General features: G+C 29.0%; 5 protein-coding genes across 7 annotated transcripts; 3 read left to right on the top strand and 2 right to left on the bottom strand.

Moving 5' to 3' along the window:
• The first annotated feature begins 2,699 nt into the window (after positions 1 to 2,699).
• LOC116768993 (transcription elongation factor B polypeptide 3) lies at positions 2,700 to 9,115 on the top strand. Its single transcript, XM_032659953.2, has 10 exons — positions 2,700 to 2,888; positions 3,403 to 3,598; positions 3,804 to 3,979; positions 4,052 to 5,102; positions 5,174 to 5,280; positions 5,841 to 6,016; positions 6,134 to 6,222; positions 6,321 to 6,520; positions 6,861 to 7,010; positions 7,414 to 9,115. The coding sequence occupies exons 1-10, from the start codon at positions 2,817 to 2,819 to the stop codon at positions 7,606 to 7,608; spliced, it is 2,412 nt and encodes an 803-aa protein (XP_032515844.2). The 5' UTR covers positions 2,700 to 2,816; the 3' UTR covers positions 7,609 to 9,115.
• On the bottom strand, positions 8,729 to 10,796 carry LOC116769182 (F-box/LRR-repeat protein 7-like). The gene is made up of 3 exons (XM_032660211.2): positions 10,679 to 10,796; positions 10,264 to 10,607; positions 8,729 to 10,194 (listed from the first exon to the last, which is right to left on the bottom strand). Exon 3 carries the CDS (start codon positions 10,174 to 10,176, stop codon positions 9,133 to 9,135), a length of 1,044 nt encoding a protein of 347 aa, XP_032516102.1. The 5' UTR covers positions 10,177 to 10,194; positions 10,264 to 10,607; positions 10,679 to 10,796; the 3' UTR covers positions 8,729 to 9,132.
• Positions 10,797 to 11,627: 831 nt separating this feature from the next.
• Positions 11,628 to 12,393, top strand: LOC116768980 (putative peptidyl-tRNA hydrolase PTRHD1). 2 transcript variants are annotated; one of them, XM_032659918.2, is made up of 3 exons: positions 11,628 to 11,682; positions 11,775 to 11,966; positions 12,054 to 12,393. In XM_032659918.2, exons 2-3 carry the CDS (start codon positions 11,778 to 11,780, stop codon positions 12,237 to 12,239), a joined length of 375 nt encoding a protein of 124 aa, XP_032515809.1. In that variant the 5' UTR covers positions 11,628 to 11,682; positions 11,775 to 11,777; the 3' UTR covers positions 12,240 to 12,393. The 2 variants fall into 2 exon arrangements, with proteins under 2 accessions (XP_032515809.1, XP_032515808.1); XM_032659917.2 differs by having other exon boundaries at positions 11,630 to 11,966.
• A 914-nt stretch (positions 12,394 to 13,307) lies between these two features.
• On the top strand, positions 13,308 to 16,325 carry LOC116769005 (vacuolar protein sorting-associated protein 4). 2 transcript variants are annotated; one of them, XM_032659976.2, is made up of 2 exons: positions 13,308 to 13,463; positions 13,756 to 16,325. In XM_032659976.2, the coding sequence occupies exon 2, from the start codon at positions 13,772 to 13,774 to the stop codon at positions 15,092 to 15,094; it is 1,323 nt and encodes a 440-aa protein (XP_032515867.1). In that variant the 5' UTR covers positions 13,308 to 13,463; positions 13,756 to 13,771; the 3' UTR covers positions 15,095 to 16,325. The 2 variants fall into 2 exon arrangements, with proteins under 2 accessions (XP_032515867.1, XP_061384663.1); XM_061528679.1 differs by lacking the exon at positions 13,308 to 13,463 and adding an exon at positions 13,472 to 13,550.
• LOC116769004 (uncharacterized) lies at positions 15,750 to 19,132 on the bottom strand. The gene is made up of 6 exons (XM_032659975.2): positions 18,943 to 19,132; positions 18,648 to 18,853; positions 17,180 to 17,315; positions 16,787 to 16,920; positions 16,038 to 16,197; positions 15,750 to 15,898 (listed from the first exon to the last, which is right to left on the bottom strand). Exons 1-6 carry the CDS (start codon positions 19,001 to 19,003, stop codon positions 15,807 to 15,809), a joined length of 789 nt encoding a protein of 262 aa, XP_032515866.1. The 5' UTR covers positions 19,004 to 19,132; the 3' UTR covers positions 15,750 to 15,806.
• Between the last annotated feature and the right edge of the window lie 41,816 nt (positions 19,133 to 60,948).

Here is a 60,948-nt window from a genome sequence, read left to right as displayed (position 1 = left end):
ATGATTTCCATAATTTTAGAGCTGAACAAAATTAATTAAATTTTGTTACTTTACATGCATTTAAATAACTGTGTGATATAGCAATTGTTGGGTTTAGGTCATAACGAAGTACTTTTTTCTCTATCTTCATGTAAAAATTAATATTCAATTTAAAGTTAAACGAAGGTTGCAAATTAAATAATCATATTAAATTGAAATAACCACAAACCAACGATCAATCGGTTTGTGAGATAAGGCACTAGGGCTACAAAATCAAACGTCAAGCTAACTCTATTATTAAAGCGGCTTCGGATTGGACTATAATGATGGACACGTATGAAAAGCAATATAAAATCCCAGAGGATATTTGTGCGTCGGCCTCCAGACCGGACATAGTTTTATATTCGCTAATTTTAAAGCGCGTTGTACTAATAGAGCTCACGGTTCCTTGGGAAAACAATATCCCCAAAGACCATGCCATCGAGGTCAACAAGTATTACGAGCTCACTTACGAAGTAACTAAGAATATGTTCGTTGTAAATTTGTACGCGGTAGAAGTAGGAGCGAGAGGTGTAACAGCCAAATCTCGCTACAACCTGCTAAAAGACTTAGGCCCGCCAAGAACTAACATCAGTTCATTCTTGGAACGTGCATCAAAGCCAGCCCTAGCAGGTTCGTTTGAAATTTGGTTAGGTAGGGAGAGGAACCTGGACAGTGGAAGTGAGTCAGCGCGCCAGCGCCAGCGGTGAGGAGCCCTTACCTAGGGGCCGCTTAAACCTACGTCTGGGTCGCAAGTCCCAGGCACTGTTGAAGCTCCTCTCACTGCAACGCGTTGGACCCGGCATCCGCACCGTGAATCCATAGAATGCTGAGAGGTTTCGTCTCTTTGTCACGGTTACTTCGCCTCAGAAGTGATCACGGGCAGACGAGATGTGCAAAGTAACTGAAACGTCAGGAGTATGTAGTTTTTGAAATAATAAAATACGAGTAGTAATCCTAAAAATATTAGTTTAATTTAAATGAATACTCGCGAATTCTTAGATCTGATTATATTAATTAATATAGTTAAAAAATTATTCTATTTAGTTAAGTAATATATTAACTATTAAATTGAATTACTTGACCAATATATTACATACATAATTTTGAAGTTGTTTACTTTCAAAGAGAGATTGCAATATATTTAGGGAAAAGGATGTCAAAGTTCATAGTTCAAAAGCTTGCCATTAGTGAGAAATGTGGTAAATTGGTAAATTGTATAAGAAAGCTCTTGTGTTACTCCATTACTGTACTTTAGTACAATAAATTCCTCGTTAAGAATAAGGAAAAAAATCTTAATTTTTGAATGAGTTGAATTTATATTTTTCTTTTCCCGTTTCCGTAAGTCTTTTTCGTTATTTGATGAAAAAAATGATATAACGTGTACTTCGTGATCTATTGCAAATTAATATTTTTGTTATAGCTTTTATAATAACTTCGAAAAACATTTCTGTTGGATATAAAGAAACTTTTTAACATTTTCCTTAAAATATTGATTATGACTATCAAAATATTTGGCTGTACAAAATTGAAACCTATATCCTTATCACTACTGTCCTTTTTATTTAATTAGTTTACGATAACACTTATACAATATTGAAATATAGTCAGTTAATTATATTGTAGCTCCTTTTTAAATATACATGACGTTACGTCAAAAAAAGGCATTTCTATATTTTAATTATGGCATTACTCTGTATGAAATATGTATCATTTTTCACTTATTCCACGAAGTGTAAACTAATTACGAAAGCAACAAGACAGTATTAAAATTCATATTAAAGGTTTTGACAGAAGTTACTATGGGGAGATTCTGTTGATTTCTAAAATACAAACATATTTATGTAACAAGAATTTTTAGAGATGAACAAAGGGAGTTTTTGGATTTAAAAAATGTTCGAAAACAATGTCTTCCTCGCAACCACGTTCATAAAAAGAATTACTGATCCCTATCTTTTGTAAATTAGACGAGGTACATTAGATAGCAAGCGGAAAAGAGTTTTTAATGAAGATTATCACAACAATATGATTTTTAAAACTCGCGCCGCCACCATTTTATCTCGAAACTATTGTTTCTTTTTCTATTTGGGTAGTAATAATTCAAATATACAAACCTCTTCACTGTAATAAAGATAATATAGTTCAACAGTTTAATGACTAATGTTGGGGAAAAGTTTTATATGAAAACATTGTTATTTTTACCAAAACTTAGAACAATTCACACATTGTGAGAAGTAATATGTTGTATATAGAAGAAAACCCACAAAAATACGAGCTGTATTTTTAACACCCTTACATAATATAAACGTTAAAAAATTATTTCTTTTAACATCTACGTATCTTAATTTAAAAAAAGTGAAGAGGCATTCAATTCTAAAATAGTAAACAGAAATGAAAATGAAAACCACTTAATTATTCTAAAAAAAAAGGCACATAGGTATATTTATTGAAATTATAATTACAAAATATAATTACTTCATTAAATCTAGTGACTAAATACAGATAAGACTAAATATACATTTAGTTATACTTGTAGTTTATTAGATCATATTCTATATCATTTTTATTCAAATAGAAAACAACTTTTACATAATAATATAAATGTCATTATTCGTAAGTAACACCAATAATGATTTTTTTTTAAATGTCATGGCATTAACAAAACGTTTTCAATCATATCGCAAATGAGCTGTACGTCATAGACATGTGTGTGACAAAAATGGTGCCCGTTTACCAGCTGGCACTTATTTCTTAATCACAAAAAAAAAATCAACATAGATTTAAATCTGTGAAGTGGTATGGCGTCTGTTTTAGATTTAGTTAAACATTACCAACGATCTATAGAAAAATATCCCAATGACGAACAGAAAGTAAGTAACGTCTGGAATCTTTGAATGATAATAATTTCACCCATTAGTAATACATAGTGGTAAAATAATAATCATCACAAGACTAGAACATAACAAATTTATAATTACTTTTACAATCCAATGATATAGCTTGCTTACATTGATATAAAAGTAGATGGAAAAATATGAGAAACCGATTATGCTATACTGGTTCTTTATATAAATATATGCCTACTACGTAGTTTAAATATATTTCGTATGCGCTCTACTAACTAATATAATAAAATTTAAAATATATAATAGCATTTGCAATCACTAATCCAATTACATATGCAAAGACAAGACCAGAGATAGAAAATAAACAGCAAATGATTTTTATATGTGAAACCTGTTTATACTTTACAAAGTCAAATAACAAAACAATGAAAGTAGGAAACACCTTAACACACACTAAAGTTAGTGAGGAATACTATCAATATTAATATTTATTTGATAAAAAAGTACATTTGTACAATTATAGCAATAATTTTTTCAGATTTTAAAGAGTATAGATAAGTTATACCACTTGAAAGTAACTGTACAGCATTTGCAAGATACTGGTGTTGGCCGCACAGTCAATGCTCTGCGAAAGGAACCAGGAGAAATTGGACAAGCTGCTAGAGCTCTTGTGTTAAAATGGAAGGTTATGGTGGCTGCGGAAGAAAGTGATCATGAAGATCATAATGACGACAGTGAGGCTTCTTAAATTCTTCAATTCACAAAACTATTACCTATAACTCATTTATAGAAATATTCCCTACATTCTATATATTATGATTATGTTATACTTAACTATAACTACACATCATGTAGAGGTAGAATTAGAAGTTAGTAGTGAATGCTAGAAAATTAATAATTTAACTAGTATTTGCAAAAGGAAATAATTTATTTTAACAGCCCAAAACTACAGTAGTCATGATAATGGCAGGGATTATGACAGTAACCCAAGCAAATCTACAAGTAAACATGATACATCTGAGAAATCAAATAGAAGATCAAAGACTGAAGAAAAGTACCATAAGCAAACAAACGGGGATTATAGTGGAAATAAGAGAAAATATCAAAGTAGTGAGGTAAGTTTCAATAATAAATGTAAGTTTAAAATTTTTAAAAAATAATACATAAACTGACTACTTAATTTTTAGGAGGAAGACCATGATGATACAAAAAAATCTAAATACTCACAAGATAACGGCTATAATATAAAATCAGAATCAAGAAAGAAAATAGAGTCATCCGAAAGTGAAAACAGTGAGGATGAATCATCACAAAGTGACAGTGGCAGTGAAGATACAAAGTCAGAAGATGAAGAAGAAGAGATCCCAGATACTGAAGCAAAGGTAGTGAAAAATCAACACAAAGAGTCATATAAACCATCCCATTTGAGACAGTCATCTAGTTCACATCAAAGCAAACATAAGCATGAATCAAGACATGATAGAGAAGATTCAAAGCAAAGCAAGGAACATAATGACAGTTCTGATAAAAGACATTCATCTGACAAACCCAAAGACAAGTCCCACAGTTCTCACTCCCACAAAAGTTCTAAAGGGCATGAAAAAAGTTTAGACAAAAAAGACAAAGAAAATAGACATTCAGACAAAGAGAAGCAAATAAAAGAAGACTCAAGTAAACACAGTAATAAACATAGATCTAGTAGCAGTTCAGATAAAACCAAGTCAAGCGGAACTGACAAACACAAGTCTAGTGAGAGTTCACACAAACATAAGTCCAGCAAGAGTGAAGATAAACACAGATCAAGTAGCAGTTCAGAGAAAAATAAAAAACTTGTACCCGAATATCATAAAAGTCACTCAGAGAGAACATCAAGTAGTACAGACAAACAATCCTCACAGATATCTGATAAACACAAAAAATCTTCTCATAAAGATGTTTCTAATGATAAACATAAATCTAAAGAACATGATGATAAAAAAGATGAACAAGTCAAAGAAAAGTCAAAAGAAAAACATAGTTCCTCAAAAGACAAAGAAAGTCACAAAAGTGAGAAGAAACATTCTTCTAAAGAATCAGGTGACAGCAAACGAAAATCTGATAGCAATCATAACAGCGATAGTTCCAAGAAAAGTAAACATAAGTCTAGTTCTAGTAAACAATCTAACAAGTCAAGGGAGGACAAGGAGAAACAACCAAAAAGAACAGAAGATAGCGATGATGGTATAGATTGTGGCTCAGGTAATAATATACTTACTATATTTAATGAAAATAATGATACCAAATATAATTTTAAATTAATAAAAATTCAGGTGCCAGTTTTGCCGAAGCACTTGGCATGATAAGTCCGTCAAAGCCAAAGAAAAAATCTATATTTTCTAAAGATAATATGCAATCTCCACGCTCTCCTAGTGACAATGTAAGTTTAGTAAGATTTTATTTAATACTTTTCTCGTATAATAATTATGTATATTTAGTAAGATCTAAAACAACAATTTTATGGAAAACCACAAACAGTTAGAGATACAATAAATTATGAGACAATATAAGCTTACTACCTATTGATTTTTTATTAAAGTGTTCTTTAATAAGAATAATAATAAGAATTCCCTCAGTATGAAAAACTATACAAAGTTAAAATTATTATTTTTTAATGTACTTATAAAAAATTAATATGAATTTTATTTACATTTAAATACCTTAAACCTAGTTTTAATTGATTTTTGATAGACATTTGTTTCTGAAATGGTGGATGGGAAAGTTTTGAAATAAAATAGTGAGTACTATGGTCGATGTTGATAAATACCTATACTTTAAATGTAGAATAACATTATATCAAAATTATGTAGAAAACATGGTTTTATTTAAATGTGTACTCGTTAAAGTCTTAGACACTCGAACTAATTAAATTATTGTATAATGTCATGCACTTCTTATAGTTCTTATAATAAGTTATTTACTATTTGTTGTATGTTACAGCTCAACCCTCCCAATTTGCTAGCACCTAGTGCTAAATTGGCTCCATTGCCCTCATTAGAAATATCTGCCTTACCAGAGATATCACCCAACTATCGGCCACGCCCACCTCCGAAATTCCTACCACACTTCAGCGATGAAGACGCTATGAGTAGCGCAATATCGTCGAAAAATCAGAGGTTAGAAAATATTCTTGTTTACCAATCACTTTATTATATCTCTGTTGAAAATATTCTATAATAAAGTATCTGCCGTACTCAGATTATCTATTTATTAATTATCTATTAAATTTTCAGAACAAAAGTCTATTCTGGCAACAAAGTTATAGGAAAAATCACAACATTATATGAAATGTGTGTCCATGTCCTGCAAGAACATATTGATGGTAAGATTTTTACTTTTTATTGCACCATTGTTTCCTTGTCCAATGCAAATAATGTATTATATATATATTGTTTGTCTTGAACTTGTTTATATTTTCAGCCCTTGAATACACTGGTGGGGTTCCATATGAAATATTAAAACCAGTTGTGGATAAAGCAACTCCACAGCAGTTATTTGTTTTGGAACATTACAACCCATACCTCATGGACGACACTGATCATTTGTGGCAGAAATTCTGTGAGAAAAGTTTTAGGAACAAGAAACGACAGGAAATGGAGACTTGGAGGGAAATGTATATTGTAAGTTATTTATATGTTTTGACCGACATAACATTTCAGTACAATATCAAGTAGTAATATTATATTGCCTTAAAGGTTATTTCTATATTATTTCATTTTTATTATTTACTTTTATACAGATATAGAAGCAATTTTATTTTTCAACCCTGACAATCAAACCATCATGACCTTTTCACTTTTCATGTGAACATTTTAATAGTGCTTTACTGGCTATGTATGTGTAATTATAATTATAATGTAACAGAGTGGTCTAGAATAAACCCTTAAAACTTCACTTTTCTGAAAGTAATCTCTGAAAAAAGTGTGAAATTAGACTTTTGACTGATGATTTAAATTTTAGCGATGCCAAGAAGAACAAGAAATTAAGCTTAAATCACTCACTGCCAACATCAAAATGACTCAAGAGGCAAAGAAGGCGCCCATAAAGCAAACTAAAATGGCCTATGTTGATACTGTAGTGAAACCACCTCGTAATGTTGCAAAGAAACAGGTACTAAATTATATTAATTTATATAAAACAAAATTAAAACTCTAAGTAAATTAAGTGATAATAAAATTCTTAATAAAATTAAAATGAAAAGATAATGTTTAAATAAATATATGAGAAAGAATTTGGTTGTCAACAGTTGTTTAGAGATACTAATGGCATGTGCTGGTACCATAAGAGATTTGACCACAAAGCCAATAAATGTATACCACCTTGTACACTGTCAAGCTACTTTCTAAAATCGATATCATTATCATAATGAAAGCATCAGACAAAACAGTTGGTAAATTAAATTAAATAATATTTAATAAAATAGTTGAACATAAATTTTACAGCACATAAAAATAACATTTATAATTAATAAACAGACAAATGTAACCATAAACTATATATTTTAATTTTATAGGCACAACACGGTACAGCATTTGCTGCTACTGCCAGCCCTGCTGCTAGGGTTGCCTCTCTTTCTGCAGCACCTAATGTATTAAAAGGTGGCAGGGCTGCCCCAGCCCCGGTTATAACAAACTCATCGAACTTCAAGCCCAAGAAAGCACCGCTTATGCAAAAAGCACTGCAATTTATGCGCGGAAGAAAACGATGATGAAGGGAAGTTGTTACATGTTATTGTTTCTATATACAGTATAGAATATGAGAGTAGGTTTTAATGGGACCTTTGATGTTTTTATTATATTTATTAATGATAAGAATTTAATATCACACTATGAATATCTGCGGTAAAAAGTAATCAACTGTTTTAAAGTAAATAGACGAGCCCACTCAACTTAAACTATGGCACTCATGTGCTAATGTTCTTAATAACATATTTTTTATAACTAAAAAGAAACAAAAAATCAACATAATAAAATTTTTAAATGGACTATTAAAAACTTTCAGTTTTAATTTACGTATAAAATATTGTACAACAATATTTTTAAACATAACAAAGACATTGTATCATAGAGTAAGTAAAGGCTCTAAACAATACTATTATTCATTTATTCCTGGTATTTAGAATCTCCATATTAAACTTTGATTTGACTTAACAGAATATATTGTTAGAGTTTTCAGTTGGTAATTTTTTATCCCCTTTATTTTTGAATTTATAATTGATAAATTTTCATATAAAGACCTGAATATTGAATTTTGTGTGTGAAACCTGTTATATATTTCAATTATAGATAAGTAATTTGTTACCATACTAAATATTTTTATAAAAGGACAAAAATAGTTATAAGCTTTCCCCCATTTTAATATAGTATACACCTTAGGTCGTAGGTTTAGATAGGTTAAACTCATATTAGTAGTTTATTTTTATGCTATGTGGAATTATTTTCTCTTCAAATCTCTTACATAGAAATCATGTTATGACCACTTTCTGTAAATATGTCACATTATATTAGAATATTTCTAAACTTAGCGTAGAACCTGTTTCTACAATTATTGTTCCTGTACTAAACCAAAATTTGCACAGAACTAGATTTTTTTTTTTTTAACATATATATGAGTTGAAAGGTTAATATAAATTTCTGTTTCATTTCATATTTCAGAATGTTACAACTCAATAAATATTTTGAAAAATGCATGAACTGGCTGAATTTTTTAATTTTCACTGCATTAAAGATCAAATAAAAAATTTGTTAACAATGAGAATAATATATCAGAAATAAACAAATTAATTTGTAGGGTTGCTGTGATAAATGCTTTGAAATTAAAAGATGGTGTTAGAAATATATTTTTATATTACTACTAAATTTCTTATTCTATCATAATTAACATTAGATGTCCTTAAATTTAAAATTACATTAAGGTTTTTCATCACTTATTATTGACTGATATAAAAGTTTACAAATTGATCATTGTTTCAAACCACTATACATTTATGGAATATTGAAAGAAATTGTCTTTCAGATTCATTTAAATTGTAGTTACCTAAATGTTTGCAGTTTGTTTAGTACAACATAGCAATTACTGAGATCTATGTAAAGTATACCGATAATATACATGGAAATTGAAAATTCATATACCTTTGTGACTTAGAATTTTAATATCCCATTTCACAATGTTATATGATCATTATTTATACTGTGAATAAATTTAATTTGTGGATATCATGTTGGTTTTATTATCAATAAAGTACAACATCTATATTTCTAAATTTTGATTTTAACTGTTTTTCATAATCTGTGTGAATTATTTTAGGACAATGGTACAGGGCTAAAAATTTAAGGTTTTTATAGTATTCAGATAGTAAATCGACGGATACAGGTGTCACATTCTGTATTCGGGATAGACTCAAACTTTTCAGCTGTTTTATAGAAGGACTACCCAGCACTTGCAATATGCCTGTTTCAGTAAAATTATTATTATTCCATATCTGCAGGTGTTGGAGATTATTTAATTGTGTCAAAGAAATAAATCCCTTGTCTGTTAAATTTTCACATCTCACTATAGCTAAATCATTTAGTGAAACACAATTTGACAAAAGTTTTAAAGTGTAGTCATTGATTGAATTCCCACCATAAATATGCAACGTTTTGATTATTTTCTGTTTAGACAATATCAATTTATTAATAAATTCCAATCCTAAACCTTTGATTTTTTCAATGAGGATATGAGTTAAATAATTACATCCAAGTAGAGAATCACAATTCAAGGAGGACAAACCAAAATCTGATAAAGCCAGATATTGTAGATGGCAAAAATTTTCAAATGGCACCATAAGATCAATATTGCTTGAAAGTAAAATAGAATTCCTCAGGTTTAATTTCTTAAGATTTGGCCATTTTAGGATGTCATATTCGAAATCTTTGCCAATTCGGCACATGACCAACTCTAGGCTAATAAGGTTTTCACATTGATCTATCACAAATTTTATAACTGAATAAATATACATGTATTGAATCTTCAAACATTGTATATATTCTTTATGACTTAATATAATCTCTAAATTTTTTTCACTCACTTCAGTTTGGCCTTGTTTCCCAGAATAAACTATAACTATCCTTCTCCATAGAGCTGGATCTCGTGCTAGTTCCTCCCACCGTTTACAAACTTTTTCACAATTGAGTAGAGAGTCAAGAGGCAAACATTTGAAAATATAAATCAATATTTCATCTGGTAAAACATTTATCTGGTCCAATACCTCCTCTTCATCAACAGTGAAAGTCATGTTTATTATCCTGTAAATCTATATAAAGCATTATAAAAATTATCATATAAGTATCAATATGAGACTAATATAATATTATGAACATACCAACTATATCATAATAATGCAGCTATATTGACACTAATGAAAGTGTAGTTCACAATTGAAATTGTGTAACTAATAACCGTAATTGCGTGCTTCACTATTTTCATTGGGGACAAATTTGCAAATCATTGAAAATTCTATATTTATTCTCAAATAGTATTATCAATATGTAGGTAGGTTGTTTTAAATATGGCCTTCATCCGTGCAAAGATGTGCACAGTATATTCTGCCAGTGTCGTGTAGAATGTAGGAAACACGATCCGGGATTAACTTATGAATACAATAAGATTTAACAGCCTCGACTGAAGTAACAATTAGGCACTTTATTCTGTTGTTGTTGTTTGTATCTAAAACAACACAAATTCAATTAGATGCAAAAATAGGAGATATATACCGTATAAAAATGTAAAACTAATACCATATTATATATAAAGGTAAATCAATTTATTACAACTTAATTCTATTGATTTCAATATATCTACTTATAAATTTACTAAATGAACCAATATCATTATGTATTTAAAAGTAGATTTCTTCATCTGTCAAAAGTCAAAACAATATATGTTGATTTAATATTAGGATCATTACACACCAGCTGAATGCTGATAGTTATTAATTTAATAGGCTTGTTACATTAAAAATTAAATGAACTTTATTTACTTCAATATATATAGTAAGTATTCTTGATTTCTTCTTTATTACATAACTATAAATTGTCTTAATTACATCAAGCTGTTGCATTTACATCATAAGAAAAATATATAATTGTAAATGTAAATCAACACAAATATAATATATTATATTGTTATATATACATTTATTAAATTATTGAAATATTTTTGTTTAATCTTTATTATATTTTGTAAAAGACCTAAAATAAAAAACATCAAATATTCAACATCTAAAGAAGAAAAAATATAACATGGACCATGTAATAAAACACCAAAGATTGTTTTGGACAATTTTCTTTAATTAAAGGTAAGGTTTAATACAAAACACTTATAGATTAATATTTTGTCATACAGATAATACGTTATTCCTACCTTACAAAATATTCAATGGTTATTTCAAGCTTAATGAAATCTTTAGCTGCTAAACTAAATGAGAGTTTTCAATGGGTTTTTGAATGTGATTAAAGCTTAAATTCTCAGATGGTTTAGAAATTTAATTTGAATTATCTGATGTCCTATTAGTGGTCGAGAATTCAGACTAATTTGGAAAACCTTTTTCCTAGTTCAACCATAGAATTTCAAGTATTTTTAAAATAGTTGGTAAATTCATGACATTTACTTAAATTCATAAAACAATTGTAAAAAAAAATGTAACATAATGGCAACATAGAATGATTTATTTCACAAAAACTAATTGTCAACAATTAACAACAATTGTCAAAATTTGTCAAATACGAGACAAAAATAAAAAGTAAATAATAAAATCTATATTATAAGGATAGCATTTTACAAAATATTGATTTATACGGCTTAAGGATTTTTGTAAATTATTGCTTTTAACAGATAATGTCTAATTCAATTGTCCAGTATGTACTTCTTAGAAGTGATTTATTAAAAGACCTAGGATGGTCCGTGGGTGCATTAGTCGCACAAGCATGCCATGCTTCCACAGCTGCCTTACATTTATATAAAGATGATGAAGTTACTTTAGAATACTTAAATAACTTAGATAATATGCATAAAGTTGTTTTAGAAGTAAGTTATGCTAAAACTAAATATTTTTTTGTTCACTTAAAGTCACATAAAAAATCTAGTATATTAAAAATTAAAGCGTTCTTACAGGTACCTAATGAAGAATCATTAAAGAAAGTGGCGGAAAAATTAAAAGAAAATTCAATAGCTCACAAGCTTTGGATAGAACAGCCAGAAAATGTTGCAACTTGTTTGGCTCTAAAACCATATCCAAAAGATGAAGTAAAAAAATTTGTTGGCAAATTCAAATTATATAAGACCACTTTAGCAAGTTAATTATATGTATAATGATTAACAATTTTTTGTTTAAGTGAAGTTATATCTAATACGGATCCCAATGTATATGTTGCATCTTTAATGTTACTGGATATATGTGTTATTACTGTTATGTATATAATATAATAAAAAGACTGTTCAATTGAACTTTCAATGCCTGGTGTTACAGTTGGTTACTTGAGTTGTTTTTTGGAGCTTAGGTCAATATATGAATCTAAAAACAATATAATAAATAATAATTTCCCTTGTCACCATCAAAGTCACACTACAAAAGTTCGCTAATTATATAGTAATATAATGAGCTTATGGAATGCATACACATATAGTTACAAAGTAAAGGGTAGAATTAAATGTATGCTTTGTGTAACATGTTTGCCCTGTTAGGTGCGACCACAGAATTACATTTTTCGACTTTTTAAAAATTAAAGATCTTGAATGATCATTACCTGTATGCATATATTTTTTTTGTTTCGACTTGACTGTAACTGTTAACCCTAATGGCTTTGACAGCGTCACCAAGAGGGGCATAAAATAATATAATTGATCCGGTAATGATTTTTATAATTACTATGGATTCATTTTGATTTTTTGTTTTAAATATGACATTCATCCGTCCAAACACGTGCACAGTATATTGAATATTCTGTCAGTGTTCTTATAATATGTTTATTTTATAAAATTATTTAGAACACGAAAATTTATTTCATTTTCATGGATTGATTTTGTTAGAAATTTTAGTCTTAAACTAATTGCAGGAAAATCGGTTGCCGTTTAAAGGAAGTATGTAATATTTTATATGAGTTTTAAATATTTTTATTCCGAAAATTATATATGAAAACAGTATTTTGAAATGAAAAGTAAGAACTTAAAAACTCGTAGTGAACTTAAAAATTATTTTTTCCAGTTCTAGGCTCAAATTTTATTCACATTGAAAGTTTAAAAAAATTATCCAATATTGAAGAGCCGCTTTATTAAATACCTTTGATAATTTAGCACTCCTAATAAATAGAACTAAAATCTTTTCTTCAATGAACTACTTTTTTTAACGCTATTTTTCGCTAGTAGGATTCTTTATTAAGTCGTTTATAAAATAGCAACACTTTATGTTGTCATAGAACAAAAATTGTAAATGCAAAACGATATTTTGTACAGTATCATAATTTGATTTTAGAAGAACAAGTTAAAGGAATTTATCTACTAACAATAATACGAAGTACTGGAATGGTATGTTACATTTGTATATTTCTTATTTTATTAGTCATTTTAATGTCTGAGGAGGAGTTTGCTGTGGCATTTGTCATCACTGTTTTTGTACGTAGAGGAAAAGACTTCTAATATTGTTAAATAATTAGAGATACTGATCTTAAACAAATATGAACAAAATAACTTAAATAATTATGAGTTGTAACCTTAAAATCAGTTAGTCATATTATCAGTACGATGACTCTTGTAACGAGTATTTTCAAGGTATGTCATACATATTCTTCATATTTTAATGAATATATTTTGGTTGTAGGTATAGTATTTTCAGAATGGCTTCATCTAATACATTACAAAAAGCTATTGATCTTGTCACTAAAGCAACTGAAGAGGATAAAAACAAAAATTATGAAGAAGCCCTACGACTTTACGAACATGGCGTAGAATATTTTTTGCATGCAGTTAAATATGAAGCGCAAGGGGAGAGAGCTAAAGAAAGCATTAGAGCAAAATGCTTGCAATATTTAGATAGAGCTGAAAAACTTAAGGAGTATCTCAAAAAGGATCGTAAGAAGAAACCAGTTAAGGATGGGGAATCAAACTCTAAGAGTGAAGATAAAAAGAGTGATAGCGACAGTGATTCTGATGACCCAGAAAAGAAAAAGCTACAGGGAAAATTGGAGGGAGCAATTGTGGTTGAGAAACCCCATGTGAAGTGGAGTGATGTAGCTGGACTTGAAGCTGCTAAGGAAGCTCTGAAAGAGGCTGTCATTCTACCAATTAAATTCCCACATTTATTTACTGGCAAAAGAATCCCATGGAAGGGAATATTGCTTTTTGGCCCACCCGGTACTGGTAAATCTTACTTAGCCAAAGCTGTTGCTACTGAAGCAAATAATTCTACATTTTTTTCTGTTTCCTCATCTGACCTTGTATCTAAATGGCTTGGAGAATCAGAGAAATTAGTGAAAAATCTGTTTGAGTTGGCAAGACAGCATAAGCCAAGTATAATATTCATTGATGAAATTGACTCCCTTTGCTCATCCCGGTCGGACAATGAATCTGAATCAGCTAGAAGGATCAAAACTGAGTTTTTAGTACAGATGCAAGGTGTTGGTAATGACATGGATGGTATCTTAGTACTTGGAGCTACTAATATTCCTTGGGTTCTGGATTCTGCTATTAGGAGGAGATTTGAGAAACGTATTTATATAGCTCTCCCTGAAGAACATGCTCGTTTAGATATGTTTAAACTGCATCTAGGTAACACTCGACATATATTGACAGAACAAGATATGAAAACGTTAGCTACAAAATCTGATGGATACTCAGGTGCTGACATTAGTATTGTTGTTCGTGATGCTTTGATGCAGCCTGTGCGAAAAGTCCAGTCTTCAACACACTTTAAGAAAGTTTCTGGACCTAGCCCCACTGACCCTAATGTGATTGTGAATGATCTTTTAACCCCTTGTTCACCAGGAGATGCTGGAGCTATGGAAATGACCTGGATGGATGTACCAAGTGACAAACTTGCTGAACCGCCTGTAACTATGTCAGACATGCTTAGATCCCTTGCAACATCTAAACCTACTGTCAATGATGATGACATGATTAAATTGAAGAAGTTCATGGAAGATTTTGGCCAGGAAGGATAATTATTTTAAATTTAAATTATTAAGATTATGAGAGCACAGTGCCTATATTTTTGCTGGAGCAAGAGCTTAATGTAATATTTTGTTTATTAATACATTTATTTGCTTTTCACTGTCTTGTCATATATGCACTTCATTAACAATGTAATGAATGAATGTTATCTCTTACAGTTTAAGTCTGGAATGGAATAAAATATATTTGTTAAGAAAAAAATATCTATACATTTGAATATGTGTAATGAGTAACTGAGATATATTCTTGTTATAGTTTCTAGTAGTTTTAGTAATATGAGTTTGATGAAATAATATCCGATGTTAGTATATTATAGTAAATGTCATAATAAAATCCTATGTGTGGAAAATAACAAATCTTATTTAATTACAGGGTTCATTATATTATGTGTTCCACACTTCATTCAAATTGAAATTATAATAATACTAATGGCTTTATCATATGACTTTTAAATTAAAATACTTTTGTATTTTTGCTGTTGACAGAAACCATCATAGTAATTTTATATAAATTGTTTAATTTCCAGTAGTGTCTAGACTTTTAGCATATTCTTATATTTTTTTATTAAGTCCAAAATTGTGTATACTTAAGAAATAAAAAAGCTGATTAACTGTACAAAAATATTATCAATTAAAATACTTCACATTAGAAACAATATTTTATTTACAGAATAAAATAATACATCACATACAAACGTTCATTTTATCGCATTGTTTGATAAATTATATTGATGTAGCCTATTATTATTATGAAAGCAATAGATGCTGGTCTTGTTCGGTCAGAGGGATTAGTTTCTGAAAACAAAAATAATATAATACTTAATATATATCGTAGTGAATAATATAAATTATTATTTATATAGGTTTTCGGTGAAATTTTCAAGTTGTCTTAAGTATTTTATAGACAATAAACTGAATAGACTTATTAGGTTACCTATCGTGACAGTTCGCTCCCGCCGATGGGTTCCAATGATGGCAACACAGCGGATTTTCATATGTTGTGTGGCGGGAGCTCGCAACCCGAGAGTCGATATCATTAAACCTTGTGAAGCTTGCTTGCTTTCTAAACTTGTTAACCAGGAACTCTCCGTGACCTTGTGTTATTAATAATAATAATATAAATAGTTGGAGCAATTAATTAATTGCATGTCCTTATGTATACTTATATTATTAACATGATTTATTATAAAATTCATTAAAAAGTAAAGCGATATTTTTTTTATTGCTTAACGGTTAATCTCTTTTATTTACTTAGAAATTATAAGTGTGATATATAAAATAATAAACTAAATGTCAATGTCTAATGGCCGGTGGTGAGTTCAATTAAACAGAACAGTTCTTAAATATCATACTAGTAAAGGAATGATAAAAGGAAGGATAAAACGTAATGACGTAACAAAAATGACAAAACATTTGATGCTACTTCATAATGAATTATTTTATATCAATAACAACTCCGAATATTAGAGAATGTACTTTTTTAGTATAGTGCATAAGAAGTTTGCTCTGATGAATTCGTGTAAAAACTTAACTTGAGAAAAGCTACTATACCTACGAATGATGTCATATACACTTGCCAAAGTTAGTCTTTCTGATAATATTTTTTTATATAGTCAACATAATTGAAAAATTAGGAATGAATTCAATACTTAATAATTTACTCCTTCCACAAAACACTTAAACCTTTTCTCCATTAATGTGCCATTGTAATTCAGGGGCCGGGAACGCCTTAGCTGAAGAGCAGTTAACATCAAGCGGTTCTAATAGTTCATAAGGTCGCTCATAACCGACTATACGTGGGCTCTCTCGTGGGAAATCTAAAATAAAATATAACTTTTATGTCTATGAGTGCAAAAAATAGTTTTGTGAAGAATTATTCATGAACTTGTTTGTTTTTTTTTCATACCATAGAAGAAAATTTCACATAATATATTATGTATAATAAGAATATTGTTAAACTAACTGTGGAATATAAGTAATTTTACTTATTTCAATGACCACTTCTTCAATGTACCTAATGTTTCTCGAAGTAGGTATATTTGATATATAGATATTAAATTACGTAAGGCAACTTACAATAAACCTCCATAAACGTCTCAGACTGAGCCGAGTGAAAGGAAGGTGCTTCTTCAGACACCTCGCATCTATAAAGACCTCTTGACTTCAGTGTTAGGTCCCGCAAGTGCACCCGACGTGTGGACGACTTCTCCAACTAAACCAAAAAATAACGTTAATTTTTTTTTTATCTTTTAATCTTTATATAGATATTTCTGATAATGAAGATATTTACATTAGAAATAATTACAATAAAAAAAAAAAACAATATAAAATGCGGGCAATGGTCTACACGTATGATTTGTGTATAAATTGGACATTTTTTTATATTTCGAAGTAATATATGAAAAATTATTAGTGTTTAAAACACTTCAAGCGCCATAATTTTGATTTAGAATTTACATGTGCTCACTATTTGGTGATAGCGTGGTTTTCTTTTGTACTCTACTCAAATGTAACAGTTAGGCATAACGTATATAATTCCATGAAAATTTAACTTATTACTGTTTGTATGTTATGACTAGATATTTTATAGAAGTTACAATCTATTCTCTCATAATCAACAAAATTTAAGTTATACAAACAATAATAAAAAAAAATCTTTTTGTTTCTACTGCTATATAGCATATGTTTTACGGGATTTTCTTACTTGCTACTAATTTGCCAAGATTGAAATTATACCTTAATAATTGAAGACAAGTTATTTTGCTAATTTGAATTTGGTGGTATAGTTTTAAAGTTAAACAGCTGATCAAACTCCCGATATTCATGATATAGAATATCGTAATCTAGTTAAAAATCGTTTGTGAGCCATGGAGCCAGGCTAACAGTGTTATAGGGCTGTATTTTGAACGTTAGCATAGCTTTTGTAGATTTTTTATACGTTCTATTTAATAAAAACATTTTGATGTAGGTTTTTAAAGATTCTTAAAAGATATATATATATATTTTTCGTAACAAGTATGATAAAAACGAAAAAATAGATTGCCCTTTAATGGAAATTTAATCATGGCCAGCCCAACTTATTTTTTTGTCACAAATTATGTAATCAATAATTATTTCTACATTTGTATTAAAGTTTTTGAGCAACAAAACGTCTTATTAAAAATTAATATTGCGATCTTCTTGATTTTACACTATTATACTTCAATAAGTTACAAATTTATAAACAGCTCAATATAAAAATTTTGCTCCATTTGATAAAAAAAGCAGTAAGTAAAGATATTTATGATATAATATTTCTTCTCTCATTATTTCTTCGACATAGCTCTCAATAAGTAGTTGTGGTTTATTTATTTTTCTCTCCAATGAAGTACCGCTATAAGTTGCTTCGACTTGACATTATTAAACTTTGATTAATTTTTAAAGAGAATATTTATTTTATGCTATAAGTGCTTAATAAATAAATGCACTAAAAACGTTATGGTTATTTACAGTGAAGTGAAAGACACTGAAGTGTTTAAATTTGTATCTAGAGTAAAATTCTTACATCAACTTTAACACCTTCTAGCCTGTGTGCGTGCTGAGGTGGTCGTAATTTGGGCATGTATCGGTAAAATTCTTCATTATCTCGATACCACTTCACAGAATATAATTTCCCTCCTTCAAGATCATAATCACATGTCAGAGTTGTAGATTCACCTTTTTGTTTCAAACTCGGAACAGATAAACTCACAACGCGCAAGCAAATTGATACTAAAATGTGTAGTAATATTTCATTATAAAACTTAATTTATAATTTAAAAAACTTTTTATGATGTTATAAGATAATATTTTATTGTTACCTTTGGAATAAAAGAGAAAAATATAAAAGACGAAGTAAATATTATTCATTATTGCACACATTAGTAATGTTTCCAGTAATTAATAATAAAAATATAAGTAACATTTAAAGTAAAACATGATAACAAATCACTACTTTTTACTTTATTCGTAAGCGCAACATCACTTAACGCGGGACGAGTGCAGCGTAGCGCGGATCGTAGGCAACTGTTGCTACAATTATATTGCAAAGGACCGATCGCGGCTAAGCACGGTTTCTCACATAGTTATGACTTTAATTCATTATTTAGGAATACATTCGACATTATTCTAATATGTATTATACATTAAATGTGACAAATGTAATGAATAAAGATTACTAAATACATTTTACGAATCTAACGAAAGTTACAATAGAAATTGTATTTTCGTTTTGGTTATATGTTTATAGATAGATAAAAAAATAAAATAATAATGTTCTGACGATGTATTTTTTTTCCACACATCTAAATACAGCTCACGTTTTAAAAATTAATCAAAAACTGGTTTAGTACAATTTAATTATTTTTATGGTACGGAAATAAATTTACTAAGGTGAGGGATTTGGGTTGCGTTGTATCAAAGCTTTGGAGAGATAAGTTACGGTTTTAATAAACAGGTGATCCGCTAATGGTTTACGACTTTTATTATATTTGTTAAAAACATATTAAAAGTATGATGAGTCATTAACTGCTGTTGATAAAATAATTAAAAATAATTCTCATTTTTTATAATTATTCATTTTGGATATTTATATTTATTTTAATAATAAGGTTAATTTAAATTCTAAATTAAAAACAAGGCTTTATTCAGATAAGCTTCTTTTATATTAAATTGCGTATTTAAATTTATCGGTCTATACAAATTCTTTGAACTCAACGATATCTTATCTGCGGCTATTGCTTTGCATAATATTGTAGATGGTACCATTGAAAGAAATTCTCTTTATAGTTCAAGACAAATTCTATTTAGTTGATTAAGTCGACGACGAGTATTCATGATAAGGCTGCTTTATGTAATTCAATTATTGTTTTATATTATTTAATAATGGCTGTAAATTATCGCTTTAACAAATTATTTATATAATGCAACCATGACCACAAGCTGTAATCATAATCAAATTACAAATTCGTTGGAAACAGATTCAAAAACTTTCTTAATTATATATTTATTTATGTTTTGTCTATAAAAATAAAGACAAAAGATTGTTTTTATATTTTTAAATGAATTCGAACTTTTCAATTTATTGTCCTGTCAGTACGTAATTCTTGGAAATAATTTAAGTATTCAGAAAAATAGCAGATTGGCTGACGAAAAAGTTATATAAAAACGTCATATCACTACGTCGTGTTTATATTCATTTAAAATTAAAACCGGCGACCGGATTATATATTTTTTAATTTTCTTAAAATTATCCGCCAGCATTAATCTCGTGTAATCGTAACAAAAAATATTAGTTATAAAAATGTATTTAATTGTTTTCTGTAAAACTTAAATTAGATTAATTTATTAATAACAATTTTTATTAATAAAACAATCAATAGTTCACTTCTGTAACCAACTCACTTCAAATTGTACGAAGTCAGTTTTTGTGTGTTGGGTTGGTACATTGATTATTGGTTAGGTACAGAACATAGTTAGTGGTCAACTTTGGTCGAATAATCCGCAATAATTCCAACTCAACTTCAATGTAGTGTACTGGATTTAAAAAAATCTTTTAACTCCCTTAATGAAATGAAATTTTCGTTAAAAAACACCATTGTTTCGTTGAGCCTGAAATAAAATAACGTAATTAGTGTATTTCAGCAAAATGTTTTTGTATTTTTCAACACATTGTTTTCGATGAAATAGCTGGCAATGTTAACGTGATGAAAAAAAAACTCTTAAACAAATATAATAATAAAAAAGATCAAAAGAAACGTTATATATAAAATTACTGTTTCACATCAGGAAATTTATTCACATAAGAAAGCTCTTCAGTATTCCACTTGCATTTGGATGTTTTAAAGATCACAGCGTAAGGGGCAAAACCAATCCCTTCAATTATTTATGTTTAATTATATTATGGGAAAATTGCTGGCGCTGCCGCTGGCATTTTTAATTATGTTTATCCTTCGCCTTATTAAAAACGAATTAATGTTTAATTAAAATATTATCTAGCCATTGTTTTCATGAACGAAGTGTTCATTTTTCGTTTTCCAGCAAATGTAATTTATTTGCAAATAAATGGTTAGGGTTGTCGATATTAATTAATGATAACTATATTAAAATTTCTTACTAGAGATTACTTAGTATTACTCACATTATTAGGACTGATTACATTATACATTCATCGGAAGCCAGACTTGCGTAAATAGCTTATTATGCGTTGCCGCGAAATTGCATTGCTTACGTCAAATGGAAGCTCCTCTGATATTCACAGAACAATTTGCACCTTGAAATCCCACCGGATGTACAAATTTATTATTAATTTATTTAAATATAATGTTTAAACCATATTGTAATTAAAAACGCATACTCAGATATTTTCACTTAAATTAATTGTGTTCTGATGAGTTAAAGCCCTGATTTGAAATACCTCTACAAACATACAATTCATACATAAAAATTATGTATGTTGTTAGTTACAATTGTAGCTTTATCAGTTTTGGATAGTTGTATTGCAATCAACTGATTGTCAGCATCAATATTGCAAATGAAATGGAAATGTATTCTGATTTCGTATTAATAATATCATTTATATTAGAAAATTCTATAGCTTTTAACTTTTTCACAAATTTATCCTTTTTAATATTGTTTATAAAATTATAGAGAAATAATTAGAAAGTATAGAGTGTCATAAGTTTAGCTGCACCTAGCAGGCGAGAGAAGCAGCGCGGAATTAATCTAAATGATAATAATTTCCTCTTTGACTTCACGTCGTTTCCTGAAATTGGATAACAGACGTTCATCTCGTTTCAATAACCGTCTTTGTATCGACAAAGATAAAAGAATGGAAAATACAAGACCCTATCACCTCATCAGAATTCAGGTGTTAGTTTTATGTACAGAATTCTTTTAAAGAGTGTTTTTTAAAATATATTTGGCTGTGTTTGTAATACAAAATAGTTAGTAGTATAAAAAGTTTTTTTTATATTTTTATAAACAAGTACATTATTAATAAAAAAAAAGTTGTTTGTGATTTTAAATAGCTATAAACATTCGTTTGAAGCCTCGAGGCCGTTACCACAAATATCTTTGTTTATGTCTATTTAGATTGAACTTTAAAATTTAAAATTCCATGGTTCTAGATAAAAATTTGAATATAAATTTTAAAATTAAGCTTGTTTCATAAATTCACAATTTTTAATATTATACTATGCATTCATATAAAATGAATAAATAAAGTTATTATGAGCAAAGTTAAACAAAGCTGTTGAAGGTTGATAGAGACAACAAGCCTGTATTGGATTGGTTCACTGCACCTTCATAAAACAGTATTCACAACAAGTAAAATTATATAAAACAATATGCGAAAACTTTGTAAGCCCATATATGAAATGAAAGTACGAAATTAAACTTACATAATAAAGAAAATAGAACACATATTCTAAAGATTTGTGATATACGAAGACGTGATATAAATTCTATTTGAATTTCCTAAAGATTGCTGCTAGTATTTAGTAATTTTGTAATTAGCGATATATTTCTGAAGTTCAGTGTTCATGAACAAAGATGCCCTAGACCTCGACGCTTTTGCCCTCGGGACGTAGCCTAAGGTGGTATTAGCTGCGGACTTCAATTAAACTTACCCCATTCAACGGGACATCACGTGCATAACACAACACTATTGCATTACTTAGCAACTACTTTACATTATCTCTGTACAAATAATGCTAATTCTCAGCTCAGAAGAGATTCATTTATGGCTATTAATTAGCAGATAAATATAATAATTTAATATGTTATATGAATGACGTAACTAAAATTTTACAACATTTCATCCAGGTAAGTGAGGGCTGCAAGAATTTATTTTAATTAAAATTGCGTTTTTATTTTTTCATTTATATGAAACAAAAGCTAATTCGATAATAAAAGGACAATATGTGAAAAAGATAGTGAGTAGACATTCCCATTCGTCTGCGTTCGCCGACTGAGCAAGTAAAGCAAACAAGACCACTGGGCCATTGTAAAATCGCTACCCACTGCGCTTTCCCACGTGTATTATATATTATCATAAAAAAATAAAAATAACCAAACTGTGAGCTAAATCGACTTTTGCAATCTCGTGGATTCAAAAAACAAAAACGAGCTACTCGCTTTATTAATATATATATATATATATATATTTATAAGAAAATATTGTTTTAGGACCTTGATTTTGCGTCATTATTAATATATCTAAAAAAACAACTTGGTATGTATTTGAATCATAAATTTTATAAATGTTTTTCAATGTATATATTTTTTTTCACTGTGTGAAATTTGCTTTTGTTTAAATCTGTTGGACTATATATCAGCGGCTTACACAATAGCATAGATAGAAAGCACCGAACTAGCAATAGTAAACTTAACCGTCCGCAATTTGGACACACATGAAATAGAATAAATCGGTCTTGCACATTGCTAATTACCTTTAAAGGAAACTAGCTTCTATATTCTAAGACATAGCGACTACAATATTACATCATTGTTACATGAATGTTACGATTGGGATGTGGTTGTGGTTACATGTTCCTGTTGTATACGATCTAATTTCGACTTTATGACTTGTAATTAAAGTGAAAATTTGGTTAGCTAGTAATTGGGATACATTACTAGGTTGGCTGATGTCTATTGTGGGCGCGGGAGAGTTAATGGAGCAAGTGTTATTGAAGCCAGATATTGTTCTAAAATTCTGTATCGCCCACACCAGGTTACAACAATATAAATGTTGCGGTAAGGTTAATTTGAGCTAGTGCGAACAATAATTCATTAATCTTCCACAAAATCTCGATAAATTTGTTAATATTTATTCTAATCAAACTTTTGAAAATAACATGTTTCATATTTATTAAGCAATCAATTAATTTTGGTGATCCAAAAAATATCAAAATCATATTTTTTTTGCATTGATTGACAGGAAAATTTAGTTATTAGAAATTATTTTTGAACTACCAAAAGATTAGTAATTACCAGACAACTTAATTATAGAACAGTCCCATATAGATTAGGTGTACGTTCAATGTAATAGTGGATAAGATAAATACTGCTGAAAACCTATTTCATTTATAACCAGATTGAACCGGATAACACAATCATCACGTAAACGTGCTCTATCTAGTTCGATTGCGAAGTAGTCCGTACATATTCGGATTATGCCGTTTAAGCTTTACATATGAATGTGAAACATTTTACTGAATAAATTGCATTAAACAAATTCAAAATATGTACGCACAAAATAAAGATCATTGTATTTCTAGTTAATTTTTTTCGCATGAAGAGTTCCAACAAACGATTTTTACTGTTTTTTTATTTTGGGTTTCCAACCAAACCAAAGCTAGTGCTGTGAAAGTAAAATCGTGTAATTATTTTACAAAAGGGAGGCTTTCTTAACTCGTTTAAGTTAAGGATCTAAATGCTTTGTAACATTACAGGCACTTGACATTATGGCTAAGGAAGTATTTTTGTGAATGTCTTTGTTTTAAGACGGAAATTTCAAAAATTATATAACAGAATATTAACAAATGGAAGCCATCTTATTTGCAATTCATATTTTAAGTTTTATATAAAAAAGATATAAACCACAGCCGGATTCGTATTTATAATTTAATTAACATTAACTTAAATAAAAAAAAAAATGAAAGCTTCTCATTAATCTTCCTTTTCATATTGCACCACAAATTGTATATTGTAGTCTTACAACCCACTGGCGCCGTGAATAATATTAAAAGAGGTTGCTTTGTGAGGCGCTAACAAATTGGCGTTGAGGCTGTATGGCGTTTCTTCGAGCCACAATGAATGCTGTACGAACGAATATAAAATGTATCAGAGGAAAGTCAAGCTGCAGTGATCTCCGTTCAGAAATCTTAATATTATATTGCGTATAAAACAAAAAATATTTGTATTAATGATTGTTTTTCGAAACCAGTCTTTCTTGCAAACATTTTTAAAGCCATTTCGTTTATCACATGAAATCCAGTTATTGTTTAGTGTTTAAATAGAGTCGTTAATTAGTAGTATATAAAATACTGATAGTAGGCAAGATATTCATTGAAATTAACAAATTATAATTCTTGGTTTTGTGTGTTAAGTGCCAATAAATAGGAAGGGCCTACTTTCTGAGGGAGTAAGTCCGGTCTTTGCCAGGACCGGCCAGTCGCTGGTGTGTCGCTGACAGATCCGGGGTGCACCAACATAGCGGCCGATGGCTTTTGCAGTGGTTAGGAACGGACTACTTAAAATATAAATGTTGCTCAATCGTGATGACTGTGTGTATTTCATTCTGGTGAAATATTCGAAAGGAGAGCGTTGCCTCGGTCTTTGTTCACAAATCGCGGGAGCAGCGAAACATTTCACCTGAATAGTTTGTATGTGATTGTACATTTCGCACTCGCCTTCACATCAAATGTTTTCCTTAAAAACATTTAGTAATAAAAGCGACGATCTAAAGTTTGCATTAATCCTTAAAGTTTTAGTAATTACTTTTTAGCTCTTTTGATTTGCCTTGAAATAATAATTATTATTGCTTTTACATAGTTAAAATATATAATGTCCTGGTAATAATATTGTGTAGTTAACTTAGTGTAATTCCTTCTTAGAGCCATAGTTTTTAACACAGATTGAATAGCCAATTACTGTCACATAGTTGATCTACTGGATAGTTACTAGGCTATTTAATATTTATTTTAAATTACTTCCCCAATACAGGACTACAACTTATATCCTACATTTTGAAGCCCTAAGAGGGTGATAGCCTCAAACTTAGGATAGTGTTCGCTGTGAATTTTTTATTTGCGGTCGGAAATCTAGTTAATTCCCACAACGATATGATGGTTGCGCGGTATCAGAAACGTCACACGTTATCCAATATTTTGTGTATGCAACGGTGTTGCCAAACCGAAATTCAGCAATTTTTAATGAGTATGTTACGTCGGTAGCAATCTTGTTTTTACAGAAAAATATATATATATGTTCATGAAAACAATTTTTAAAATAATAAATTATTTTGATGATTGTCATTTTTTAACTCTTCTTGAGTTTTTATTAAAATTTCCGGTTATGTTAAACAAAACTTTCTGATTTATATGATTTTCTAATACAGTGATCTGCAATTGCAATCTCTTGGATCACAACGCTTACAGCAGTTATAATACATACATATTGAACCCTTATTAATCAATCCCAATAACTATATCGCAATCGGGTGAAAATATCTTTTTAAAATGTATTTAAGTTTTTTTAACCATTTAATTAAATATTATATATATAAATATAATCAGATAGAAACAGAAAAGGTTCTAAGGTATAAAAAGATGTAGAGGAAATCTTTATTAAACGACATATTAACTAATTTTTGTAACAAAAATACTTTAAGTAGTGATTGATTGGTATATGTATAATAGGTACAGCTATTGTATTACATTGTAATCAGATCTCTCCATAGTCCTTTGTAATAAATAAAAGTTAAGAGATTGCAACAATATTTATACATGAGCGTATAGAAAATAATACATACTTTCTTTATAATAGAACTAATCAAATTTTAGAAAAAAACATTGGGTTAATAGGTAAAAACCCTTATATATTATATCAATTATAAATTTCGGGAGAATTCCTACTATGAATGTTTAGTCGACTATTAACGAATTTTAGAATTCAATTATATTGTAGTAATACTCATAATTTAACAAATCATCTTTAAGTCCCAAGCGATATTCTGCTAAAGTTATACGTGTCTTGCTAGTTCTCTCCTGAATAAGTTAGAAGTTTGGGGAGAGCTTAAAGAGGTTTGGTATCGGAATGCACGAGTTTCCTACTTTCGGTTCATGTTTGATTGACTTAAGAACATTTGAAGTATGTTAACTGTGCAATGTACATATGTATAATTTCACGTGTGTAAAGTCTACTCGTCTCAGGGCAATTTCATGTCTATTCTATATTTAGAAAAAACAGATTAGGTCAACACATTTGAAACAATGTTCATAAAAAATTATATACGTTTTTTTTTCCATTTATATGATAATTTAATTTATACCTAATAAGCTAAAATAATATTAAGGTTCCAGTGAAAAATCATGCCATATTTAATGTCATTTCCATTAGGATCAGTTATAAATGCACAGTAAAGGGAAATAGATTGGCCCTATTACTTTCGTCAGAGTCGGGTTTCCCTTTGACGTGGCAGTGCATAATTCAAAGGCTTTTCTCGATTTTCCCTCGGGAAGTGTGTTAGCACCTGTATTAATATGTAGCAATCATAGAACCCACATAATCACTGTATACCTTTGAATATATTCATAGGAATTTATTAATTTTTATTGTTAGTAAAATATTATATAAATTACAACACAATATAACATACGATTGTAATTAAAAAGGGGACGAATTTCTTTTTGCCAAAAAAAGCGGCATGATTGTTTCTTGGCAATCTTCTTGATAAATATGAGAAGATAATGTGTTGTTTGTTTTAAGTTCTTACCTGCAAATTAAAAATATATTTATATGAAAATCAAGTCTTAACTTAAGTGCAGAAGGCAGTTCATGGTGGACTTTAGAATAAACTTACTTAATTGTTAACGTTTATAAATTATCTTATACTTACAAAAGTAAACATATATTTTTATTTGACTGTTAAGGTATAATTTGCACCGATGTAACCCGTTGCCTACAAAACAGATGTATCTGACTTAAAATTTTGCCTGTTTACTGAAGAGCGACGAGAATTTTATTTGTCCGTGTGTCTTGAGATTTTTAATAAAAACAGTGGAAGCAAAAAGGATTTTGTTGGAAGAGACACAGACAAATCTCTGACTTAAACTTTGTATCAATAACTTTTCTATACTTTACTTGAAAATAATTATTAACATTAAACCTAATTAAAAATTACTCATTAAATTGCTTATTCATAATAGACGTCAACAGTTTCCACTAATAAGTATTTCCTATAAATAAGTTTTGATATCCATTTGTTTATTAGGTTTTAAAGTGCGACAGAAAGAGACAAGAATTTACATTGTACGAACATATGTCGCGAAAAATTCTAAATGTTAGCAAATTTCACTGTCCTACATACTGTAAACTTTTCAAAATAGTAGAAAGCAAGTTATGTAATAAGCGTAGACTACACGTAAGACTTTGAAAGGTTGAGCAAAATGCTAGAGCAGTAACATAGTAATAAATTACACGAATGCTAGTCAAATATAACGTCTGTGAGAAACTTAAAATTTGCATGAGGTCTTTTGTACCTGAAATTAGAATTTCTGTAATATTATATTTAGGTATTATAATTAATATTGGAAGAAATAATTATATTAAGATTATAATTCTTTTGTTTAACTAAAGTTTGTTTATTTTAATATTTGTTTCAATAATGGTTTCTGTTTTAAAATGTTGTTAGTTATATCTTATATTAATGTTATGAAGTTCAAAGTTGATGAACATCAGGAGTAGTAATACAGGGAAAGATATAGCTAGTTCTCCTTTCCCTTTTTCCCGTCTTTGCATTTTATGAGCTCAGTTGCTGTAAGATATAGGCCATAACTTGCTTACGTATCTTCGTTACCTTAGGGCAGAAGTATATCATTTTCAATAGTAACCTCGTTTTATACATAACGAAAAAGATTTCATATTAAGTTAAAATTATTATTTCAGAAAGATCGAGAACGTTATTATGTATAAATGTACATATATTACAAAAATATCCTAAAGTATAAAGTATATGTGTAAAACATATACTTATTCCTGTTGTAGTATTGCTTTGAAGATTTTTATGTTGTGATAGTGAAATGCGATAAGTTCGATTAAAGCAATTATGTTGTCACGATGAAAATATTATAAAAAATGTACTAAATGATTGATGCGACTTTTTGTTATAATTATACCGCTTATACGACAGTATAATTGTGCGTTACTTTAAATGTTATTCGCCATTTATTGCGGCTTTGATTGATGTTGCTACTTATTAAGATTTTTATTTATGAGATTTTGGAGAATGCTTATATTTTGAAATGAAAACTGTCAAAGTGTCACATTATTAATAATAAAACTGTTGCTAACATATTATTCACTTCTTTAATAAAAATTAAATAAATACGTCACTTGTTATATTAAATCGCACATAAGTATGGGACGACCTAAAGATTTGAAAGTTTAAAATTAACTTACCACATTTGTATTTAGCTGATTTATAAAACGTAGAAGCCAAGTTAAATAAGCCGTCAAATATGAAACTTCTACAATTTACTAAGTTTAATGCACTGAAAAATATCTACTTCATAAAGGAAATAAGACAATTATTTTCTCAGTCGGACTTTTTATAGTACGTAAGTATTTCAATTCTAGTTCTAATAACAAGAATTTTTTCCGTAAAATATATTCCCCGAGGGTATTAAAAAGTGGGTAACTTCTCGATGAAGTTTGAAAAGCTACAGTCTCACAATAGTTTTCACATGTTATCTCAGTAAGTGCTGTAGAGCCCAATTGACAGAGCCTAGAATAAAAGAGGAATCGTAAAAGGCTTTTTGACAGAAAGCTGAATCATCGCGCCGGAGTGGAGGAGCGTCGCGAGTTACGACAGCGATGACGTGCAATAACGAGCTAGGGTTGTTCTTATAAACTAGAAATATTCTCTATAATAAAGAATAGTTATACATATATGCAACATGCAGATTCAAGTAGATTAATGCTCACTGTATTCCATTTTGTGATCAATAACTTTAAAGTTGGTATTGAAAAGAGATATAACTTTTGTAAAGCCACTTCACAGTCTAGCAGATTTGTACAAACGAACGTTTTGTTTTATAATTAAACATGAGAATTATCTACATCTTAAGACAATCGCTGTATTAATTCGCCGTATCTTGTTAAAAATTTTATATAAGTAAATTATATAATATTGAAGGCACTGTATAAGACTATAACCACATACTTCCCTAAGGCCACAACCTGAAAGAACTAGTGGGTTATCTTCCGAGGGATCTCAAAAGGAGGGCTTAAAAGAGGTACACGGGTGTCTCGTAGTGATGAAAAACTCACTCGAGTGTCACTGGAACTTTAGTATTCACCCTTTCTTTTGTCACAGGCGATTGACGAAAATTGTGGCCACAGATACTCTTGGTTTACTATGCATTTTTCATATCTTTCACATAAGCACGGGGCTTATCTATGGAAGTTGCATGCTCAGTTTATTTAGCTCTAAGCCAACTTATTATTTGTGTTTTATTATGAAATGTCTATACATTTATATACTAAAGTTAAAAATATAAGAGATAACAATGGTAATTAATTTCTGATTGTTTTTTTAATCCAATTTTAAATATATTTATACAGTATTAATAATGTTGAGTTAACTATGTGCTTAGTAAATAAAACTAAATAGACCGAAAAGCAATTTGCAACTTCATTAAAGTTGCATCTCTGCAATTCGAGATCCGCTTTGTCTTTCCACGTATTGTCGTTTGACTTTGTGTTTACTTTTAGTGCCTAAGATGTAGTGCTGGTGGCAAAGATTTCACAAATTCATATTGAGACATGGTTAAAATTTTCAGGTTTACTTGGGTATGTAAATTAAAGTGTAAGTATATATGACTTAGCAGTAATTGTATGTGCTTATTTACATGACACTGAGACATAAATTATTTCATTTAATATAGTTTTTCTGCTTCTCTCACTGTTTGTCCGTTATATAATTTTTCACTAAACGGATATTAGTAAAATTTTCATTGGATGATTACCAAAAATTGCAAAAATATAAATATAATGTTCATTTATTACAATACACCTAAATATTTAGTTTTCTCATCTTAAATAAATAGCTTTGTTTAGCATCAGCATTCAATAAGCTAATATTTCGTAAACATGCACCAATCTCAATAAAAATTACGAAATGATAGATCTTAAATAACTAATTTCGCTTTCAAGTTTGGTTAATGTAAGTAAAAAATATATATAGAGACATACGATTACATAATTATGTGTACCTATACAAGCATTTCAGCATAACCTAAGCAAGTAATTAAGCCTACAAAATCACCTTAAGTATTTAAAAGGACTTGAAATAATGATGAACGGTAAGCGTGTGTATAAAATGTCTTGCATCTTTCTAAACATACCTTATAGCGACAAAAGTAAAAGTCTAATTTAATGTTACGAGTTTGAAATTACAATATGATTTATTTTTTTGGACGATGACTAGATTAGACTAATAAATTTTATTGAAAGAATTTATTTTTCTAGTTTTCAAAATATACCTTAATTATAATAGTAATAATAAATTCTATGCATTAAAAACCCCTAAAACATTCATAGTATTTTCGACGATTATACTGGCAAGCGTGAAGCGCTTAACCGAGTACACAGAAAATGATTTTATCATTTAAGAAAAGAGATGATACTCTTACACTGCTGGCCCGATATTTAACCAAACATGTGTTAAAATCACTGTAAAGAAACTAGGTTTCAAATAAAAAAGCCTCCAATACGGTCGATCCGTTTGTGAGCTACAATGCCATAGACAGACATACACGCGGAAATCGCGTCAAACTTATAATACCTCTCTTTTTGAGTAGGGCTGAAAAAATAAAGAAAAACTATCTTCTACGTTTTTATTTATATATTGTTACATGTATTTATATATTATTACTTTTACATTTATATATAACATTGAAAACGTATTTCATAGATTTTTTTCTTTATAAAAACTCATTAAGTAAGAAAAAAAAATCAAAGATTATTAAAATACACTCAGATGGAATACAAGAGGAAGGAGATCGGTATTAAAAAAGTAATTAGACTGTTAAGATTTTACGTACATTTATTTCCTCTTTGACTCCTGTTTCTTATTATGTTTAAATACTATATTTATTAAACACGTGGAAAAGCAACATATATTGAACAAGTAATAAAAGCAAACATATATCGATTTTAATGCACTAAAGTAATTTCCAACTTCATTTATTTATTCGTATTGACTGATTTCAACTTTAATTTAAAATAAATATGTGTATAAAGATATCATCTGGGAATAGCATACGAAGCGTTTGATTTATCCCAGAGATGCGCCAGGAATCTCGTCAGCTGTGATAATGTAAATATTATCTCTTCAAGATTCTGTAACAATTCGATTAAACTTATAACAAATATTTCTAATGGTGTTTTCACGACTTTCACGAGTATGCATTTAAATAAAACTAATGTGGATTTCATCTCGTCTGCCCGTGATCAGGGTTACTGTAAAATAACCGAAATGGAAGGAGTATGTTGTTTAAAATAATAAAAAGCGCTATAGTACATCCGAAAATATTAGTTCTATTTAAACTATTTTTAATTTTTATGGGATGGGAGCAATTATATCCAGTCTTTATTATTACAATACATTTCTTACAGAATCTACGTAGCATATATAGGCTAGCTAAAGCGGGGTAGGACCATATTCTGTTCTGACCATATTCTGTTGCAACTTGATGGTTCTTATTAATTTCACAGTCCAAGGAACAAGAACAAGGAACCGTTTAATTATTATTTTTTTCATACATTAAATAAAACCACTATACATTTAACTACATCATGTGTTTTCTTTAGTCTTTGTTAACATTTTCTTAAAGTACAGCATCAGTTGTTGTCTTTTACTTTATTTATATATCCAAAACATATGTTTGAATACATAAACATATAATTTATTTTCACAAATATAAAATCACTTTATATACAATTTTAATTATTGAATTGATTGCTGCAGCGCTGCAGATGTTGGCAATGTAACAGATTAGATAAATGACGATATAATTAATCTCTACATATAATGTTTCAGATAGCTTATGTTTATCGAGGTTTGCGACGAATACCCCATACTGTACTCTGTTGTTTTTATGTAAGCTTATAGGTATACAAAGATTTATATTAATTTCGTCTTGGGGGAAAATAAACACAACATTTTTTTTTATGTCAATTCAAAGTTAAGTTTCATAAGGATGAAATTCATATTGGTCAATGCTTTGTTAACGATATGTGTATAAGACTACCTCTGAAGTATTTAATGTATGTATCTGGTATAGGGTTTTCCATTAAGGGCGCTTGATCTTTGAAATGCAAAAAAAAATACATGTAGGAAAGATAATTGTGAAATTTTTTTTTTATTTGGAAGGTCTATCGACCCCATTATGTATGGAATATGACATCATTCAAATGACCGCCACGGCTTCGGTTGGTGGCGCGCACACGAAAGGTCCAATTTTCGATGACTCTGGCGCACAAATCGGGCTGTATTTGATCGATGGCGTGGCGTATGTTGACTTTGAGGGCATCGGTGGTTTGCGGCTTGTTGGCATAGACCTGCGACTTAAGAAAACCCCACAAGAAAAAGTCCAGCGGGGTCAAATCGCACGATCTCGGTGGCCAGTTCACGTCGCCTCCGCGCGAGATGACCATGTCCAGAAATTGCTCGTGCAGAACTTCCATCGTAGCGTGTGCTGTGTGGCACGTAGCGCCGTCCTGTTGAAACCACATGTTGTCCAGATCCATATTCTCGATTTCAGGCCAAAAGAAGTTGGTTATCATCGACCGGTATCGCTCACCATTGACGGTGACGGCCACACCATTATCGTTTTCGAAAAAATACGGACCAATCACGCCTCCGGCCCAAAATCCGCACCAAACAGTCACTTTCTGCGGGTGCATTGCCACTTGGTGAACCTCGTGTGGATTGGTCTCGTCCCAAATACGGCAATTTTGCTTGTTGACATAGCCATTCATCCAAAAATGCGCCTCGTCGCTGAAGATGATTTTTTTGCCAAAATCGGCGTCAACTTCCAACTGCTCTAATGCCCAGTCAGCGAACACACGGCGCTGTCTATGGTCATTAACCTTGAGCTCTTGGGTCAGCTGGATCTTGTACGGGTGCAGGCTCAAGTCACAACGCAAAATTCGCCAAGTTGTCGTCTGCGAAAGGCCGAGTTCCTGTGCGCGACGCGGAATTGACTGCCGCGGGTTTTCGAGGACACTGTCGCGCACAGCGGCGATATTCTCGGCAGATCTCGCGTTACGTTGACGCACGGGAACCGGCTGATTGTTAACTGACCCGGTTGACTCGAATTTGTCCACCAATCGACGGATAGTCGACTCGGCAGGACGATCATCGCGACCGTAAAACGGGCGAAATGCGCGGAACGTTGCTCGAACTGAAGACCCATTTTCATAAAACAATTTTATGATTTGCACGTGCTGCTCGACACTGTAACCTGCCATGGTAGTTTGGGAGGACGGAATGGATATAACACACTGCATTTGACAGCTGTCACTCAAACAACATGGCCGCAATCAGCTGTCAAAGTTCAAGCGTCCCTATTGGAAAACCCTATAAATGTAACAGTTATCTGTGATATACTAATTCTTACAAATAGATTCCAGAAGAGTAAAAGTTCTCTTATTCTTTTAAGTATGACGTACTCACTAAGAAATTAAGAATTATCTATTTGCCTTTAAATAAATAGATAATCTGCTTGTAAATACAAAAAGAAATATGAATACTTTACTTCACATTTATTTTAACTTTAAAAGTATGTGTCCCAACAAAAATGTGGTATATTTTTACATCAATGTTATACAATTCAGTTCCAAGAAGAAATAATATAACAAGGGTGATTAATACATTATACAAATACCAACGCTTTTTGCCCGATGTTATTATTATTTTTTGTCTTTGTTACGAAATGAAATCAAAAAGTATAATTGTTTTTTTTTTCAAACATTAATTCTCAGAAAAACTGATTTAAATAATTTATTAGTTGAATATTTATTTCCAATTACTTTTTATAAACAAATTTTTAGAGAGCAATATGATTAATCGTTAAGTAGACTACCGCGACCATAGACAGAGACCAGCCCCGGTGTCTTTGTCAAAGCGAATAGTGCTAACAGCGACAGTCAAGTTGGAAAAAATACATAGTGACAAATTACTTGATGATTAAAATTCAATATATTGCATTTAAAATTCATAATAGTTTCAAATTATATTTCTTTAAATTTAGTATAGATAGTTAATTGAAACTAACTCCATCTAACAACAGTATCAGAACAATAAGCTTCAATGTAAAGCTAAGTTTAGACTCCTTCGATTTAAATAAGTAAACTTCATGTTCTGGTTTAAAGCGCCATCTTTCCGTAAAGGAAGAAGTCTGTTACGCTCGCTTCAGACGTAATTTTCACCATAGTCGAAAGTATTTACATTTTTCCATAGATGGCGTCTTTTAATTTTATATTATAAACTATGTAATATTATCCTTAACCGGTTTGTTTGGGTCAGTGATTGAAATATATCCTCTATCTGATGATAGACCGATCTGATTATTAATATAAACCTTCAATTTTGATTACAGTAAAATGTAATATATTTAGTGTCCTTGTAAATCCAAACGGAAGCTACAGACAGAGTCATCAATCTAGGGTATTGATCACATAATAAAAAAAAATTGAAACCGAGGGGTCTGACACATTTCTATCGACAGTAAACGAACCGCTCACATCATTATAAAACTTATTTACGTGTCTATTAGGGTTATGAAATTTATGTTAAATAGAAACGTGTAAATTAATATTTTTGCCGTTTTATGTTAAGTACCTTATGAGAAAAATGTAATGAAGATAACAATTTTTTTCTTATACTTTTACTTGGAGGTGGTAAAGCCTAGATGTGGTGAAGTAACTACAGGTCGAACATGGGCTGGCTCGACCGGGGAAGTATCACCCTCTCCCAGAACATCGGCGTGAAATGGGCTTTCTGGCTGCGTTTCGTCTGATGACTGTGAGAGCCGGTTGCCCTTTCTCTGTTCCCACCCTTCCCTGCCATTTTCTTATTCCCACCCTTTCCTTTTCCTCAACAACTATGATTGGCAACGCATCCTCAACATAAGATATGTTGCGGATTGTCATGGGCGACGGTCATCAAGTAGACGACATCAAGCAGGCCGTCTGGTCGTTTGCCAGCTCTCTCATAAAAACAAAAACTATCGACAAATTAAAAAATATTGATTGATTGAGTTTAATTATTAGTTTTTTTTATAAATGTAATCTTCAATTGGAATAAAATTTTATGGTATTACTCCTTCTATTTACACCAAATTTATGCCATATCTAAACAATAATTTTTGACACAATATTTCGTTATTCTATGCTGAACGTCAGCGTAATTTATCTTTAAGTCAAACAGCCCTAACAAACAAGGAAAGCGTGAAAATAATTAGTGGCAGACTAATTACTTTTTTCTCAGCAACAATAAGACGATTCCTAATGAGGGTTTTATATCACGAAAGCTATTACTTTATGCCCCAAATATTTTATTTCCTCTCACAGATCTCAATTTTGGGGAAAGAAATAAAGAATATAATAAAAATATTTTATCCAACAAAAGGTTATTTTTTTACAATGAAGGTCGTCGTGGGAGCTACGCATTAATATAATTTTCCTTTTGTGCTACGAATTTATTTCGACCTTATCCAGAATTGTTTATACTCCTGAGACTTATTGTATGTTACAATTTTATTATTATTAATACATCTTTGTTTGTAAATTTCGTAACATATTTTTTACTCTTGAGCGTAGTTCATAAAATATCCGGTTAAAAGCAAAATTACTTGTCAAAGGAATTTCTCATGTTTATTTTTATGTTGATATAAATGGAGTTCTTAATTCCATGTACTTGTTATTTGTGTTTATATGTAACATTATACAGATATCTCGATCAGTGGCGTGCACAGAGATTCGGGTAAGAAGAATATGTTTGAAAAAAAAAATAACAATTTGCATGATAATTTCCTCCCCTAAAACATTGATAATAATGAGATCTTTCGCAAGTATTCATTTAAATGAAACTAATATTTTCGGATCACTACGCTAATTTATTATTTTAACGGGCAGACGAGATGTTTGCCGTGATCACCGTTGCTGCAAAAGAAACCGAAACATCGGGAGTATGTAGTTTTTGAACATAATAAAATACGCGAAGTAATCTGAAAATATTAGTTTCATTTAAACATTCATAATATTCGCGCATAAAGTTACAGCAGTCCGATCAGAATGAACATCTATATATTTTATGAATCTCTCAACTACCTCTGAGCTACGAAAGTACCTTAAAACTATTTGTTCATCACCGCTTTATAAAAGTTATTAAAATCGGAATATCCAATGGAAATCCACACATTTTTATTATTGTTATGTGAAACAACAAACAAGGAAAACACAATAACTTATTTGTGTGTACACAACCTGCTAGGTTATTAAAACTATCATAATTCTTTTTATTTCAACGAACAACATTACCTTTCTTTTAGTTCACCCTCAACTGGTCATACACCTTCCCTTTGTAATTATCTTAATTTTATTATCAAACGACAATATGGAAAATCTACTCGTAATTAATTTCGATAAACACACATCACCAGCACAGTACTCACAGCTATAAGTTTCCATTATTCGTTAATAAATTAATTCACTATTTAGTAATTAGCTAATTAAAACTTATTCACTTGCGCTTAGAAAGACAAATGACAATATTAAATAATGACAATATGGCGAAAAAAATATATGAACAATTTACCGACCAATCAGAGTCCCGTTTCATTTCTATGACATTTTAAACGAAAAAAAGAAAGCAGTGCCTCTCGAATACAATACATGCATAGGTTTTACACACACAAATGCAAACATTTTCTTCATACAACACGGGATTTGTAGATCGTCCTTGAGATCATTTGTATGGAAAATAAGCACAGAGTAGTTGTGCCTACCGCCGTTCTGGTTGCATAGCGGCGCTAGCAGTTTGCAGCGGCCGATCGAAAATGTTTCATTTCATACACTTTATAGATGGCACTTTTAACAAATCGTGAATCAAATGTAATTTTAAATGTCTGTAAACATTTGTATTTCGTAATGTATGACTAAAAGTATGTAAATAAGAATTAAACAATATAGGTTTAATTTTTATATGGGTAGGGTATGCAGTGCTTATTTGCAGTTATGGTGTGTACGTCTCTGATCTCGATGTATACCTGTATATTATTGATCCAAACATGGTTTGAATGGCAATGCAATTTTAATTATATTATACACTACATTTGATTACGCTCTCAATTCTCTTTTAAATCCGATAAAACAACCGAACTTAGAGAAACTAAGAGAAAATATTTAATTCTATTTTTAAACATCATCACCACTATTGACTTGGGTATTATGTCTGTCTTTCAGGTGATATTTAAAAATTTTCACTCATTAATTATTGGATATACTTACTCGTGTCCTTCGCAAATTAGGTGTAATAAAAAGTTCAAGCCATCGGTATCAGAGTGATAATGCGCTAATGCTATCTTTTCTAAATCAACTTTTACTTAACGATCTTTAAAATATGAAAACTTAGACGATTGTAAGCTCTAGTACCATATGTACATATGTTTCACTATAATGGAGTCTTATGAAATTACAAGTGATATAATATTTAGTGTCGCTGAAATTGAAGTTATTGGTTATTATGGTTTTAAATGTTATGAGTCAGCTATGATATGAAACATTTTGGTCTTCTTATCTGTGATGCTGTTAAAGTCGGAGCCTAATCTGCGTTAGTGACAATGTCATTCCTAATGCCAGTGTCAGTGCCAATTCTGATGCTGATTCTGATGCCAGAGCCAGCGCCAGTGGAAGTTTCTTTATCTGGTAATCAATCATGACAACGCATAATAAGTCTGTTTTGTGTTTCAAGATTACAACATATTAAGTAAAGAAGGTATAAAAATTAAATATACATTAATGGCTCGAGAAAATCTTTTAAAAAGTAATTTACTAAGTTTGTATGTTTCTTTCGAATTTCCTTTCAGATTTCTTCGGCAACTTCAAACCTCTCCCAAATCCATATGTGCCTCTTAGCGATAGTGAAGGCAAGAGTATCATCATTAGCTTATTGGTGTATATCTTATTGGTGTGTATTCTCACATGGAGAAGGATAGACCATTTTTCACTTTTCTTTCTCAAGGCCAATTGGCTATTATTTGTCAAAAGTATGGTATGAGTATATTCGAGCATAGTTAAGATAAAATATAAACAATAAGTTAAATAACATAAAGATCTGGTGATTCTGCTATTTATATCATAAAATTTATAATTTCTTTATACCCATGTCTGTTCTCAAATAACACATATATATCTAATAGTTTTTAAAGCAAAACTTTCAAAATATTTGCATTCTAGAATAAAAGGGATGCATACATTTACATACATGTTACAAAGTTCCAGTTCAATCAAGTAGTACTGTAGCGAGGTCAACAACGTTAATTGGCATGAGACGGGCTATACGTCTGCGTTTCCTGACTCGCAACATTTGAGTTTTCACTGCAGGCTACAACAACACTTCACAAAATATGTGTTCGTCTATTATACTTGTATACCGAAGTGTATTTAAGAAACTAAATAATTTAAATTTTTTCACAAATACATATACCCATATTTTTAAATAAATATCTTGTTGTTCTTTCTTGTTTAAGTAGTTCTGAATATGGGTGTGGGTGTGTGGGTGTGGGTCTAAGCTCTTTAAAAGTTATAATTTGGGTTATATTTCGGTATTCTCTTGGCGCACGTTTAAAAGTTTTCATTAAATTACAAGCAATTATTATTTATAAAACATTTACAAAATAATTGTTAACTTCTTAAATATATTTTTTATTTATATTCTTTTTTAACAATAAAATAACAAAATATTACTATGTTGAGATAGATAATAGTATGTTATTTTTACTAAACTAATAGTACTGAAAACAAAGTTTAATTGAATCTTGCAAAGCTTATTTAAACAACCAACGAGGGAAAAAGATGTTTATTGAAATAAATAACCAAAGGCAGCCGACGCAATAAGCCTTAAATCAAGATATGAATACAAGTTCCCGCTAATGAAGGGTCTTCGCTCCCTAACAAAAGCGGTCTGTTATTATCTTTCATAATACTCTCAATAGATAGATCTGTTCTTAGATAAAGGGCAGTCCTTATCTCGAGGTCTTGGAACGGTGGATTTTCTTATGGTTCTACATTAATCGAAGTTCGTTTTCATCGAGATAAAAGTAATGTAATTTTTTGTTTATAGTGCCTATCTTTGTTTTGCTTAGTCGAAAACAAAGAGCCATTTTATCTTTCTAATTATTGTTTATATTTAAATTTATACGCCAATTTTATATACTTTAATTCTTTCTCCACCAAGACTTCCTGTACTATTTAAAAATGCATTACATAAATTGTTATTTTTAAGCATATTGTTAGATACAGCGGGGTATTCAACTAATGTAAGTAATTTAGAATAATGTTCAAATATAATATAACTCTTGCCGCTATATAAATGTTGTTTCATATTATAAATGACTATTATTAATCTTTATACCATGTGTGCGACACAATGGAATCAAGGAACCGTATCACAACTCTTGTTTTGCAATTTCGATAGCATTATTTATCCCAAAACCCATCAAGTGGCCTAATCAAGTAGGAAATTGGTCCCCTTTACGTAAAGCTGTCTTTCTAGATAAGCTCTTTGGGATGTTGTATAAGATGTGTTCATTAGGGTGGAAAATCACAATAGGTATTTTTTGAATCAAGAGATTTTTTGGCTTTTACTTTAATATGTATTAACAACTTAAATCACAGCACTTTATTTAAAAAACTATTCCAAATCAAATGGTTTTAACATAGTATTAGGTAACATGATTTAAATCGCATAAAACTATCTACAATACGAGTTGAAAAGTTCACAACTTATAACATACCTTTAAAGAAAAAGTTTAGGGGAGATAATATTAAAGTAAAGCAGAGTACTTAAAGTAGCTTCGAAGTTCTTATCTGTCTGAGCCATCTTAACACTTTCTTCATTCTTTATACATCATTACCCATGAATAACTCCATCAAGAAAAGATGAGAGAAACAAAATAAACTGTATCACAAATCGAAACTTGTTAAAAAACTATATTAATATTTTATCTGCTATTATATTATTATTTATAACTTCTAAAATATAATTATATTTAATTTCACGTAGTCATTGGTACTAGGAATTAACTAAGGAACAATTTACTTGGACAGAAAATAAGGATTTGCAGTTGAGTAATAGTTGAGTGGCGCAGTGCTCACAGCGACCAATTATCATTATGCTGACTACCGCCTTTCTTTAACTCGTTAAATTAGAATTTTCTTTTCGCATACGCTCCGTTGGCTACACGATGTTAATTTTTAAAATTCCGTCTATTTTATTTCAAAGGAAAGGATGCCGGGATTAAATAGAATTATCACACTTTATTTTTAGACTGCTATAAAATGTTTATCTCTAAACATGTTACATTGTGTAAGATGAACTAGAAATTCTACTTTAGTAGAATTTACTATACTTTCGGCCTGAATAATAACTTTCAATATTCTGTCTATTATTAGTGTTTTGTAAATAAAGTTATTATTTATTTATAATAAAATTGAAAACAATGAATAAAAATATTACTGAACTTTAAATAAGATTTGCCAAACATATTTTGAAATTGTTAAAAGATGTATGAGAAATAAAAATAAATAGGTGAATGAATAAAAAAAAAATAGTTCTCAAGACTTAGCAAAAATAGTAAATTCGGGATGCCATCGAGATAATGAAGTAGTATTCTCTAAAATTCTAAAACTATAATCCTTGGTAATTTGTTAGAACAGTTGTAATCATATCATCATTAGCGGGCTTATTAAAGTAACAATGCCTTTATAGATGTGCCAAGAATTAAAGTTTCTCTAATATCCGATTTCTGGAACTTAGCTATTAAGAATTTCGGCTTGAAAAGCTTTGTTACCTAAATGTATTTTTAAGTATTTATTGTATCGGTTATTTTTTATATTCTTATCTAATAGAAACTGCTCATCTTGTATATATAAGAATAAAGAAAATTAAGCTACCACTTATTGGATCAGTGTTTTTAAGTACTTAAAACATAAGATTTTGGAAGAACAATAAAATGTTAAAGGGAAAAATTTGGTTATAAAATAAATATTAAAAATCAAGATAAAATAGTAGATTAAAATTTTATTTCAGAAGTAAACATTTCAAATTATTGATAAATGAAAAACAAAAACAATCGTAATTTAAGACAGAAACTTTATATTATTTCCAATGTGAAAATACAATTTAAGTTTGTTCACTGTAAGCGCTGGTCGTACCGTTCACTTATCGGACCGTAAGCTTAGGAATAAAGCCGAGTTCAATTCTATAAAAATCATAATTATTTAACGAGTAAAAATAATTAAACATTACTGTTCTTAACATTTAAGTGAATCAATCTAAAGTATTAAACTTCAGATTTCGATCTTTTAACTAAGTTATACGAAGTCATACTAAGTTGGGCTCAACACAAGTCAGTTAATGAGGCATTATGTTTATTTTAATCCTCATATAAATTTTGTTTTATAAAATAGTAATTAATGCTCTTAAAATTTAACATATTACAATTAATAATTTAAATATAAGCTCAACTTCTGCCACAAAACCTTTATTTTCATACCTAGTATGTACAGTGCGAAATAGTATTACACATTTATCGTGATAACTTGGGAACCTGCGGGATTTGTGAGAAGAAAGCAGCTTATGTGATATATTTTAGCTTTACAACTATACAATTTCAAACAAATTCATTCGGTCGTTTTTGTGTCTGAAAATACAACACATAATTCCTGTTTCATAATTTTTATACATGTACATTTACACAGATATATAATATATATATTTCACTTAAATCAAATACAACAGATTTTAATAAAAATCATGATTAAAGAGGGTAATTTGTATACATTTTCAAAGCTATGTTAACGTTATTTTATTTCCGGAATCCAATGAACGATCAAATTAGTGTATTCTTGTGAATAAGTTCGAGTGAGTGGTTTTTGTCTTACGGCATACGTACACATTCACAAATTATTTACTGTTATATTTAGTTCGGGATGTTCAAGAATATATTTAATTTTCAAAAAATGCTTTGGATCTCATGCATAATTCACACAGAGCGGTTGTTTTTATTTTCACCAAAATAACAAAGTTGTACGCTCAAAATTTATCTCGAATATTTTCCTAAAATTAAATGTATTTTTCAATATATTCAATGTGGAATATATTAAAATATTTTTGATGACTTTGTTTATGTAAGGTATATTGAAGTGAAATATTTTCATTTTCTGTAACTGACAATTTTCAATTGCTTTGTTTTTGTAAGGAATATTGATGTGAATGATGTATTTTGTTAAAAAAATAAAGAGTCTTTAGTAAACATGCAGGTTCAACATAAAATTAAAGAGTACCAATAAAAGAATTATGGTAATACTAAAGCCATATTTTATTACACCTTAAAATTTCTTGTAAAGAGTTTTTTTTTTATATGACAACATGAAACACGATCTAAGTGATTTTGTATTATAAAAATGTAATAATTATGAATCTTTTAGAAGTATTTTGTTGTAATAAAATGTTTAATTTCTATGAGATATTTTAATTTCAACAAAACGTATATAGTAAAAAAAAATATAAAGGATTTGTGTATCTGAAACAAACCTGACAATCAAGTTTGATACCCAAACACTCTAGTGATATATTTAAGCAATTAGAACTCGCCGTTTCAAAAAAGGTGTTCGACAGTTTGAGTCATAGGATGACATAAAGGGAAAAAGACTTGCTGTTTTTACAAACATTGTTTTTAACATTTTTTTAAAAGAGAAGATTTAATAGCCCTCTTCAGTTACATATTTCCTCTCCCACAAAAACGTCATTATAGTACTTTGATACTGATATAATTTACATTGCAATTTCTGGTACTTATACAAAGTAGCATTTTAACATTTATGTAAAGACGGGTAAAATAACAAGTCAACTTATCAGTTGGAGATCTTAGAATATCAGTTTATTTATTTTATATAAGGGAATATCAGCTACACTGAGAGGGATGATATATATACCTACATATGTACATATTTTACTATTTAATTGGCGTTTGTTATATAATATTATTTGAGATACATTCAAAGAAATGTCTTTTTATTTTATTCTTTCGTAAAAGTGAAAAATCTACTGTCTCACTTAAAAAGAAATTTACCTATATTAATACATTATGTTAATTTTAGGTTTCTGGTTTATCTATGTCTTGGCCTATAATTTATTCGGAATTGGTCAATATTAAGGCAGGAAAGTGTATATAATCTCCTATTTGTGATTCCGATTATCTCAAAGTCCATCAAGTGACTTAATCAAGTAGGAAATTTGTCCCTACTTTGACGGAGATGTTTTCTTTCTAGATAAGCTCTTAAGTAGGTTTTTAAAGAGGTCCTAAAACATGTTTATAAAGGAAGGAATCTTTTAAAATGTATTATTTTCCATGTATATAATATAATGCAAAAATATTTCCTCAAAAATAATAATATAATATCTGAAAAAATACGAGTACAACTCTTAAGAAAGAACTTTTAACTTCTTAAGCATTTTTAACTTCGGTAAAGATTTTATTAATGTATGTACTAAGCTGATTGATTGTACAGTAACAACCAAAAACAGTCTAGGTTACTTTAATTATTAATAAAAATTCGTGTACTATTTATTTTAAAATAGGTTAAAGCTGTTTAATTAAGGTTGTATTGAAATTGACAGTGTTCTTTAAATCATAAAGGGATTATAATTGTTTACAAACAATATCATAAAAAAATAATAATTAAATTCTTGTTTTGCTTTTAAACAGATTCTTCAAATTAATAAAATCAATTGTTTCGATTTAAAGGTTGTTTTTTTTTATTCAATGTATAATTTATTTTAAAGTTTTATTCCTTACGACAATTTATGAAAATTTTATCTAATAGGTCTTTTTTAGATGGCTGTACTTCGATACCATGTAAATTAACCAACACTAATTTTCTACGCAGTGAGCCTACTGTAATGCATTACCGTTCACTAATAGCCTTTGGTCCGATTAGTTCATGAATAATACAAGAACGGACTAAGGAGGCTTAAGGTTCTAGAGCCGAAGCTTTTTCATGTGTTACTAGTTCATTACCTACTTTCACTATACTAGGTTATACATTTTATACTCCTATCAGGTATATTTACATTTATTAGAAGGTATTTATTTATTTCTTTATTAGGAAACATAGAGCTATACATATATGGCTGGAAATATAATTTGACGAAATAATATATGGTATATTATATCGTGAAGTTTTAACTATTTACCAGAAAAGTTTCCACTGTCATTTTAACACGGAATGTATAAATTACAACCTTATATTAAGAGAAAGTACGAAAATACTCACCTATTCATATCATTTTAAATATTGCTCTTTAATCAACAGATAAAATTGGAAATATTACGATTGGAAATTTTAATGTCTTTATATGCTTTTTATTAGAATTGGGTCTACAAAATGGGACATAAAAGGTCTTTTAACGACTTGATGTTGGATAATATAATATGAGATAATTCTGGAAAGACACATAAACAAATAAATGAAGGTTTTGTGTTGAAAAGTATGTATAATTTAACTCTTATTTTAGTTCTAAACAACAATCATTCTGGTTGTTCCCACTGTATAATCATTTCTATCTCTCTCTCTCTAAATGTATTTATATTTGATAAAATTCATTCTCATTTATAAAATGTCTTTAAATTTTGAAATGTAAGTCAAAATTGAGAGAAAAAAAAGGATGTAAGAAATATAATAAATGGAATTAAGTCATATGTACCTGTTATATGAACGGACCGAACTTGTCATTTAACGATGTAACGCATAGGTAACTGGTAGATCCATGAGGGTATATGTAATTAATTAAATTTAGCAATCAAAGCTGCCGTCTCGATGGTGGTACTATGAAAATATTAGTCAGTTACATGTGGACTTCAGTAAGAGCCTGTTTCCCTTTTCAGGCTGAATTACTTCTGTTCCTAAAGTAGTGGTGATAAATGAGACAAATATGGTTAAAATACTTTAAACTATAGTGGGAATTAACTAAGACGAATTATAAAAATGTTAAAGATTCCAAAAGAAGCTCGGAAAAGCAACAAATTACTAAATCAGTGATCACGAATTATACTCAGAGGTAAGTAAAAATTTTATTTAATTAACGATAATATTTAATCGATCATCAGGGTAAAGGAAATACATTTGTATAAAGAGGTACACACAATACATATCTGTTAAATTGTCAAAAATCTATACTATATATCTTATATACACTATGTTATATTTACTAGCATATCAAAAACATATACAATCCAAATATAATAGATCATCCACGAAGATAGATCTTCAATTGTTTTATCAAAAGTTATGTTATTTTAATTGCGATTTCCGACCAATCCGCTTTCTTCCTTAAATGATTTATAAATGTTTATATTTGTTCATAAAGAAGTTCGGTTAAAATGGTCGCTAAGTTTTTAAGCCGCTGGGTACTTAAAATATCGAACGTGTATTTTTATTATTCTTTTATAACTTATTACCTAGAATAGATACAGTAGCTGAAATTAACTATCTATTATAATATTTCTCTCATTTTATCTATCAATTTGACCGTCTGTTACCACGCTCAATTATACCTTAATGTCCCGGGCAACGTTTAGAATAGTTTTAATAGCTGGGAAACGGCAAGTTCGCTGAGAAAGTAAAAAAATATTTCCACCAACGGTTTCTTTTCAATTCTAAGATGTAAAAGAAATTTAGTTGTTTTAAAAAATTACTTGGAACCCCAATTGGTTATAAAATGGAAAAGCAAAATTCAAAATTCAATGTTACAAGAATATAGTTATTATATTTCTCGTAAACGTTTTTTCTTGTATGTAACAAACTTCAATAAATAAAAATATAATAATGGTGGCCAATAAAGATCGCCGGTGCTATACGTAAAGATGCCAAGTCCAGTCATAGCTATTGTTTCGTTTAAAGGCTAATGGGGTTCGGCCATGGCTGTATTATTCAAGTGTCCAGAAGATGAATGACGCTTTATTTATGGGGTCGCCACGAAGTAATGTGCTGGGAATCTTGTATTTATTTATATTAATAGGATATAATATTAGCATTTATATATATTTTTTTCAGCCTTTAATAATGACAAACATTACTGAATGTTGTACAAATCATAAATGATAAGCTATATTGACGTAGCTAGATAATATTTACATAATAAGAGCGGATTTTTATGAAAATTGTTCTATACGGACCAGAGTGTAACATAAAAAGGTATTTTGATGTTTTAATTCTTTTAGTCGATAACGTATTTAAAATATTTACACTGCGAAAGTTCCATTGAACGGAAATTTTCGGTGTAATTAACTTAATTTTAACTTCAAAAGGACTTTTAGTTCTAAACAGAATGAGACAATCAGAAAAGAGTATAGAAACAACAATCTATAATATTTAAATATAAGTTGTTTGGTTATATTTAAAACAAAAAAGTTTAAATATAATTTTTTTTTTAATTTAATTAGGAATAACTGTATTGTTAATAATAATATGAAAAATTTATATAACAACGTATACAGAATATTTTAAAGTCATTGTAAATAAAAAAAAATTGCAGTAGGTAATTTTATTCTAATATTATCTTTAATTAATAAAAGGTGTATTCTATCATCATATCATATCATATTTCTTAAAGAGATGGTATATTTTCTGTTGCTAATAATAAAAAAAAATCTTAATCAGTTATATATTATATTAAAATATTGAGAATATTCTATCAATTAGATATATTAACAACAACATTAATTGCGCAATTTTATACTTCGATAATAAATTATGGTAATGGGATTTTGCAGGATTAAAACCGTACAGTGAAAAGTTGAATTGACTCTAGTATTTGAATAATTTTTCAATGTAAGCCTAAAAAAGTTTAAAATCTCATACTCAAAACATAGAAGTAGCAACGAAGAGTACTAGTACCTAGGTATAATAATCTGTAGAACTTTAAAATACATTATGTACTCCACCTTTTTTATCACTGCCAAAGTTGTTACGTTGTTAACGGAAATAGTAACACTCACACACACACACACACACACACACATACACACACAACTTACAATTTATGAATATAATTAATTATACATAATACAATCAAAATTTAAAAATTCTGTTCCATTATAAAAACTGGAAGCAGTATTTCAGAATTATATAAAAATATCTAATAAATCTTTTTAAAATTTATTTCTCTTTGTTAAATAATTAAAATTAATGATGAAATTTTGCTATTTTTCATAGAAATGCGGATCTCTTTGGAATTGTTAATAAATACATAAAAACTTTGACGTTACAAAAAGGAATTTAATGATAGCAAAAAAAAAAAAAAGAAAATGAGATCTACAACTTGTTCAGTCAATCGGAACGGAAACGAATTTCTCGAATACGAGTCGCATTTACATCGCCTTTTTTTAATTTAGGAAAAAAACTTGCGAAGCAGTGTTTTTCATTAAGGTTTTGTAAATTGGTTGATTAAGGTAGATTTTCGAGCACTGGGTAAATTTTTGTTAGCCAACTTTCAGATGATTGTCGTAATGTAATGCTTTCATTTTCTTGTTTGTCAATTATGAACAAAAAATAAACAAATAGTTTGTTAAGTGGTGTAAGAGAATTTTTTAGGGATGTACTTACTTGCATATTTAGATAACATTTAGAAGTTAACATTTTAAAATCACTTATCATTCATAATATATATAAAGGACAGGATTTATTATGACACTGAAGACTTTAATTTGATAAAAGTAGTCGTTATCTTTTTGAGAATACTACTAGTTGACGTAATCGCTTTTATGCAGAACAAATTCTAGTAATAGAAAAATAAGGCTTAGAAATAGTATAGCGCGTTAAGTTAGTTAATTGAAGAGAAATATGCGTTAATTTTAATGTTTCTGACTTTGCGTGAGTTTATTTTAGATCAAATTAATAATATGTGGAATTGGATATTAGCATAAACTATGTAACTTTTTTGTGATTAAGAACTGTTATGTAGAAAAGTTGAGATAAAGTAGACTTACTACTTGAAAACAAAATGTATAAATAACAAAAACTTTAATAGTTGGTGGTTTCTGGAAAGGTATTTCCAACATTATCAAGAACTAAACATAAATAAAACAAGGGCCTTTATATGACTTTATATGTATTATGACCAAAAAAAAACAGACTGAATTTATAATATTACAAAAAGAACTACCTTTGCTGTTACTGGAGACCCGTACTTATAACACCGAAACCTAGTCCAAAATATTAAACAGTACAGTAACGTAATTAATAAATGTGATTGTACTTATAACAAACGCAATTAATTTAATGACTCCTGTTATAGGTACTGCGGTGGAATGATCGCATAAATATTAATTAGCAATGGAAGTTAGAAAAACACAAGCTACCAAAACTCGAGCGAAATGAAAGTTTTATACAAAGTAAAAAAAAACTTGGCAGTTTCAGCAATCGACGTCGGTATACAGAATATTTGATTAAAGCAATAAAACCAAAAATTAATTATACGGAATACAAACGATGGAAATGCTTTTTATCATTGCTTTATTTAATATTTTTAAAGACTGTTTTGTGCATATATATTGTTTGAGGGCTTTTTATTATACTTCGAAAAAATCTGATTGCTACAAATTCAATGTTAATGAATTTAATTATTATACTTATAGTAGTTTAGTACGAGAGTTGTAACACGTGTTATATTTGCTGTTACGATGACAGCTTTCACTGGAATCTTAACGAGATCTGTTATTTTGGTATCAAGAGCATTATTAAAATATTTATCACTTTTATAATGTTGTCATTAATACAACAAGTGAGATAAGATCGTAATGAGGTGTGTTTTGTACTTTAGTTTTGAACAAATAAAGGTAAAAATTATAATAAACCAAAAAAATATAAAGCTGAAAAATATTCTATTGTCTATGGTCTGTGATAAAATTAAACGAATTGCCATAGTTCTTTTTTTTAATATAATTAAATAATTTTTATGACTCTTATTTCATAAATATGAAAAAAGCGAATTTAAATTTGAAAACACATTTATCATTCACTAATTAAATATTATTCATACAACAAAATTGGAATAAATGGCGACAATTTGTATATATAAAAGAAAGCCTTGTTAGTCTATTTATAACTCAAGAACGGCTGTACTGATTGGGTTGAAAATTAGTGGGGAGCTAGCTTAGCACTAGACGGATATAGAATACTTACAATGCGATCGTCAGAGAAGATAATCAAATAATTAATAACAGAGTTCGCCGGGTCAGCTATACGACGAAGTAGCGGGCCAAAACTAGGTATATATATATATATATATGTTTATAGCATTTGACGTATCTAACTTATCTCATTTAAAAGTTACTTGTCCGAAGCAAAATCAGAACGTTAATAAGTAATTTTTTTTAATTATGCCGATATACTTGTGCATGACTATTATGTGTTATCACAGTTTAAACAAACCTTTTATTATTGTTACAAAATAGTGTATAAGTGAATTTTAAATAGGATGTAAGTAAAAAATTAAGCAAATATTACTGTGTTTTAAAGCAAAAGAAATAAAATTTTCATTGCAATAAATAGCTGCATTTCGGGAGAGACGAGGTCGGGATCAACAATTTCTTACTTGAGTTAGCCGCTTAATGGCTTTTCAAGCAAGTCTGTTCAACAATAAAGAAACAAAAATCTTTTTCTGTCCGCTCTATTAACTCTATTTAGTATTGTTCATTGAAATGGAAATTCCATTTGTGTCTTTAATTTGATGAAATAATAACTCGGTTTTTATGTTTTTTTTTAAATAATCATCAACGAATTGTTCGAAAGGTGCAAATAAATTCAAACACTAAATAACAGTTAATTTAAAAAAGCATGTATATTTGAATCCCACGTAATGCTCATTTACAAAACATTGTTTGTATCACAATATCCTTGATAGTTACAACAGAGATTCAAATGTAACTTTATTAATTTTATACAAGGATAAAAGCATAGAACTAAATATCACAATATTATAAATTTATCCAACTCTTTACAAAAGTTAATTAGAATAGCTTTAACCAACGAACTGAAATCTGAATTCTTCAATTAAAAGAGTTTAAGGAAGGCGGCAGTCAGCATAATGATAATAATTGGTCGCTGTGAGCACTGCGCCACTCGTCGACTGCTCAACCGCAAATACTTCTTTTTTAGGTATCAAAGCTGCTTTGTTACATCCCAACTCGTTATTATTATTACCAGATATAAAGGATAGTCAATTACTACGATTTCATTTCAAACAAGAATGTTTATTTTATTATAACAATAGATTGATGAACAAAAAAATAAAATTTCAATTTTTATTAGTTCAACATCGTAATAAGTTTAAATTCCATTATATAACGCATTAAACTGTTTACTGATATTCCAAAAAGCCATTTATGAAAAAGTCAAATATTCCAACTTTTGAAAGCTTCATAAAGAATATACAATTTTGGTAACAAAATTATAACTTTACTTTTTTAGACTCCTCATCTGGTAATAAAGAATAAATATGTAAAAAATCTCTTCTCTGATTTAATAGAAAAAATATGAGAGGAGATAATGCTACGTTAAATTTAATTATATCCGGCGAATAAATTTTATGACAGCAAAATTAATTTGCGGGAGTCAAAATTAAAGTCTCATAAGGAAGAAAGATTATCTTGGATCAGTAAAGTTTTACTTGTTATAATGAAATCAAACCAAAAAGTAGAATATGTCAGCAATTTTAAAAATTACTTTAGGTCTAATATGCTCTTAATTTTTTTAGTCTTTCATATTTGATTGTACTAAAACATTATTCCCAAATTGTTACTCGTAAACAATCTCCTGGATTATTATTAAATTTAACATATAATTTAATTTAATTTAAAAACAAAAAAAAAAAAGAATCGATATATAATTTGATGAATTCCACTTTTTCGCTATAATATTTCCGAACATACACAAACGAACACTTAAGATGCTATAAATTATAATTAAAATTTACTCGGTAACTGTATCCAGATGAACAAACAGACACAACTTAAGGTTCCTGTATAATTTTAATCTAAGTTTAAAACTACGTCTTGTTTACTGGTTCAGAAACGTGCTATGAATCTGTGATATTCATTTAATTTTGTAATCTTTCAACTTATACCTTTTAATTTATTTTAAAAAGTATGTAGTAGTAATTTTCTCTTTAGTTGGAAAGGAATATATTGATTGTAATGTTTATTTAAATTATAGTAATTAATAATTGGTTACTAACCTCTAATACTATAATATAACACCATAAAAATGTATTATGAACTAATATAAAATATATACTTATATAAAATTATTATGACCAAACATCTGTGATAAGAATATTGTTCTGAACGTATCAATTTGTCTTTTTTTTGGATTTTAACTGATAATACTATTTAAAAAATTATTATTAAAGGAGCTCAAAAACCTACACCATTATAAGGCAATAATAATTTTCCAGGTTAAATGTTTGCGATCAAAATACAGATTAAAATGCAAATTGAAAACAACAGTTTTTCTCATTTATTTCACCAATAATATAATGATGTTCATTAAAGGTACACAAAGAATATACTTTAAATGATTACTCGCTGCCAAAAAATCCATTATCCAACTCTCGTTGTGATAAAACTGTTTTCTCCTTTACATATAACAAGATTTTAAAATAAAACCTTTGTATGGAAATTGTATTATATTCGATAGAACGAGTATCAAGTTTATTAGTTCTAGTGATTTTATAACACATATGTACAGAAAGGTTCAAAGACAAAACTTTCCAAGCCAACAGTTTTGGTATAAAATGTATTTAAGGATACTAAAATAATTAAACAATGTAAATTGATCAATAAAAGTTAGTATGATAGTAAATTACTTTGGTAATACCCTGTTCACTTATAGAAGCAAAAGCATCATGAATATTAAGAGGGTGGTCAGCGCTTACTTAACAATATTTTATTTTATTTGTTAGGAACTTCACCAGCAACTTGATCTGTACGTAATTAAAATACGTTATAAAAATAAGATACACTTTAATTTTATTTTATTTTTGAAATGTTGCTACCATAGAAAAATTTATACCCAGTCCAAGGGAGCTTTAAATCATAGTTTTTATTTAGAAAGTTGCAAGCTAAAAATCAATAAACTTAATTAGTACTGAATGTAAACACTAAAGGTATTGTTCAGATAAACAATACCTTTGTGCATTGAGCAATTAGTAAATTCTGTATAGAATCAATTCACTTATATTGAAGATAGTACTATTGTCTCGAATATCGTACGTATTTGCATGAATTATTTAGTATTTAAGTATCCTTTTTAAGAAGAAATACTTCAAAGATCTGAAAGATGTTTTAATAAAGTTATAAGACCGGTGGATAAAAATTTAATTCTTTGTGTGTAATTTTTTTTCCATTAAGAGTTTCTTTTTAAAATAAATTAACATTATTTTAGCAAAAAAGAAATAAAAATGTTTTTTTAGTTAAAGAATATATATTTTTCTCACAATATATAACCTATTCTCGTAACTAAATGGCTTGTAGTTCATTTAGTGGCTTCAATGAAACAGCTAGCCAAATGGGTTGTTATAAAATTTTCCAAGCCAAAATTCTTAATTTTGCATACAATTTTCTTCATCCGGTGTTCAACATCGACTCAGTATTTTGGAATACTATTTTATAGTAAAAACTTTAGTAGAAAATTTACGATAATTTTTGTTTCGTCTACAAAGGCACGTTAAATTTTTGGCTTTAAAAATAAGCTAAGAAAATTTCACAGCACAAATTATGGTGATAGATATATATAATTTATAAACATCTTTACATCAGTATGTAATATCGAGATTATCAAACAGGACTATAACCGCTGTTATGTATATGCGTTCATTTCCGTCGGTCCCCAAGTCGCTGTCGTTATTGTTGTTGCTATGCCCATTCATATTCATATCAGATGCTGAAATTCAGGATTGTGTTTCTCTGGTAGCATCTATCACACAATTCCCTTCCTCTAGAATATAAAACATTACGGTTGCAAAAGTATTCTTAATTTAAAGTTTGAAATAAATATTAAATACAAGTGTACGTACTTATATGACTATTTATAAATCATACATGTAACAAAGCGGTAGAACACTGTAATATTTATTAAATTAGTGCTTAGTGTAAGCACCAGGTTACACGTTTATAACATGGAAGGCAAAATGAGACTGAAAGGAAATTGATTCCCGTAGTAACAAACTTTTCGAAATCAATTTGAATATTTTTTTGGCCATTTGCTGAGTATTGTTATATAGTGCAGAGGAGAAACCTATTTTATCGATAGTTTTAGCATTTTAAAGTAACTGCATGTTTTCAATACTATTATTGCACGAAAATATAACTACATAAATTTTAATATGTTATGGTTAAACAGTTTTTATTCTACAGTTTAGAGAAAGTTTTTTTTAGTAGTACCGCCCCATGGACATCCACAACATAGTTTTGCGGATGTGTTGCCATCCTTGATTAGGGAAGGGGGGAGGAAAAAGTGGCAAAGGGAGGGAAAAGGTGGGAAAAGGGAAAGGCCAACTCGCTCTCTCACTCATCGGACGAAATTCAGCTATTAAAGACTACTTCACGTCGATCTTCTGTGAGAGAGTTGTACTTCCCCGGTCAAGCCAGCCCATTTCGAGCTGCAGTAATTTGAACAAAGCTAATCTCTACCACCTACCGGGAAGTAGAAATATTAGTGGTCAACTAATCGATCATATAGGGTGTACCAAAATTATCGCAAGATTGCGTTAATTTTGATTAAAGATAATCTTGCGTTAATTTTGGGACACCCAATATATATCTGGAGATCATGAATTGTTCAGTTAGGTTGAGTTAGAGGGTCTAGGTCTATCATGTAATATTAGGTGCACTGCAGAGAAGCTATGAGATGGCAAAATATACAGCTTTATAGCTATCATTTTGGATTTTAATTTAAACAACAAAGCAAACGATTTCTTAAGAGTAAGCGTTCAGGTTTCTTCTCCATAAACATATCTAAGGTAATATGTGTTATTTTGTAAGTTAATGTTTATAAATGAAAAAATATATACTGTATATCGTGCTTGCACGAGAACTAGTTTTAAGTTTTATTTTTGTTGGTTATATAATAAAATATATGACTTGAATTCTCTTTGTGAATATATACGAGTAGTATATATTGGTAATAAAAATGTAAACTTCATATCCTCTAAATATGCGACTGAAATGATACGAATAAAAAACAAGAGGAGACTAAAAAATAGTGTTTCATTGAATAAAATAGAACTCAACAAATTACGTAGTGTGTTAAAATCGGAATAAACTCTCGTTAAGCTTTTGAATTGAACATTTCAATACTGATTTTCCATTTATCCTACTAATGTTATAAATAAGAAATTTGTTATCTTTTAAAAAAAATTCACGGTATTTCATTAAACAGTAACATATTACAGCTGAAACATCTGAATAGTTTAAGTTATAAGTTGTCTTTATTTTATTTAGTTCTCGCAGGAGCACGTCAACAATTGTTTTTTTAAGATGTCTCGTCACCATTGATGTCGCTGCCGGTTAGTTGACATATCTATTATGATACCACACATTATTAATTTCTCTCTGAAATCAATTCAGAATTTTATGTGAGTGAAATTGAGGGGAGCTGGTGTTTCCATGTATAAAGAACTTCGTACAGGCTTATATAAGTAAAGTTTTCATATTGAATAAGAGTTTCCTCTTTAAAATAAAGATTATTCGAAAATTTTTTACATAGTTTCGTTTGTAAATTTATTAAAAATATTTCAGCTACCTGAGGGAGTAAGCTAAGTTTCCCTTTAAATCCAGTTGATTTGTTGGTAAAACTTCCAAGTTGTTACATAGAAACCAACATTATAATCATCAGACGGTCGTATATCAAAGCCATTATTATTATTATCACACAATGTCACCATTGTTACAATTAAATTGCAAGTCAACAATTGCAACGTCGGAACTAATTAGTCAATCAGCATTTGTTATAGTCTAACTTATTTTTGAGATAAAAACAAAATATTTATGGTCCAGCACAGAATTTAGAAATACCTATTTCATTTAAATTGTTTCTCTTTTTGTATTTCTTTATTTTACAAAATGTTTTTGTGGGTAATCTGTAAACCAAAACTAAAATGTTTTAAGGCTGTCTCTGACTCATGAGCCACTGGATCAAGTCATTACTCATTTTGATACTTTGATTGTATAATGTAAGTTTTTACATAAATATATTTTTTTAAAGTCTAAAAGTACGCAACACCAACGTCATAAAGAGAAAAAAATCATCAGTACTTTTATAACTTCGATCAATCCAATCCCATCCCATTAATCCCATCGTTTTTAAATACATAAAGTGAAATATTTCTAATAATTTCGAAAATTTTACTACTGAAATAATTCCCAATCTGAGAGACTAATATTTTAAGCTAGACAAGTCCAACAGTCCATTAGGCTAATATCCGATCAACGGAGCAAAAGGAGATTAAGCCATGCACGGTCATCGGTTTTCCTTACTGTTCCTAATCGATTAGAAAATCTCTTTCATGGCTGTTATCCTCTCAAAAGATATTCTTTCTTTTAATGTAACCATGTAAACAGAAATAAACTATTATTTCTTTTCCTTTAAATTAGGTTTTAAAATATAAAAAAAATATGTATTTAGGAATAGAGTTATAGAAAAAAAATTAACTCCCTAAATATGAACTTCAAAATTACTAGAATAATAATATATATTTTTTTTATTTAACAACGAAAATAATATCTATAAACAGTTTAATAATGTTTAATATGCAAAGTAATAAAACGTAATAAAAAATAACACCGAGTAATTTTGTTCACAGTTTACAATATTGCGACACAGCTTCTAGTAGTTTCTGTTATACTCGTTTGTTTCAGTTTATTGTACATTTATGAAAACACTGCATAAATTATTGAAATTCAAAATATCCACATACCTTTAACGTTCTATTGGTACCTTTAACTTGAATAACATTGAAGGTAAGCTAGGGATGCTTTTATTAAATTTACTTAATTCCGGCCGTCACTACCGAACAAAATAAAAGACTTCTACAAGGAAATGCTATAATTAGCAGATATTAATTTTAAAAGACAGTATTTGCTTTTGCAATTTTGTAAATAATTGTACGATATTTGTGTATATATGTATGTATGTATCAATGTACATATATATATACTAAACCGTGGTTGCCGAAAGATACAGAAATATGGACTTAATTCTAGAACAATTAATACAGGTAACTAAATACATGTAGTAAATAATAAGAGTTATCTTTTAATATGTTATTATACTAAAGTATTTTTTTAATAAGGATTAAAAATGGAAAATTATTAAATTTGTTATTCTAGCATAGCCCAACGAAAAAGTTTTAATAAATAGTTTTAAGTATAAAAAGCTGAAACAATCTCATTAGTGGCCATGAGAAAGGATCTACAAATATGTGATCTGGAAACAATAATTAACTGAAGTTTAACGTAAGAAATATATAATTATAAGTTTAAATTCTTTGTCTAATATTATTTTTACAAATTAAATAGATTTTTCTTGAATCCTTCATTGTGTTAATATAATTAATTTGTTTGTTTGTTTTTATAACACAAACAAAATTCATTAATTAAAGTTATTCCGTTTTGATGTTGTTTTTGTTTGAAGGGATCGGATGTCATAAGCGTATGATACAGTTTGCTGCCTCCTTCCGCAAGATTATAAAGATGTCTTTTTTATATATAAAATAAAATTTCATGTTTTGTGTATTTATGTAAAAATAAATAACACCGTAATATATATATATATATATTTGTTATATTTCACAGCATTATAAGTAAATTAAAATTTTAGAAAACTCATAAACATAAAGTAGATAATAAAGATAATTTTATAGACGAACCTTTCTCATATTCACAAACTAAAGCAAAATAAAAATCTTGAAAATTCAAAACAATTTGAATGTTACAGTTGGTTTCAACAAATTATTAGCAAACAATTGAAAGAAAAAGCAATTTTTGAAGCATTATTTTTGTTATGAAAACTATTTTCTACAGTTTACTAGAAATAATGTATTTTCTAACAATAATATTCGTAATTAACAGAACCTTAATTGTTATTCATAGTCTAAGAATAATGTAAAATTTCAATAAATTTAAATTCTGTTAACAAATAAATAAACCCAATATCTAAGTAAGTGTCCGTTTTTCTTGGTTTGCTTCGGAAATAGTATTCAACAAATAACTATTGTTTGTAACAATAACACGTTTGTATTTGAAACAACAAAGAAGCTCTATAATTGAATAAACCTGTTTCTACACATTAACGTTTCAATTTTTATCCCAATTAATATATTAAAGTTCGACTAAAATATGTATTTTATAACATTATTAATAAAATAATATGAAAATCAATCCAAACTGATTGTTACAGCACTAAAATTCAGTAATCTTTTATTAAATAAAATTATATTTATGAATATGTAAAAACACGATTTACATGAAAAATAAAAAACTCTCGACACACTAGACGATTATATATGTAAAATCCGAAAAATGTGTTGTTTAACTGCCGTCGACGTGAGTGTGAATACTAAATGGGCGATTAAACTTTTTATTACATTTTATTTTACACATAGAATTTCATGGATTCAATTACTTCGACTAATTCTCTTCTCTATTTTCATTGAATTTATTGGAAATTAATACAATATGCGAATTCACAATCTTAAAATTTAAAAGTAATAATATTTTATAACGTTATTACGTACCAGATTGTTTAAAGTCAGTCTAAGTTGTTGGCTGTGATCGTGTGTGATAATACCTACAATGCTTCGATGTATCAAGCTTAATAACTTGAGAGTTTAAAAGCTGAATTTCAGAGGTTGAAACCTTGTAAGCTTATGTTAAGATCACAAATCCCGTCTCCAAAACCCTATTATCACCTGTATTTATTTCACCTGTAAACAAATTTATACCAGCAGTGAAATTGGTTATGAATAATATGTGTGAATTAAATTACTACACTATTGTCGATAATAAAATTCGAATATAGTATTTAAAAAAAAAGTATACTTACTTCTAAATTTGGAACAGTCACCAAAGAGATGACTGTTCTATAATTCTTTGGTCTAATGTGTTTCTGCTATCTCATAGCCCGTCTATTAGCTTAATGGAGCGTCGAAATCATCTGAGGCGTACCATATTTTATAGAGGATCAATTTTTCTTCACATTTTTGTTTCTTTTTCTTAACGCGTAAAAATGTAAAATAAGTGACAAAAATAAAGAAATATTTTATCAGTGAGAAAACTGTAATTAAGAGTGTGTGTAACTTTCAATGACGTTGACAAACAATTGATAAAACCTCAGTTTATAATGTAAATAATAAAGATAAAAAAGTGAAAAAACATTAAAGTTTAATGAAATGATATGAAAATTTTATAAGTTACCTAAAAAAACAATTAAGTTGTAAATATTTTGAAGCTGTTTAAAAGTCTATTCTATAACAGCTTACCTATTAATCCTGATGAATCCTGAGTTGGTAACAGACTTGTGAGAAAATTTTTAAGAAAATAGTTAAAGTAATGTAAGGTGAAAAAATATTTAAATAAATTATACAAATTAATGATTTAAACAACATATTTAATAATTACTTGGGAGTAAACGAATACTAGTAAATATAATATTTTTGAGGAGAAACATGTTCATTTTTTTGTGATACTACTGAACGTAATTTATCGCATCCAAAAGAAAGAAAGAAGATACAGGGTACGTTCCAAATGTTTGTTATCGTTTTATTTATTTAGTTCGCAAATATATTTCACGTAACGGTATTTTTTATACCAAATTTACCACTAAGCTTAGAAGTATAACGTATACAAAATTACATAGTAAAGGGTCTATATCTTGTAATCAAGTGAGAGCCTCTGTAACTGAATAAACCTTTTTCTTTACCTTTTTGATGTTTTGTGTGACTATTTATATTCCTTTTTTGCCAGAAGGAGCAATCACATACATGTGACTTTTATCCGAAGGAAAAGAAATAATCAAAATAATTTTTTTAAACTATAATTTAAACGGAAAAATGTTTAAAAAAAAATCCAAAATATTAAAATAATAATAATTCTTGATTAAAATAGCTTTTCATAAAAGTACCGACTATTAAACTTACTTAAAGGAGACCAGATTTTTAATAATTTATCCTAACCTAATTCTAATTTAATAGTTATTCTTATGTTTTTTTATCTACAAAATGGAAATTTGAGTACTAAAGGTCGATAATTATAGTTTTTATTTGAATACGATATTATATTTTCAAAATATTCCGTAACTATAAAATAAATATTGTTACCCTACCAGCTCGTTTTACCCGAAGCTGTTAGCAATATAGCTTAAGTGGACGTTCTTCTAAAGTATTCTAAAATGTTTAACTAACGTCCACGAATTTGATCAAAGAAATTAAATTACATGTTACGATAATTATTATGAAAGATGTGATTTTAGTTTAATGTGATATCTTAAAAGTTTTCATTAAATAGATTAAGACTACATTTAAGGCTACATATATGTAGTTCAGTATGTTTTTTTAAATATCACAGGCTAACAGATATTTACAGATAAATACATATAATCCTGTAGAAGTTCATTATGATTAATATGATATGAATTCTGGTATATATTTGTTGTTTCAATGAGAACCACCTGACAAAAAATATACTAGAATAATACAT

This window comes from Danaus plexippus, chromosome 5 (genome assembly GCF_018135715.1).
Source record: "Danaus plexippus chromosome 5, MEX_DaPlex, whole genome shotgun sequence".
NCBI classification, from domain to species: Eukaryota; Metazoa; Arthropoda; class Insecta; order Lepidoptera; family Nymphalidae; genus Danaus; species Danaus plexippus.
Note: the sequence above shows the minus strand (reverse complement) of the source record. Positions and strands in the feature narration are given on the sequence as shown.

Coding starts and splice junctions, on each gene's coding strand:
- LOC116768993 (XM_032659953.2), top strand. CDS start 2,817: ATGGCGTCTGTTTTAGATTTAGTTAAACATTACCAACGATCTATAGAA. Junction 5,103..5,173: donor TGGTATAGATTGTGGCTCAG/GTAATAATATAC, acceptor ATAAAAATTCAG/GTGCCAGTTTTGCCGAAGCA. Junction 5,281..5,840: donor CACGCTCTCCTAGTGACAAT/GTAAGTTTAGTA, acceptor TGTATGTTACAG/CTCAACCCTCCCAATTTGCT.
- LOC116769182 (XM_032660211.2), bottom strand. CDS start 10,176: ATGACTTTCACTGTTGATGAAGAGGAGGTATTGGACCAGATAAATGTT.
- LOC116768980 (XM_032659918.2), top strand. CDS start 11,778: ATGTCTAATTCAATTGTCCAGTATGTACTTCTTAGAAGTGATTTATTA. Junction 11,967..12,053: donor TGCATAAAGTTGTTTTAGAA/GTAAGTTATGCT, acceptor GCGTTCTTACAG/GTACCTAATGAAGAATCATT.
- LOC116769005 (XM_032659976.2), top strand. CDS start 13,772: ATGGCTTCATCTAATACATTACAAAAAGCTATTGATCTTGTCACTAAA.
- LOC116769004 (XM_032659975.2), bottom strand. CDS start 19,003: ATGTGTGCAATAATGAATAATATTTACTTCGTCTTTTATATTTTTCTC. Junction 16,921..17,179: donor GACGTTTATGGAGGTTTATT/GTAAGTTGCCTT, acceptor ATTTTATTTTAG/ATTTCCCACGAGAGAGCCCA. Junction 15,899..16,037: donor GGAGCGAACTGTCACGATAG/GTAACCTAATAA, acceptor TTTTGTTTTCAG/AAACTAATCCCTCTGACCGA.